The 60,948-nt window shown below is 52.3% G+C and overlaps 1 protein-coding gene across 1 annotated transcript; it reads right to left on the bottom strand.

The window, feature by feature from the left end:
- Positions 1-783: 783 nt before the first annotated feature.
- ASTN1 (astrotactin 1) lies at positions 784-53,373 on the bottom strand. The gene is made up of 22 exons (XM_058808178.1): positions 53,091-53,373; positions 31,550-31,737; positions 26,197-26,593; positions 24,907-25,053; positions 24,361-24,468; positions 23,104-23,253; positions 21,912-22,079; positions 21,727-21,811; positions 13,754-13,828; positions 13,159-13,296; positions 12,706-12,856; positions 11,903-12,069; positions 10,911-11,105; positions 10,088-10,215; positions 7,285-7,389; positions 6,297-6,485; positions 3,679-3,947; positions 2,643-2,776; positions 2,135-2,286; positions 1,674-1,809; positions 1,463-1,563; positions 784-971 (listed from the first exon to the last, which is right to left on the bottom strand). Exons 1-22 carry the CDS (start codon positions 53,371-53,373, stop codon positions 784-786), a joined length of 3,654 nt encoding a protein of 1,217 aa, XP_058664161.1.
- Between the last annotated feature and the right edge of the window lie 7,575 nt (positions 53,374-60,948).

The following is a 60,948-nucleotide window of genomic DNA, read 5'->3' as shown; positions in this document are numbered from 1 at the left end:
CAGATGTTGAAGGACATGGGGAGAAGGGAACATCTGGCTATCTCTACAAGCCTGGGACATTCTCAGGCAGCTAGGGAAGCTTCAGCAACCTGGAGAGGCCTGAAGAGAAGACATGGTGCTTACTCAGGCACAAAGAGACTATTTTAGACAGGAAGAGCTCAGAAGAACCTCCCCCAAAACCTGCTGTGGCAGCTAAGCACTGCCTGGGCACCAAAAACACTCGTGTCACCCCCCCACAACCACAGATGTGGATCAAAAGTGAGGAAATGCACAATTCAGCCCTAAAGTCAGTCCTCTGCCTGCTGGGGACCACAGGCTGACAGAGTTCAGCACACAGAGGTGCATTCAGCTCAAGCCAAAGCCCAGGAAAAGGCAGAAAGCAGAATCCAATCTCCATCCCTTGTAGGTGTGTTATTTTTCCGAGACCTTCTGCCTTTTTGCCTGTGGCATCAGCTGTGAAGGAATAAAGAGAATCCCACCCTTTTGCCACTCTGCATAGCATGAATATGTCAGGCCAGACTCCAGAGACAGGACAGGGCTGATGGGATGGACATCAGGGTTGGGTTGACAACAGTCAACCACTTTCCACCTTGTCCTGTTAGTGGTCCTTTCACATGCACAGCATCCAGCAAAACAGAAACCCCACTGTGACACTCTGAGGTCTCTCATCCATCATCATATAATGAGATTTGCTGAAGAGATGCCTTCCTGGTCACCACTATCCCTGAGGGACAATCCTGCTGGTGGGCAGGCCTGGCTGCTTATCCAGCTGAGCTCCCGAGCCTACCTGGGCCCCAGCTCATCCTCACAGCGCCAGGTGAACTCCCCAAAGCTCTCGTAGTGCTGGTTGTAGTAGTAGAGGACTCGGTGGAGGCTGGGGGAGCCCAGGTCCAGCAGGGTGTTGTAGGCTGTCTGCTGCTCCTTGCCACTCGTGTAGCCATTGAAGAGGTTGTAGATCTTGTCTGCTATTTCTGGGCAGAAGGACAGGGGGTGTTCAGTGGGGTGCAAGGAAAAGCATGAATAAAGCCTGCCACAGGTAAAGCTCAGTTCTAGGGAAGCCAGGACCAAAACCAAGATTTGTCCACTGAGTTATGATTTACATCACATCAGGACAAGGTCCCACCAGACTACATAGCATTCCCTGGGCTCAGGCCAGAGACAAGGTCCCAACAGACTAGATGGCATTCCCTGGGCTCAGTCCAGGTTAGCTTCCCACAGTTTGGTCTAATTAAGAAAATAAATGGGTGATGCCATCAGGTAGTGTTAGTGAAACACCATTTATTCACTTTTGTTTGCAGAAAGAACTGTGCCTCCTGCAGCCCCCATCTCAGCCCTGCACACGTGTGGCAGCTCCTGGGCCACTATGGGTGAAGGAGAGGTTACAGCCAGGACATGAGACATGTACAGGAACATGCTGGAAGGGGGAACCCACTCTTGGCCCAAGCAGCTCCCTCCATCTCACCTTGAGCTTTCACATCATCTACCACAGGGCACGGCGTCTTGACCGTCACATCACTTGACCTGGAACGTCTTCCTGTGTTGTCAACTCCCCAGAGCGTGAACCTGGATGAGAAGGGGGAAAAACAAAGCTCTTGGCTCCACATGGAAATACAGGCAGCACCAAACAGGATCAGGATGCCAGCACTGCCACAGGGCTGGCACAGGGCACTCACATGTAGGTGGTGTCGGGCTCCAGGCAGCGGATGATGAGGGAGATGGTGGAGGAGAGTCTGTCAGGCACTTGGGCTGGCATGGCACAGGGAGACTTGGCACCAGAGATGATGTCATCCACAAAGCTCAGCACTGTCTCTAGGGAGAGAGGGGAGCATGTGCCACTGGTGATGGCACAGGGGCTGTGGAGAGCCTGTGCCTGATGCCACACTGCCTGGTGCCAAGGGGGAACAAGGCTAAGGCATGAAGTTGGCGTAAAGTTGGACCCACTGCTTTTCCAGAAAAGTTCATCCCTGTGGTATGGAGCTGCCCCTTTCTGCACCATGGTGGGCAGGAGAAGGGCTGCTCTCTCTTCCCCAGGATATTTGATTTGTTGCAGCATCCCCTTGCAAAGACAAAGACAGGCTCTCTTCTAACACCTCCATCCCACTGTCCCTGGAGAACCAGGGGAGTCCCCACTCACCTGTCTCCACCTTGGAGTGGTCCATTCTGTCAGTGACCTTCTCTTGACGCAGGAGGTAGTCCACAATCTGCACCCCAATGGGGGGCTCCGAGTGGCCCCACTCCAGTACCACCAGTGTGCTGCTGGGCTCATGCACAGTGGAGAGACGCAGGCTGGGGGACAGTTTTTGCATTACTTTCTCACAACAAAAGGGATTCAAAGCCATTAACTCACAGGAGACAGCAACCTCAGGAGATAAATTACTCCCCCTCCCTTTCCCCTCCAGTTTCTGGGCATGGTGGTCCAAAGGACTCATTCCTAGGGTTGCTTTACCAGGATGGATCCACAACCAGCCCCATAGTCCTCAGCTGAACTCAGAAAAGACACTGCAACTCTGCACTCTCGATTCCCATCAGTTTGCAAACCTGCCCCACAAAGGCCCACAGCCCCAGCACCCCCTGCCACCACTGCTGGCCATCACCACCCCTTCACAGAGCCACCACACCACAGAGCCAGGCTGGGCACCTACATTGGGTGTGGGAGAGGAGCGCAGGTGGGCAGCCCATCGGCCCCGAAGGCACTGGAGTCACAGCGGCACCAGTCCTCAATGACATCCCCGCTGCCCGAGCACCACAGCAAGCTCATGGTGGCCTCCTGCAGCAGCTGGGGGACAGGAGAAGGGGTTGAGCACTGGGCAGGTGAGCTCCCATGTAGCTGGATTGGGGGTAAGACGGTGGGGAGAGACAGAGACGAGAGATCTCTGCAGCCAGGTCGTGGAACTTGGGGTTTATTGCAAAGGGCCTGGGTGCAGGGGCCTTTTGGGATTTGGGGTTTATTGCCAAGGGCCTGGGTGCAGGGGCCTTTTGGGATTTGGGGTTTATTGCCAAGGGCCTGGGTGCAGGGCCTTGCTGGGAGCTGCCAGCCACAGCTCAGAGCAGGACCCAGAGAAGAGAGGGGTAGAGAGGTTGAGAGGGTAAGGGTGTAAAAGGGTAAGAGAGCAAAAGCATAAGAGAGTAAAAGGGGTAAGAGAGCAAAGTTTTTGTTACAATACAATAAATTTTCTTCTGTCTTGAGTATTCTGATTCTTACTAACTAATTTAGTACAATATACAAATCTTATAGCATTTACATACAGCCTATAAGAATCATTATATTACTATAGTGTGTTACATTTTAAACTCTAAAAACTCCTCTTTGGACCCTTTCTGCTAAGCTAGTAGGGTCTGCTCTGACTTTTGGACTTGTCTGCAAGCAGAGGGTACTGTTTCATCAAAAGGGGATTACCTTCAGCTGGCTACACCATTGTTTTCCCATTGTTCAGTAACTAAGGGATCTCAAAGCTTGCTTTCATTTCAATCTCACTTATACTTTCTATATTCTCAAAATCTTTTGCCAGGCAATCATATTTATAAGGCTTTCCTGTTTCATCTTCCCCAGCACTCCCATCCCACCACCACTTGTCTTCATCCATCCCCTGGTGGGCTCAGCACAGCCCATCCACCCTGGAGAGCAGGGCTGGCCAAGGGGCAAGGGCTGACCCCGCTCGTGCCCAGGTGGCTGCTCACCCGCTGGGTCTGGTTGTTGGTGACCAGCTCGTAGAGAGGGGCTGCCTTGGTGACCTCCAGCAGGATGGGCTCGGCTGGCACGTCGGGGCTGGAGGAGACGTGGCACAGCGGGCAGGAGGAGGGGCAGCGCCCGCGGCTCTGGCACTCCATGCGCACGCCGGCTGCCACGCGCTTGGTGCCCGACTCCGAGAGGCTGGCAATGTACTCGGGGAACGTCAGCACCTTGGGGTCCCGTTCCCGCTCCTCTGACTCGTCCGAGGGAGAGTTACCTGCAGAAGGGGGGAAAAAGTGACACCAGGGTGGGCTCCAGGCCACTGGTAGTGGAATATGAGGGGCCAGAGCTCTGCCTCCCACCCAGGAGACAGGCAGTGCTTCTGAAGAGCCCCCTGCATCCTTTTTCTCTGTAGGGATTAAATACTTACTGGTCTTCAGAGGAGGAATCTGGACTAAAAAGCCCACCCTGGCCTCTGTGATTGCAGGTCCTCTGGTCTCCCCGTGCCTCAGTTTCCCTGGCCCCATCCCTACAGCTGGATGGGACAGTCCAGCCTTACAGCAGGTCCCCACGAGAGGGAGCCTCCTTCATGTGGCTGGAGGCTTCTGGAGAACCTGCCTGGGCACCTTCACAACACATTGACTCCCCAACAAAACCCCTGCCACACCACTCTCCTGAAAAAGCCCTCCTGGCCCTACAGAGCAGGAAATGTTTTGGCGCAAGAGGAACAGTCCTTGCACAGAAATCAAAAAGGTAAAATCTGCCCATCACTGCTGTGCCCTGGACAGCATCACCCTGCCACGGCAAGCCTTGCCATGAAGGGAAACAGTGCTTTTCACACAAAATCCCTGCCAAAGGATGGCAGGGATTGATACAGAAGAAGAAGGAGTGTAGAGGGACCATTGAAGATGGTTGGTGGAGTTGGAGGAAGCTGAAGGATGAGCAGGCAAAGCCTCACTCTCAGGGCAGGCTCAGGCCATAATTAGTGGTGACCTGGTACATGGGGAGCCACCATGGACCACATCCATGACTCAATAGGAAAATCTCCCTATAGCAAGGATTTGTGGAGAAATGATGGGCCAGCACTAGCCCATCCTTGAGTCTCCTGAAAGAAAATAAGGCTGTTGAAACAAAACCTGGGATACAAAAGTGTTGCTCTGCTCCCCCAGGAAGCTGGAGATGGATCACTTTAGGCTGGCTGTGAATTGCAGCTTAGCAGGCACCGAGGAAAAGCAGAGGAGCCAGGGAATGATTTGTCTCTTGCAATTTCTCAATCGATATCCAGCCCCTGACGTTTGCAAACAAAAAGCAAAGGAAGGAAAGTGGCAGGTGCCAGAGTGAAACCTAAATGTGATACTGTGGGTGGAAAAAGGCTGCCAGACCTGAAAAGCCTCCAAGCACGAAAATCAAAGAGGAGGAAATTGCAGGAGAAATAAAAGAAGTCGTTGCAATCAGGAGGTGCTACATCTGGAGACAGCCCACAGCCAAACAGCACCGTGCCTGTGCTTTCCCAGGTGGGCTTGTGAAGAAGTCCAGGCTCCAGGAGCCCACAGGATCCAGACTCAGGGTTTGAAAGAAGCCCGTCCCACACAAGAGCCCTGGGGAGATAACAAGCGTCTCTGTGGCTGGGACATAGCAAGAGCAGCACCACAGGCCGGTGCCAATACTGAGAATTATGAAGCTTCATGATGGAAATGATGTGTCCATTGTGGCTCCAAGCTCACACTGCCTGCACCTGGGAATTCCTGGGCAGCAGCAGCAAACCAAGGTCATCTAAAGAGCAGCAGCTCTGCTCAGCATCCCCCATGCCCAGGGTTGGGAGCTGGCTCTTGTTTGCTGCCCAAGCCTGGATGCTGCAACCCACCATCCCCAGCATAGGCAGGAAAACACCTACAGGCAGCTTTGCTGAGGCCAGCACAAGAGATCACAGAATCACAGAATCACAGAATAGTTGGGAATGGGAGGGACAATAAAGACCATCTCATTCCAGCCTCCTGCCATGGGCAGGGACACTCTCCACCAGACAAGTTGCCACGGACCTGAGGACAGATGGCAGCAGGCAGGGGTTAGGCTGCCTCAGCTTTTGTAAAGCTGCCATTGAAATTGGACACGGCCTCTTCCACAGGGGATCCATCACAGCTCACTGCAGCCAGGGCACTGGAGGGATGCAGCAGTGCCAGAGGCCCTAGGCACCATGATGAACCTCCCAGCTCCTAACTGGTTCCCTGGCATTAAAAGCATTCTCCCCAGGAGAAGGAAACACACTGGAGGGAGCAAAGTCTGGCTGCAGGATGCAGGTGGAAGAGAGTAGATATGGCAGAGACAAAAGGAAGGGAAGAATAAGATTAAAGACAACAGTTAAGTCCAGAATGAGGCAGGATGGCTCGGTGGGATTGGTGCACTTGTCTTTCCCTGGGGCTGTGGGTATGGATCTTTCTTGTTGTCCTGGCCTGCTGCAGTCCATGGGAATCCTTTGTGTGGCTTCAAAGCGTGTGAGAGCAGGGTGAGGCAATGACATGGGATGTGGTCCTGACACAGGCTGGGCACCTCCAAAATGCCGAAAGCAAACCCACTTCCCACTCCCAGGGGGTGGCCATGGATACCCTTCCCAAGGACAAGCTCCTACCTTTGCTGATGTCCTCATACTCCAGCCAGAGCTGCCGCTGGACCTGCCTGTTGGGATACCAGATGGAGCAGGACTCCTCAAAGCCATACACTGCCTCTTGGATGTAGTGGTTGCCAAACTGGTCCAGCAGCGCCACAAAATCTGCACGGGAGGTGGCTCCATCCAGAGAGTGGAGTGCATTGCTGAAGGCTGGCAAGGAGGTGGAGGAGATGCTCAGTTCCCAGAGCCCACCAAGCCCTTGCTACCCCGTACACACTCACAATGGACAGCCAGCCTTTGAGCCCATCACCTCTCAGAATCTCTGCTGGTCAGAGTGACTCTGAGATATGTACAAGTCTCTTTTCCCAGCCTGGCAGTCGAAGGAGTCAGGATTCTTCTATTCTTGGTCTCAAGGTTGCTTATCATTTCTTATCTATAAAATTCTTTCTCCAACCCACTGAGGTCTGTCTGGCAGGTTGGGTTGAGGCACACTGCCCATCCTTGGGGCAGTGTTATCTCTTATACTAAAAACTACATGTACACTATTTACCATAACTTCCCAATACCTATCACCTATGTTAGACAGTTAAACCAATCCAAAAGTGCCACCAATCACCCAGAAGATGGAGGCTAGGAAGAAGAAGGAGAAAGGACAAGGCACGCCCAAATTCCTCCATCTTGGGACCCCAAGCCCCCATTCTAAACCCCTAAAAATCTATTTTTCACCCGGTGACAAACTAACTATTATTCTACTTAAACTCTCTTGACTTGTAATTCTTCATATAAAGGTTGGTAATTTGCTCCATGGGTCAAAATCAAAGGCACAGGGTCTTGGGCTCTGTGCCAAGGTCTCAGAGCCCCTTGGCAGGGTCTAGAGTCCTCCAGAGCCTCCAGAATGGTTCTGGAACCCAGAATCATTTCCTGGGTTCCAACAATCACCTGCCAGCAGAAGGCTCTGTCACCTCTTGCCATCCTCTCTCCCCCATTCCCCGTGTCCCTGCACACTTACCCTGGGAGATGGTCATCTGGTTGAGCCGGACGTGGTACATGACAGACTGCACCTTCCAGTGCTGCAGCAGGGGGTACCCAGACACCTCACTGAAGTTCACCATCCCTGCCAGAGAGAGGACACAGGGACACAATGCCACTGCTGAGCAATACCTCACCGTGGGGATGGCTGCAGCCCTTTGTGCCTTGGGCAACACAGCCAGCAAGGTGGGAAGAAACCAGGGAAAAGGGTTCTGTACACACCACATGCCCCCAGGGAGGCTTTCAGAGCCGAGGGTCAGGTGGTCCCCAGCAATTAAAATGACAGCTTTGAAGGAAAACATGTAGGCTTGTCTCATTTTGCTCTGCGCTGGAAGATAATGAGCCTCCTCCTGCACCCCCTCCTGCTTCCTTCCCAGTGCCCACTCCCAAGGCATGCCCAGGTGTGCTAATTGTGTCACTAATGAGAGCTGTGCTTTTTAATGAGCTGTTAGCAGGCCTGGGGACAGTCACCGTCATGCCACATGTGCCCAAGGGCAACCAGGAGGGCCTGGGTCCCCCTCGGCTAGGACTGAGCTGAGTGGGCAGCAGATGGGCAGGGAAATCACTTCCTATTGATGCTAATGTTCCCTCAGGACACCATGGCAATGCTGGGGCTGGAGAGGACCTAGGGTTTGTCCTTCTCCTTCAAAGACATCTCGTTTTTCAGCCATTCAGCTGTGAGTTACAGAAGCCAGGAATTCATGGAGACCTGGGCTGGTGAGCACTTACTCCTGCCCAAAGCAGCTCAGCTTCTATGAGCAGAGGGACAGAGAGGCCACAGAGCCTCAGACAAAGCCACAGCAAGGGAACTGAGGGGTGCTGATGGCTCTGAATTTGGTGGCCAGAGCATCCCCGGAGTGCCACAGCAGGATGCAGGGACAGGCCACCTCCTCCCTCTCAGCTCCAGTGCTGCACAGCCAGCACGTCACAGCAAGCTCTGCTGCCAACAGGCACCCATCAGGAGTTCAGGAGGATAGCAGTGGGCATCCCCCCCTCTGTAAGGAGACCTGGAGACAGAGTATAAGCAGGATAAGATCCTTTGCCTTCAGCACCTCTCTCTTCAGTGCTGTCTGCTGCCGACAGCTTCAAAGCCTCGCTCTTCCCTGCAAAGTGTTTATGCAAAAACAGCCCTTCCTTACTCAGCAGCTCTGCCTCTCGTGTATTCACAGCGATATCCAGGCTTCTGACAAGCAGAGAATATTTTACTTCTTTTACTTTTTTTCCTCTTTTTTTTTCCACCTCTAAATCAGCCACAAAGCCAGCAGAGTGTGGGAAATGAATAGCATCATTTACTGGCTTTTACCTCCCCAGCATAATTGCCAGTGAAATCCCAGTCCCACTGACACTGCTGTGATGCTGAGGCTGTGGTGGCAGCCTGTGCATTCCTGTGCTTCCCTCTGCTTCCTGTGCCTTCCTTACATCCATGTAACCATGTCACAGGCAGGAGAGCCCCAGTGGGAGGCAGGTGTCCTCCAGCACCTCCAGGCAGGGTTGAGCATCCCCAGGGAAGCAGGAGTGACCCACCCATCCATCTCTCCTGGGGAAGCTCAGCCCCCCCAGACCCAGCAGAACCCTCCTCCCTGCTGAATCTGCCTGCACCTTCACTGCCATGCACCCTGTCAGGGCAACCAGCATCCACCAGACCCTGGATAGAGTCCATGGGGGATCCCAAAATCCTCCTGGAAGCTCTGCCAGACAAAGAGAATACACAAGCTCTCCTATGAGACAAAAACAGCCACATCCTGTGCTTAGCAGCTCCTCGATGTCAGGGCCATTTCAGCCAACAGTAAGGTAGAAAAATCATAGAGAAAAGCTTCAAAAAATCAGGCCTCCTCTCCTGTCAAGCTAGCACTTTGCAAGTTGCCATGTGAAAAAAGTCCTCTTGTGAGAAATTTGTTAATATAACAAACTTTTCCTGGGTTAAAAAATGACTTACACCTGCATAAACTGTTTGTGCACCATTAGATAGGAAAATGAAAACTATCTTTAACAAACAACTGTCCCTGCATGTAGACACCAAGAGTTTGAGTGACCAATCAATACAGGATAACAACTTGTTACTATCCAATAAAGTAATTGGCAAGAAAGCTACTGACCAATTGCAGTCCCACACGAGGTCTGTAAAACTGTATGAAAAGAAGTTATGTGAATAAAAAATGGCTTTTTTCCATCATGGAGAAAATGGAGTCCTGAGTGATAAACAGCAACAAACACCAAGGAAATGAAGGCTACTTATGAGTACTGGCAACTTGGAAAAAAGGCAAATCCTTGAAGGCTGTCTAGGAACCTATGATAACCTATCACTCATGGCCCATGATGCTCTGGTATAGCAAACCAAAACATTTTGGTTTGGTGGCACTGGGTTTTGAATGCTTCATTAAATCAGCAGAGAAATCAAAAGTAATTGGAAAACCTCTTTTGCCCTAAAAAAAAACAAAGAAAAAAAAAAAGAAGAAAAATCTTTTTGTAAATACCCCAAATAGTTGATGGATGCTTGAGCTTTTACTCCACAATTAATTTACAGCCTTTGCCTTTCCTTCATTTTTAATGCCTTCCTCCTATTGGAAAAAGGAACCAACCCTCAGCTGCTGGTTCCTTGATGTGCAGCTGAGAACAGGGTGCTAAAGCCATACTAGATATATATATATATATATATATATATATATCTGACTTCATAGATGTATCCCCCAGTAGATATATCCTGTGGGAGGTTGGGGTGCTGAGCTGGACATGCTGGCAGCTGCCTCCCTGGGAGAGGCATGGATCCAGCTGGACTCACTCACCAGTGAGGAACTCAGGGTCAGGAGTGGGGTCAGAGAGCTCCTCTTGGCACTGGTTCTCCAAGGGCACAGTGGCCACCACCAGCCCATCAGGCAGCTGCTGCTCCAGGCCCCGGGCAAAGTTGTTCTGCCTGGAAGTGAATTGCAGAGAGAAGAGCAAGGCTGGGGGACAGCACTGACTGCTAGCAAGTGACCCATCCCAAAAAACCACCTGGCACTTCTCCTTTCCTTCAGGAGCAGAGTAAAAAGATGTCTACTCTTGATGGAAAGTGTCAGGCACGACACCCTCCCCACCAGCTCCTCCATCTTCTGCGAAGCAAAGCCAGGCATGGACGGACAGGCAGTCTGCTACAGTCCAGCCCCAGGCTCCTTCCACACCTTCTGTCACAGACATCTTTTCATGAAAATCCTTTCCTTGGGATTTTTTCCTCCTGAGAAGCTGAGAGGCCTCAGGAACAAAATGTAAACAATGGTTATCTGCTGCTGTGGAATGCAACAGGTGGATCTGTGATTAGTCCATGTTGGTTGTTTCTAATTAATGGCCAATCACAGCCAGCTGGCTTGGACTCTCTGTCCGAGCCACAAACCTTTGTTATTCATACTTTTCTATTCTTAGCTTAGCTAGCCTTCTGAGATGAAACCTTTTCTTCTATTCTTTTAGTATAGTTTTAATGTAATATATATCATAAGATAATAAATCAAGCCTTCTGAAATATGGAGTCAGATCTCCATCTCTTCCTTCAACATAAGACCCCTGTGAACCCCGTCACAGCCTTCCTCTTGGAGAGAATGCTGAGGTCTGACCCTGCTGGGGTCTGCAACTCACCTGAAGGTCCCTTTGAGCACCTGGCCTGGTGCCACCTCCCTGGTGTGGTTGTTGTAGCCGTAGAAGAGCTCTCCAAAGAGGGTCTGGTTCATGGGCAGCTCGCGGGGCTCGCCGCAGTCCCCACCCTCGGGGCACGACTCCGAGATCAGCTGGCACGAGCGCCCGTCCGCGCCCAGCTTGTAGTCCTCAATGCACCTGGGGAGCCAGCACGGGGTGCCTGTCAGCTGCAGCCCCCCAACACTGAGCACAGACACAAGAACAGAGGAGGCACCCTCCATCCCAACCCCACCAGCTCAGGGCGGCGGCAGCAATGGACAGCAGCACTTCGGGGTGTCCCCGTGGCCAGGGAGGGGATGAGGATGGGTCACTTCTGGGAATCTCTGCTGGTCAGAGCGACCCTAAGATGTGTTAGAAAGTCTCTTTTTCCAGCCCAGCAGTCAAAGAAGGAGTCTGAGCTCTTCATTTCTTGTTCTCAAGGTTGTTTATTGTTTATTATCTATAAAATTCTTCCTCTGACCCACCGAGGTCTGTCTGGCAGGTTGGGTTGAGGCACACTGCCCATCCTTGGGGCAATGTTATCTTTGTACACTAAAAACTATGTGTACATTATTTACAATAACTTTCCAATACCTATCACCTATGTGAGTTTCTACTCTAAACCAATCTAAAAATGCCAACATCACCCAGAACATGGAGCCTAGGAAGAAGAAGGAAAAATGACAGAGCACGCCCAAATTCCTCCATCTTGGGACCCTGAGCCCCCATTCTAAAAACTTCAAAAATCTATTTTTCACTCTATGACTAACTATTATTCTACTTAAACTTTCTTGACTTGTAATTCTTCATATAAAGGTCAGTAACTGTTTTTTCCAAGGGCTAAATGAAAGGCACAGGGGCCTTGTGCTCTGTGCTAACATCTCCGACCCCCCTGTCAGGGTCTGGAGTCCCCCAGGGCAGGCAGAAGAATTTCCTGGGCTCTGGCAGTCACTCACCCACAGAACATGAGGATGTTGTAGAGCAGGGGGTCCTCGGGCAGGGGCACCATCTGCTGCAGGCACAGCTGCTCGCAGCCCCCATTGAAGCCATCAGAGCAGTCCACGCCCACGTGCCGGTCGTAGCAGCCCGTGCCGTCCTTCATGGGGCTCAGTCCCGTGGGGCACTGGTGGGGTGGGGGAAATAGGAGGTGAAAACCCATGGGAAGGTATCCATCTCTGGGGCTGAGGTGGAGGGCAGGGCTCCACCAGAAAGTGCAGCCTGAGCAGTGCTCAGGGGTTGCAGGAAGGACAGCAGCATCCTCATCTGCAGAGATTCCTCCTGCACCACTTTGCAGCCCTCAGGAGTGTATCCCCTGAGGTGGGAACCCCCTAAGCCATCTCCTATCAAAGCAATGTGCTGGTATCAACCCCACTCTCCAGCAACCCAGCTCCAGTGACTGACAAAGCCATGCTGCCCTTTCCACACCCACTTTCTTTCCCACTCTCACAGCCTCTTCACCCCAATGCCCAGCTCTGTTGACACTGCAGCCCCACAGTCCCCCTGTTTTGGGGCAGAGCAGCTGTGGTGGTGACACACACATGAGTGATCTGCAGCCTCCCACAGAGCCAACAAACAGATGGACTCTTACTGCCTCGTGTGCTCAGCAACAGAGGAGCTGCCAGCCCAAAACCATCTCCCTGCTACAAAATCAACCTCAAAACATGCACCATAAAGTGACAGTAAGGGAGGCAGGGTTCCCTTTGTGGCCTGCCTTTCCTTGCTGACACCAAGGGGGTTCCAGGAGCCTGGGGTCACGCACCACACAGCCCGTGGAGTCCAGCTTGCGGTCTGAGATGCAGCGGAAGTTCTTGCTGCAGCCGCCGTTGTCCTGGGAGCAGTCGCGAACGGGCCCGAAGGAGTCCAGCAGCACCTCCAGGCTGTCGAAGGAGGACGAGGTCATCAGCTCTTCCCTGTGAGGAGGAGGAGGAAGAGGAGATGTGTAATCGCTGCTTCCATGAGATGTTGTGGATGTATGCAAGACTGTGGCTGCTGCATGGGTTTTCCCAGAGCTCAGGCTAACGGTGAACTGGGTGGCAGCCGAGCTTTTAGAAGGATGCAGGAGGTCCTGAGATGAGAAGGAAACTGCCAAAACCTTGGCTTTGCAGGACTAAAGAGGGGCAGGTTCATGGTTGTATTAGTCTCGTGGGATGGGGATGCCAGCTCTGCTTGCTGAAGCCCCCCCTGAGCTCCCTCACCCTGCCATGGCGCCTACCTGACCTCCACTGCATCCTCCATCACCGTCATGTCAGTCTTGCACTTGGCTGAGGGGTTGATGGCCAGCTCAGCTGGTGGGATGACGAAGCTCTTGCTCAGGGGCAGCCACATGCCCTCGCCCAAGGTGTAGGTGAATCTGCCAGGGAGAGCAGCAAAGGCTTGGACAAAGGAAAAAGCTGACCCTGGAAGGTTGTCTCCACCCAAATCCAAGACCTTGAGCCTCCCTACTCATCCTGCAAGGATGCCAGCCCAGACTAAGGTGTGTGGGCAGGGTAAAATGGGGTGGCTCCTCCACATACACACAATGATTCCCAAAAATTGCATGTTACTTTAAAAAAAGGGCACTTTCATTTTCCATAGAAACCCTCCTTCAGAGCCTAAAACTCACTCTCACCACGGACAGGGAGGAGGAACTGGCTGCTGGGTATCCAGCACCCACATGAAGCTGCAGGGGCATCTTCCCAGCCATGCTCACATGTCCCCAGGAGGTGGCACAGGACAGCTGCGCTCAGCCCTGCCAGATGGGCTACCTGCATGCCCTGAGTCATATTTGAGCCCCAAAATGTGCTGAGCATGTTGCCTTCACTGCTTACCGAAAAATCTTGTCAGAAGGCTGCTCGCCCAGCACCAAGTCAAAGCCACGCTGGAAGATGGTATATGGCCAGGGCCTGGAAAAGAAAACCAGGAGCATCACACCAGCATCATGTCCTCACAGCTGCTCACAGCCCAAAAGGCCTGCTCAGCCCTCAGCTCACATGCAGAAGGGTCCTGGGGTAGGATGACTCTGAGGGTAGCCAGGACAACACAATAAAATAGCCTCAGATCCAAGATCTTAATTTTGGGGTCCCTACAACATCAGATTCTCATTCCAGCTCCAACCTGCCAATAGGCCAGTGGTGTGTTGCATCTGTTATTATTTTGGGGTTGGATGCACTCCAGAGCCATTCTCACATCCCTTCATGCTCAGTACCACCTGCCTGGTCCTGTTTTAGGGATTTGCATCACAGCTATTGAATTGCAAAAAGAAAACCAAACCACAGCTGGACCATCTCTGTGATGTTTTTGCCAGGCAGCACATCAAGCCTGGGACCTCAATTTCACCACCTGCCTTATTACCACCCTTTTTTTCACTGTTCCAGGTGGGGGAGCTTTGCAAAGTGAGCTGGAAGACAAGGTGGAAGCGTGGAGCCAAGCAGGAGGCTGGAGAGCTGGTCCATCCCTGCTGTTGTAGATAGCACAGGGTGATGAGTGATGTGCCACTAAGATTTGGAGACTGGTACCTTTCAGTGGGACACCCATGGCCATGACACCTTTGGGACATGAAACCCCAGCAGCACAGCCCTGCTGGCACACCACCACTCGCAGAGTGACACAGACAAGAGACCCCACTGCCAAACCCTAAAACTCCAAATTCCCTCTGCAAAGAGCTCAGAGCTGGGGAGAGGAGATTTTCCATCCCATCGCATCACTGCTGCTAAAATTCAGAATCAAGAGTGTCAGGTGCCAGTGACAAACCCAGGGATTTTCTCTTGAGGCAATTACAGCTCTCCTGCACAAGCAGTTTAATTTCTAATCTGAAGTTATTTCAGCAAGGACAAAAATAATAATAATAATAATAATAATACAGAAATCCTGCCTGCAGGATTACAGCATTCCTTTGCTGGGATACAATGCTGTTCTCCTGTCTGGTCAGCTGGGAGCTGGGGATTACATTCAGCCCACAATCGGATTGCCTTGAATGAGGTCAGCCTCATCCAGAAAGAGATGTGCTCCTTGTGTCTCGCCAACACCTTGAATGCTTCACTCCCCCACCTTCCAGTGCTCCTGCAGATGGGTTTTATTCTTGCTTTTGAGGAGCACATCAGGCTGGGAACAAAGGGAGAGGCTGTATAGAAGTGAGGCATTGTTCCCCATCAATTCGGGTGGAAAAGTGGTTGTGGAGAGCTGCTCTTGGCTTGCAGCAGAGCTCAGTGCTGAGGCAGGTGCTGCAGATGCACAGGGACTGCCAGGCCTCTGCCTGGTGGCACATGTGGACACACCCAGGACATGGAGCCAGTGTATTTGGACCCACCTGGGAGATTGAAATCAGCACCCAAGCCATGTTGTGTCCACCCAGGATGCAATTTCCAAATGTGGCTAAAATTCCTGTAATCATGGAGTCCCAGAATGGCCAGGGTTGAAAGGGACTTTAAAGATTATCTCATTCTACCCTTCTTCCACTAGCCCAGGTTGCTCCAAGCCCCATCCAGCCTGGCCTTGGACACTTCCAGGGATGGGGCAGCCACAGCTTCTCTGGGCACCCTGTGCCAGGGCCTCCCCACCCTCACAGTGCAGAATTTCATCCTAATATCTAATCAAACCTGCCCTCTGTCAGTTTGAACCCATTACCCCTGCTCCTAACACTGCATGCCCTTGCAAAAAGTGATGATGGCTGTGATCCAGGAAAGAGGTTTCTGTGCTCCAGGAAGGGACATGTGGCATCTCCTCAGCCTGCCACACTTTCCCCTTACTTAGGGTCCAAAAAAGCCCCTTAAATGCAATGTTCAGCCTTTAGTTACATCCCTACATGGCAAGGGAGAGTCAGGGTTGCATGGCCTTCAGAGCTCACAAAGGAAAGTGGGAATGACCAGCAGCTCTGCAGCTGACCAGGTTGGATTAAATGGGCCAGGAATGACAGCTCTCAGCTTCTTGCAAGTGGGCATTGAAACAGCAAAATGGGGAATCACCAGGCCACCTGAGAAACAGCAAATTCCCCACACTCAGCCAGCAAGTTCCCAAGGCCAGAGTGCTGCCAGTGGATCCCCAGGACAACGTGAAGCCTCTCAGCTTTCCTAGATGGACCATTACCATTATCTGCATGCTTTGCTCCACATCTGGGCTTGAGTGGAAGCTCACAAAACACCTGCTAAGCCCTCCAAACCTGGAGCTGCTGGCAATGCTTTGAACCAGATCAACAGGGCCCTGGCCATGCTTAAAATGCAGCCCCATGGGGAGGAGGCCAGACTGACCTGTAGCATCCAGAACTCTGCTCCAGCTTGTCCCCACTGCCTAAAAAACTCTTCCAGACAAGATGGGTGGGGTGAGGAATAATCCCAGAGCTGGCAGGATGTGACTACCCACCATGAGCTAACCTGGAGCAGCTGGAGCTGGCAAGGGGCTGGAAGGGCTGCACGAGAAGGTACAGGAAGCTGCTGCAGGGGAGTGTGACTGAAATGTCACTGGAGGAGAAAGTGGTTGGTTGTTACACGCTGGAATAGGTGACTTCACACCTGGTTCCCTGACCTCCTGTGCTTTTCAGGGTTTCCAACCAGTGCACAGCACAAGGATGGCCATGCCAGAGCATCCCTGCTGCACCCAGGACCCCAAAGTGGGGACCCATGCAGACCCAGAACCACCCTGAGAGGAACAGTGGATTTGCCTTTATGAACAATATATAGGTTGTAATATATAAACAATAGTGGATTTGTCTTCACAAACAGGCTGTGGGTCTGCTGGTAGATAAAACCAGCACTGGGAGATAAAAGAAACAATGGGAAGGATTCCACTGACTGATGAATGGGAAAAGAGATTTGCTTTTACAAATAAACTTTAGGTTTGCTGATAAAATGAAATTAGACATTGAGAGATGAAAGAAACAATGGAGAAGAAAAAACCTTAAATTCCATAAGAATTAAAAATTAAAAGGGAGGGTTGTACATTAGAAGGAAATCTTTGGTATTAGGCATATTGGGAAGTCTAAATCTCTCAATCTCTCAAAGCCAATGGGGAAAGAGAGAAGGGAAATTTGGCTGGGAAATTGGGATAAAAGGAGGCTGCATCCTTCAAAAATTTGAGAGACCCCAGGGGAATGTCCCATGACCTCTCCCTTTATTCCAATAAAGCAAAAGGACTCCTCTGTCTCGTTTTTGGACACAAACCTCTGATGTTTGTGGATTGATTTTCCTAACCACCCTGATGGCAGCAGAGTAGAGAGCAGATGCCACCAATGACACCGATGACATTTCCAACCAGCGATGCCCAGGGCAGCTCCTCCCCAGCTCCCCTTTGCCTGCACCAGCCCTGCTCGGGTTTCAGCTGCCGATGCTCTCCCCTCCCATCCTGCCAGCCCCACCAAGCAGCTCTTTATTAAAAATGCTAATTCCAGCACTTTCTCCCGGGCTGCCTGTAAATCTGCCAGGGGAACGGGGCGGGAGGAGGAGGCGGATGGGTGGCTTGGTGAAAAGGATCTGAAAGAACCGGGAGCTTTTTATCAGGCTGCCCTTCAGCTTGCAGAGCAGCACGCAGCAGGGGATGGAGAGAAAAATAAAAGATAGAAAAAGGGGTGTGGGGAGAAAAAGAGAGAGAAAAATAAAGACTTTAGGCAGGAAAAGTTCTGTACTTGTCAGCTCAGTGTGTCCCTCGCTCTTCTGTGGGATGGGGATGGGATAAGAGGAACAGGGGCACTGCCAGGATGGAGATAAGGGGAAGGGAAGGGAAGGGAAGGGAAGGGAAGGGAAGGGAAGGGAAGGGAAGGGAAGGGAAGGGAAGGGAAGGGAAGGGAAGGGAAGGGAAGGGAAGGGAAGGGAAGGGAAGGGAAGGGAAGGGAAGGGAAGGGAAGGGAAGGGAAGGGAAGGGAAGGGAAGGGAAGGGAAGGGAAGGGAAGGGAAGGGAAGGGAAGGGAAGGGAAGGGAAGGGAAGGGAAAGGAAGGGAAGGGAAGGGAAGGGAAGGGAAGGGAAGGGAAGGGAAGGGAAGGGAAGGGAAGGGAAGGGAAGGGAAGGGAAGGGAAGGGAAGGGAAGGGAAGGGAAGGGAAGGGAAGGGAAGGGAAGGGAAGGGAAGGGAAGGGAAGGGAAGGGAAGGGAAGGGAAGGGAAGGGAAGGGAAGGGAAGGGAAGGGAAGGGAGCTGGGTGAGCAGGGCACAGGCTGATGCACTGATTCGGGCCCTGTGCTGTGAAAAACATCCGCAAGGCTGCGGATGGGGCACCAAGGGTGGGGTGGGACAATTTCCCAACAGTCACAGTAGGACGAGAGCACCCAGCCTGGCATGCTCACCATATCACCTTAAACCGCCTTCAAACCTCCCCAGGCCACGGTGAAGCCCATTACAAGTTGAAAGAGGACATTGAAAAAGTCTCCTTCAATGCAGAGCACCTCAAATCTCAACGGGGGAGGCTGAAAAGTGCACCATGGGGAGGGGAAAGCCATGTCTGAGATGGATCTAAGGGCTGGGATGAAAAAGTACAGATGCAGGCAGGTAACAGTTTATTAACTAAAGATGGAATGTGCTGATTTGATTTTTGGCCAAATCATACCACAAAAAGAACAGCAGAAATTTGGTCTGATGAGCAAAGATAAAGCGTGGCTGGTAGGATTGCTGGAAACTGCATCCTGCTCAGGGAACATTAGAGTAAGAGTCGAGAAGCAGCTAATTAACAATGCATATCAAAGCAGGGAGACAGACTGTGAGCACACAAACAGCACCAGACAGATTTGTTTAAAACAGGCGAGGAGCAGCACACACACCAAAAAAAAAAAAAAAAAAAAAAAAAACCAAAACAGAAAAGTAAAGAAAAAAGAAAAAAAAAAGCAGATCAAATGTATCTGGTATCCATGATCAAAAAGATCTGAGTTTTTGAAAAACTGAAGATTTAGGGTCTGGACACGTTGGGTAAAAGATGCAGTGTGGAGGCGTGGAGCTCAGTCTGGTACCCAAAATACACACAGCACAAAAAGCCTCTCACTGCTATCACCAATAAAGCACAAAGATGAGCTTGCCTTCATGAGCAAAATTAGATGCTACTGAGTGAACAGATAGCAAGGGAACTTGTCATCACTGTAAATAAAAACAAACCAACAGCAAAACCATCTAAACCAAAAGGCTGAAATGAGTTTTCAGATAAAAAGGCCACCCAGGGAAAACAGAGGAGGTCAAATCACATTACTCCCAGGTTTGCCAAGGGATTTGGCAAATCCTGCTTTGTGGACCAAGGGCCAGCGTGGTTTCTCTGGGGACTGACCCGTGGCAGCAGAACATCACTGCAATATTGGAGGGTTCAGAGCATGTTGGACAAACAGCAGTCAGAAGTGTTTCAGCCACAGCTGATCTCACCTTGAGAGAGGGGAGAGAGTGGAGAATATTTGCAGACATCTCTTTCAGGTGAGCCTGGAACTGGGAGTGAGCTGATGAGCCCAACAATAGACAGCACTGCAGTCAACCTCTACCCCAAAAAACACAAATACCACCTTACAGCTACAAGTTATCCAGGTAAACAGCTCTGACAAGATGGTTCTCCTAAGCTGAAGAGATTTCATCACAGCCACGACCTTGTGGAGGCCAAAAGTTCATGCAAAAGGGACCTCTACCATCACAAGCCCTTCCAGGCAGAGCTGCACTGAGCAGCACCTGGACATCAGGAACAGAAAAATTCTCATTAAACACCAAGCTGCTCTCAGCATCACAATGCTTAGTGTGAACATGCTTTCAAGAGTGCCTAAAAATAGTGGAAGCTGCAGGTAAGGATGGTCAAGTGTGGTTTCAGCTGTTACCATTTTATGAAACAAAAATCTGACAGGTTCCATGAAGAAACACAAAATGAGCCCAGTTTCAAGAGGCTGGAGAGAGTTTTCTAAGGACGGTGACAGCTGCAGCACTGGAGCCTTCTCAAGAGCCCAGGGAAGGGCAGGAGGACTTTGACAGCCCCACCATGGTCTAGGGCTGTGCTGCACCCTGGGGAGAAAGGAGAACTGCCAGGATTCTCTGCCTCAAACAGAAAAATATTCTGGAAATGCTGCACATAATTTGTCATAGCCAACTCTGGTATAGAAGAAGAAACACAAGACAGGATGCACCCTGGCCAGGAATGGAGCCTGTTGCAGGAGAAAAGGCAGAGGAAAGGCTCCTGTGGGAGCCTCAGGCTGGAGATAGGTCTAAAAAAGCAGCCCCAAATCTCCCAGAGGAGCAGGGCAGGTCCTGAGCACCTTTCAGTGGGCATTGCTGACACCAAAGCTGGGCCAGGGGATGCCAACAGGTCCAGGGGGCTTTAGGAATGTATTGGTCCTTCTTGCCCTTGGCTTCTCTCCGGCTTGTTACCATCTATATTTTTTCCCAATTTACCTGAAAGCAACATCTTTCTCTCCACTTTGCCTTCAGAAAGTGAAGCAGCTAAATCAGGAAAAAGCTGGAGAAGAGCAGTATGCATGGAAGGAAAGTGTGAAGCTGCAGACCCACACTCAGAAGCACAGGAAAAGCAGAGGGTCAGGAAGCAAATGTTTCTCCACAGTGCTTATCTATTTTTATTACTAGCCTCCATTAACAAAGTTATTTGTTAATTTGATTTTTGCAAGGTGTTGGGCTCAACACACCAAAACCATATGTGGCTGTGGGCTCTTTCCAGCCCACTGTGAGACACTCCTAAACACAACACCTCCCAAAACAGGCAAATCCCTGTCAGGGGAGTAACTCAATGTCTCCTATGAGATGGCACAGAGGAGCTGGGGCCATTCCTCTAGCACACTGGGGACACACAGCACAAGGAGCTGTGTTTCTGCCTGGATTCTCCTGCCCCAGCAGTGGCACCTCACAGAGGTTTGGGGACCATCACCGCAGCCACAGCACATCCCCAACAGGGGCCACCTGCACAACGAGCATGGCCCTGCCCAGGGCACCCAGAGCAACAGCTTGTCTGGCACAGCTGGTGCTAAATTGCCTCTAAAATGATAAAAAGCAGCGAGGGGGCTGGAGATGGAGCAGCAGTGCTCTCCCCAGGGCCCAGTTCAAAGGGACACAGCAGGGCTGTGCCAGCACTGACAGCTGCCAGCCCCCAGCGCAGTGACACGGCAGGGGGGACACCAAGCCCAGCCTTTGATGATTTTTTTCTTCCCACTGTGAACATTAATAACTTCAGAGAGGGCATCCTGCCACGTGCAGGGCCACCACCGATCCAGCTGCAGCATAATGAGAAAAGGGGGGGAAAAAAAGGGTTTGGTGGGAGCTCTGAATTTGGGGATGTCTTGGCTTTGTGCACATCATCTCCAGCCATTCCTGGGAGCTGCACATCACAGACCCACAAGTGCAGAGGGACAGATTGAGCATCCCCTTGAGGGTCACAGAGAGGTGGAAACTTTGGGAATCCACCACCAAATTGCTGCTGAAACATCAGAAAAATTTCCTTTACCACCTCCACGTGTGTAAAGCTTGGAGCAGGCGGTGACTCCTCTGTTCCCTCGGGCACAGTATCAAAGCATTTAATTTTCCCAGTTTTCAGTGGGGACCTCAGCCCCACAAAGTGCAGGATGCCCAAGATAGTGCACACAAGGGTGGGAGGAACAACCTCAATCTCCTCCAGGGGGTTCTTACTCTGAAATGTGACAATGGCCTCTTGTACATCAATCCTGATTATTTCAAAGAACAGAAATCGTCTCTCTTGCAGACCTGCTGCAGAGCCCAGCTGTGGGCTGACCTTCCAATACACCGAGGTGCCTCCAAGAATTTACCACAGTTCTGCCATGCAAGAAGTCCCCACAGCTGTGCTGAGGGGCTGTGGAAGCCCAGCAGCTCCTGTGAGGACACTGCAAGGCTGGGCACTCACCCCTGGTTCGTTCCCCACTCGTTCCTGATGCAGAGGTGCTTGTGCACAGGGTCCTTCATGTAACCTTCATAGCAGAGACACTCCCCTGTGGAGACACCAGGGACATGGCATGGGAAGGCTTTCCATGTGCTTCCCTGCCGAGTGCAGGCACACCAGCTGACAGACCCACCCTCAGGAGCACTCACCAGTCTCGGGGTCACACTGGTGCTCACAGGGGTCCAGGAGGCGCCGGGCACACAGGTCCAGGGCCCAGGGCCCACTGGAGTTTTGCTGGGAGAAGAGGACAACCTGTGCTGGGTTCAGCCAGTCACTGGCATCCAGCTGGCTCCCCTCCAGCAGGATGAACCGGCTCCCTGCCACCGAGACAAGGGCAGTCAGTGACAGCCACCCGCTGCTGCACCCTCATCCCATGGGGGTGCCCGGCATCCCACCCATCCCGTGATGTTTGCCCCCACCCTGTGATGGATCCCTCCATCCCCTGCCCATTCACTCCATCCTGAGAAAGCACCCTCTGTTCCACAAGAGCTCCTTCTGTGCCACAAGGAATCCTCTGTCCTGTGCCCGTCCTCTCTGCCATATGACAGCCCCCTCCATTCCATACACATGACAGCTCCTTCCATGCTGTGCCTTTCCCCTCTGTCCCACAGCAGCCATCTCCACCCTGTGTCTGCCTCCTCTGCTCTGTGCCTTGTCACCCTGATTTTTTGAGATTTTCTAAGCCTTCTGATGTTTACATTCTTGTGATGAACTTTCTCACACGCTTTGTGTAAATAACTTATTGTTTTACATTCTTTTATAGAGGAGGAGAAATTTGATGGACTGTTAGTCTGTCCAGTGTCATTGGAGAGATGGCACTGTCACCCTCCAATCCACTGTCACTCTTGGAAATCTATAAATGTTAGAGTCAAAAATCAAAACCTCTTTTTTCACCTTGGAAAAGCTGCGTGTCCATTTCGTGTTATTTCATGTCCTGTAGTGACAGTGCCTATCCCCTCCACCCTGTACCACTTCATCCCTTGCTCCCAACATGGTACCCTCCATCTCACACCAGTCCCTTCTGTCATGGACCCATCTCCTCCATCCCACTCTGTCTTCCACCCATCCCCATCTCCATCCCATGCCCATTCCCTCTGTCCCATGCCCATTCCCTCCGTCCCATGCCCATTCCCTCTGTCCCACACTGCTGCCCTCCATCCCCACCTGTCCCTCCTGTCTTGCACCATCATTCCCCCTCTCCTCCATCAGTCCTCACAGAGCGGGGCAGGAAGGAGCGGGTAAGAGAAGGGAGTGCAGGAGTGGGTAAGAAGGAGCAGGGGGTGCAGGAGTGGGTAAGAGCAGGGGGTACAGCGTGGGTAACAAGGAGCAGGGGGTGCTCACCGTCGGCGATGAGGTGCTCAGGGACATGCAGGGTGATCTTGACGACGAGGGGGCAGTTCATGTGGGAAGAGCACACCAGGCTGATGACACAGCTCGTCACACTGATGAGGGTCAGCGTGGTCTTGTTCACAGGGCTTCGGGGGGACCCCACTGCAGAGCACAGGAGCACAGTCAGACCCGACACCTGCAGCACCCAGGAAGGTCGCGGTGCAGCCAGGGGAGCCCAGGATGCAGAGACCCTGCCCAGCCCCCTGGAAACCCAGCCTCAATCGAATCAAATGGAATTATTTTGCACTTTGAAGAAGATGAAGCAGTCTTTGCCATGGGACTATCTATCTCTCTCTCCTGCTGTGACCAAGATCTTCCTGATCCCCCAGAGCCCTGGCTCTCCCACACCCTGCAGTGCAGCATGCTGAGAACTTTGCAGCATCAGAGCTTTAAAGCACAGCAGAGATATCAGGAAAAAAAGAAGGTAAATGCAGTATCCTGGTTTTACCCCCTCCGTCTTGGCACTTCACTTGGGTTAATTTTGTCATGACAACAGGCTCGTTGATGCTCTTGAAAAAGCAATAGAGAGCCCTAACTGCTCAGAGCATGCAGGTCTTTGACTTTTAATCTTTCAGCTGAAGAAGCTGAGCGTAAAACAAACTGTCTGGAGACAAAGCCTGAATGTCTGTCTCTGTCTCTGAGCCTTCCAGCCTCCGCTGATGGCTCCCAGTCTTGCCACTCCCAGAAAAACAAGGCATCATCCAGCAAACGAGGCTCAGTGAGGGAAACAGGCACTAACTTCCCTCTTGGGAAGAGGAAACCTCCCAGAGGGACAGAGCAGGGCAGTGGTGCAAGACTCCAGCCTGGCTGTTCCCACCCCTGGTGCACGCACAGCTGGCATGTGCACGGTGCTGAGCAGCAGCATGGCACGGCACGGGCCAGCCTTTGAAGCATGTTACTCATTAATATACACCAGTGCCCAGCAGGAGCCTCCAGCAAAACATCAGAAAACATTTCACCCTCTGCTGGGAAGCTCCACCGGAGAGCAGCAGCAGCCTGCTGCGAAGCAGGGACTGTGCCTGCCTGCAGCAGCTGGGATTGCACTGGGGTTTCCATCTTTTTGCCAATGCAAAGTCTCCAAACCCAGAGAAACAATGGCAAATGAGGCAAGAGGGGTGGCTGGTCACCCACCCCTGCACCTGCACCCACCCCTGCACCTGCACCTGCCCCTGCACCCACCCCTGCACCTGCACCTGCACCTGCACCCACCTCGGCTGCGCCGGCGGCTCCGCGAGGGGTCTGTGTAGAAGGTCAGCTGGGGATCGGTGTCTGCCTCTGTCCCTGAGTCCCCCTCGGGGTTGAGAAATGCTGAGCCAGCTGCAGGGGACACTGAGTGTAGTCACGGAGGGGTTGGCACCGTGCCACCCCAAACCTTGGCATCCTACAGCACCCAGGGAAAGCCCTGCACTACAGAGCAGAAGCTCCATCTGCCAGGTGCAGCAGGGACAGCATCTGCTCCCCTTCCCACACACACAGCCAGACCCCCACACCAGGATACCTTACACCTTTTCCCCATGGCTGTGCCAGAATCCTGCAGTATTTACTGGGGCAAACACCACCTGCATCTTCACAACCAGCCCAACATCACTCGCGTCCTTGCAGGCACCACATTTCCCATTTCTCCCCACCCAAACCCCCTTTCCCATGCTCTCTCCATGCTCTGGTCCTATTTTCCCATCCCAGAGGAGGGTGGGTGGCTGGAATGTGGGTGGGTGGGAGCCCAAGGCTGCCCACCCTCCCCAGGGACTGCCCTACCTCGTGCCTTGTTGTTGATGCGCTTGCGCTGGCTGCTGGAGGTGTGGGACAGCAGCGTGGCCTGCTGGTGGTTGGAGTCCACGGGGCTGGTGGCAATGATGTTGTCCTTGTACTTGTTCATCAGGGACAGCTTGGCGTTGTCGCTCCCTGAGCAGGAAGGATTGAAGGTGAAATATTTAGACTTTTAAAAGGGAGGGAGGTGAGAGAAAGGTTTCCTTGGGTCCATCTCCAGATCGTCCTGAGGTGATCAAGGTGCTGAACTCAATGAGCTGAGCTCATTGGCCCACTGATGAGCAGCTCAAATCCTGAAGAGGACTGGCACCTCCACCAAACTAGCCAAAAGCTGAGATTTAACACTCGGCCTCTCAGGGCGCTTCCTCATATGCAGAAGAGCTTCAGGCACCACACCATGATCTTCCCAAACTGTTTGGGAAGGCTCTAGTTGGATGGCTCAGTGATATAACCAAAGAACAGGTTTGTTATAAGGCTCTAGTTGGATGGCTCAGTTAGTGATATGACCAAGGAACAGGTTTGATACGAGCCTCAATTTATTAACTCTGAATCACACTGATGGCAAGTAAAAATTTGCTACCAAAAACCTCACCTGAAGAAGACAACAGAAATCTGGGGACACAGAAGGAAAGTTTGGGGGTCACAATGGGAGGGGGCCATGTCACCATGATATTTTCTGAAAAATACCTGGTTGCTGGCTCCTACCCCTTCCCTCCCCTTCTGCCCCAGGTAAAAGGGTGAGCAAACCACACGGTCAGGCAGTTCTGTTAGAGCTGTTGCTGCATTCAGAGGCTAAAATAAAGCTCTGGATTGAAATCCTCCATCAGAACCAACTCCTTTCCCTCACCATCACCTTAAAACTTCTCCACCAGAGGTAAACCTAAGAAGCAGCCCCTGTTATGGGGGAAAGCTCCATCCCACAGCCACCAGAGCTCCTGCAGACCTGGACTTGTCCCCAAGCACCCAGCTGCAGCACCCAGCCAGCCAAAAGTGTCTGTGGGGTGAAACACCACACACCCAGCCAGCCAAAAGTGTCTGTGGGGTGAAACACCACACACCCAGCTGGCCAAAAGTGTCTCTGGGGTGAAACACCACACACCCAGCCAGCCAAAAGTGTCTCTGGGGTGAAACACCACAGTTTCAGCTATTTGGCTCAGCAGCATGGGCCAGGCAAGCCAAGGCATGTCCCATCCGGCCATATTGGCAATTATTGCAAAACACACGTACGGAACCAGGGAGAAGACAAGGCAGAAAGGATCCATGTCAGCCCAAGCCCACCTGGCGTGAGGTCCATGCTGGCCTTCTCGTTGCAGCCCTGCAGCGAGTCGAGCGTGCGGGTGACCTGGCTGGCGAAGTCCTCGCCGCCGTTCATGCACTCGCGCTGCAGGTGGTGCCGCAGGTCGGTGATGTCGTACTCGTAGCCGTCCAGGATGGGCGTCTCGCGGATGCTGAGCGTGCCACTGGAGTTGTGGCCCTGCACGCGCTGGGCGTTGCGCAGGCTCTCGCGCCCGTGGCCCCCGATCAGCACCGAGGGGATGTAGTGGATCTCGTTGGCGGCCTCGGCGCTGGCGCTCTTCTGGGGCTGCGGCACGCGGCGCCGCTTGCACCAGCGCCGGCGGGTGTACAGGATCATCACCAGGCACAGGATGGACAGCAGCAGGGCGATCATCCCTCCCTGAGGGGAACACACACCGAGCAGGGTCAGACAGGTGTTCTCGGGAGTTCTGCCGGTAATTGCAGCCCCCAGATATGCGAAAAGTCTCTGTTTTGGGCCCCCCGGAGTTCTTCAGTTTTCTGTCTCAGAGTTGTTTATTATATCTTACCTATAAAATTTTCCTCCTGCCCAGCTGAGGTCTGCTCAGCAGGGCAGCCAGCGGCACTCTTACTGCGCTGTCTTTTTATACTACAAACCACGTATAACATATTTACAATTACTTTCCAATACCTATCACCTATGTTAGACAGGGCACTTCTATTCTAAACCAATCCCACCACTTTCAGATTGGTTTAGAGTAGAAGCTCACTGTCTAACATAGGTGATAGGTACTGGAAAGTAATTGTAAATATTGTACATGTAGTTTTTAGTATAAAGACATAACACTGCCCTGGGGGCAGGCAGAGTGCCTCAGACTGTCCTGCTGGATGGACCTCAGCAGGGCAGGAGAAAGAATTTTATAGATAAGACACAATAAACAACCTTGAGACCAAGAAATGAAGAGCCCTGACTCCTTCTTCAAGCACCAGGCTGGGAAAAGAGACTTTCTAACTTCTCTCGGGGTCACTGTGACAAGCTAGAAAGATCCTGACAGAACAGGAGAAATTTGATGGACTGTTGGTTTGTCCAGTGTCATTGGAGAGGTGGCACCTTCACCCTCCAATCCACTGTCACTTTTGGAAAACTATAAATGTTGGAGTCAGAAAATAAACTTCCCTTTTCTTCACCTAGAGAGGAGCAGTGTGTGCTCATGTTGTTTGGTGTCCTATAGTGACAGCCAGGGGCTGGCATCCACCATCCCCTGGGACACAAACACCCCAGGGATGCTCCAGGGTGGAAAGGAGAGCCCATCACCAAGAGTCTGCTGGCACCAGGAGCACCCAGTGCTGGCCTGGAGCCTGCCCTTGGCTGGACCAGTGTTGAAGTTGCCAGCGAGGCATGAAAAAGCAGCATTTAAAGCAAAGCATGTTTTGTTTCACTCTCCTGCCTCTGAAAACAGAGATCAGCGTTATTCCAGGCAAATGCTCCTACGGGCAACTTTTTCTGACCCATTTCCAGCCAGTTTCAGTGCTGTCACTCTCAATCTTGGGAGATGCTCCCAGGGTATCCGGCAGAAATCGCAGCTCAGATTAAAAGAGATCAAGGCTTGAGACAGGCGGATGACTGAAGTGTTGTTTGGGGAGCGTGTTTGGGGAAAGAGGCTGAAAAAGCTCCTGTCCCACAAGAATGGACCCCAAAACTGCACCTGGCCCTGCCACCCTGCCACTGTCCCCAAGATCACCCTCCTGCAAGACGTCACAGATGGAGGGCGGTGAGATGAAAGCCCCAGACTGGCCCTTCATGCACAGTCTGCCAAGAATAATCACAATAATAACAAGAAAAAGCATGGGGAGCCAGTTAAGAGCTCAGAGTCCATCCACAGCTCCGGTCTCCCTCCTCTTTTCAATGCAACAGGTGATCTTGAGAAAATAAAATAATAGTAATAATCCGCTCCATTAGGATAAAACATTAGGGGAATTATTGAATGAGAGGCAGGAGAGGCAGCTGGAAAAGGAAGTTTAATGGCCATTACAGTTTAACCCACTTTCATTTCCAGGATAATGGAGCTGTGATGCATCCTCCCAGCCTCCTTCCCAACTTTCTTTAATAACAAAAACAAAAAACCCCCTCCAAACAATAATAAAAAAAAAAAAAAAAAAAAAGAAAAGAAAGAAAGAGGAAACAAGCTTAGTGATTCATGAGACCAGCAGTCCTGCAGAAGTCAGGGGGCTGGCTGGCATCTCTCTGGCCAGGGAGCCTACAGCCAGGAAGTCAGAAAATCTTGCTGGGGCTCAAAACTGGCCCTGGATCATAGAAACCACAGAATCCTACAATGCTTTTGATTGGAAGGGACCTTAAATTCACCTCATTCCAATGCCCTTGCCAAAAGCAGGGACAAGCCCTGTCCAACCTGGCCTTGGACACTTCCAGGGATGGGGCAGCCACAGCTTCTCCAGGCCTGTGCCAGGGCCTCAGCACTCACAGGGAAGATTTTATTCCCAATATCTAATCTCTGTATCAATCTGATTCCATCTCTACATGCATTTGTATAAAGTGCCTGGCAGAGTCATGCAGGAATTTTAGTGGCAAAGTGGGAGCCTAATTCTGCATCATGCTCCAATCCCTGTGAGTTCCTGTGATCCATAAATTAGTGAGGATTATCCCCATCCCCACCAGGGATGGCCCTCTCTGTCATGGCTCTCCATCACCCTAGAGAAAATCCACCTGCAGGTGGATGACAAGCAGGTAGGAGGAATTCCAGGGCATTCCTGGCTTTCCTTCACCTCTGTATGCACATTAAATCCCCCAAACACCAGCAAGCTCTGCCACACACCTGTGCTGGTGAACAGGAGAGACCAGCTGGAGCTCGAATCTGGTGGATGCTCATTTTTTTCAGGCAGTGGCCATGGGTTCACAAAAGAGACTTGTTATTTCATTGAAAATGAGTTTCTTCTGCCCCACTGGTCTGAGAGCTCAAATTATCCCTGAGAAAAGCAGCCTGTGGACTCTTGAGATTTCAAGAGGCTCTGAGTGGAGGATGAAAGCCAGAACTGAAGTCTCCCCTACCTCCTGCCTATTGGAGAGGGTCAGACCACCACCTTATATCCCCTTTTCCCCTGCACAGGAGCACTGAAATCCCATTGTTCCTTATTCCCCCCAGCCCAGCACACATGTGAGTGCTGGGAGAGGAGCCCTGCCAGGGATGGGTGTGGGAGTGCTCCTCACCCAGCCCACGAGCAGACCTTGGTCACGATGGATGCAATCCCTCACTTACACCTGTCACAGACATCCTTTATGAAAAATCCTTTCCTTAGGAGTTTTCCTCCTGAGAAGCTGAGAGGCCTCAGGAACAAAATGTAAACAATGGTTATCTGCTGCTGTGGAATGCAACAGGTGCATCTGGGATTGGTCTCACGTGGTTGTTTCTAATTAATGGCCAACCACAGCCAGCTGGCTTGGACTCTGAGACACAAGCCTTTGTTATCATTCTTTCTTTTTCTATTCTTAGCAAGCCTTCTGATGAAATCCTTTCTTCTATTCTTTTAGTATAGTTTTAATATAATATCTATCATAAAATAATAAATCAGCCTTCTGAAACATGGAGTCAGATCCTCATATCTTCCCTCATCCTCAGACCCCTGTGAACACGGTCACTCACACCTCCTCCCTTGGCAACCACACAGCAAAGAAAGGAAATCAGCCTTGAGAACTCCACATGATGCTGGCTCCTGGCACAAAAGCCAGCCTCTGTTTGTCAGGAGGCAGGGATGCTGTCGGAGCAGAGCTGAGAGTGATGGGGAAAAAAGGGCAGGGGAGGACTCAATCTGCATTTGCACTTTTTGGCATGACAGCCATGAGCTGCAGAGATCCTTTTCATCAGCTCCATAACAAACCTTCAGCCAGGCACTTCTGCCTTGATCTTGGCTTACAGCAGTGCCCAAGGAGATCAAGACCACAGCAGGGCCAGCCTCTCCAGAGGTGATGCACCCTCTTAGAGCAGCTGGGAGCAGACAGTAAAATTGAGATAAAGGTGCAAGATGTTTTGGGGAGTGGCTTTGCAAACAATTTTTTTTTCCCCTCAGACTAATCAAGCACAAATGATGGAGGAGAAACCTGGCCTGGGGCTGCAATCTGGAAGAGCAATTGAAGCTCTTATTAGGGCAGATACAACTGAACAGCCTGCTTGCAGCCTCTGCAACACATTGGCTAATTATCTTCCAGTGGCACAAAAATTGTAGGATTCTACAAGTTTTTTCCAACACAACAGAAAAAAACCCAAACAATCGACAAACACACCACAGATCTTCCCCCAGTCTACAGATTTCTCCTTTCTCTGCCTTTCTCTGTGTGGCTGGGTGTGTATTGCTGTGTGACCCCGACACATGAAGCCATGGCCAGGGGGCTGCCAGGCTGATGAAAGTGGTGGTGACAGTGCCTGGTGGCCCTGTGACACAGGCTGTGCAGCAGGGCAGAGGGCAGCAGGCACCCTGCACTGGGCAAAGGGCCCCTGACCAGTCAGTGGGAATTTACCCTGGGTTAACTGGCTGAGACCTTCAAAGCACAGAACCCCCAGGGATAAAGGCACCCCACAAATGTGTTTTCAAAGTGATGCAAACTAAGGGAGAGCTTTGAAGCAGCCTGTGAAGGCACTCAGCATTCACCACTCACAGAGGTGCCCAGGGCAGGTGGACACATCCTATGGCAGCTGGAGCCAGATGGGGAAATAAATGTCTTTTCAAAAGCCACTGTATTTTCTACAGGCTTCTGGACAGCTAAACAGGGGCTGCCTTCCCATTACATAGTGTGGGAACCCAGGGCGCTGGGAATATTTCTCTGTCTGCTCTGGGGTGCCCTGACCCCCAGGGGAGCACTGACTTTGACCCTCACTCATGGAGAAAGTTTCCTAAACTTCAAGATAGACTGGAACCCACAAAAGTGTGGAATCGATTATAGAGAACAGTGTAGGTGTATCACTTGGTGAGAAATTGAGGGTTTGGGATTTTTAATATGTTGTGGATGGAAGCAAGATGGAGGGCACAGGGTGTGGTCCTGGGTTTCTTCTTCTTCCTTATTCTTCATGGGTTTGGGTGGCATTTTGTAATTGGGCAGAAAAGTCCCCATTGGGGGCTCTGTGGGACCAGTTACTAGGTTAAAAGGAAAATAATCTAGGTGTCAGTTCTTAATTGGATAGTTTAGTCTTAAAAGACCTTGTAACAAGAGATTGTTGGCTATTTTGTGCCTTGCTGCTGAACTCACATTAGTGAGCCTGTTTGGCTGATAAGAAATAATAAACACCTGAGTCTGAACATGAATTAGTGTCTCAAGTGCCTTCAGTCCAGACCCAGAAAAACCCACAGCCAGTACCCCCCGACCTACCATGACAGAGATGTGGAGGATCCTGAGCTCCTCCTCGGCCGACTCGGTCTGGGGCTCCTCGGTGGGGTCGAAGCCGGGCAGGCTGGGGGCCCCGTCCTGGTGGTGGATGTGGAAGAGCAGGGTGCCGTTCTCCAGCCACTGCTGCCGCCAGCGCACCAGCGGGATGTCGTCCGTGTTGCCCGAGATCTCTGCAAGAGCGAAGCTGGTCAGGGGGGAGGTCTGGAGCACAGGGCTCGTGGGAGATGCTCACCCCTTCCCAAAAACATGGCTGGAGGGACCAAAGGATGCACAGCCTCTAGTCATCGGTGTTGGAATTCAGGACGTCCCATCCTGAACCCTGCCAGGGGCTCGGACACCCTGGCACAGAGCACAAGACACCTGTGACTTTGATTATGACACATGGAAAAAATTACCAACCTTATATGAAGAATTACAAGCCAAAAAAGTCTAAGTAGAATAACAGTTAGTTTGTCACAGGGTGAAAAATAGGTCTTTTGGGGTTCTTAGAACGGGGGTTCAGGAGGCAAGGTGGAGGAATCCAGGCATGTCCTGCCTTTCTCCTTCTTGGCCTCCATCTTCTGCTGTGATGTTGGCACTTACAGATTGCTTTAGAGTAGAAGCTCACTGTCTAACGTAGGTGATAGGTATTGGGAAATTATGGTCAATAATGTACATGTAGTTTTTAGTATAAAAAGATAACACCACCCTGAGGGCAGCCAGAGTGCCTCTGTCTGACCTGCTGAGCGGACCTTGGCAGGCCAGGAGAAAGAATGTTATAGATAAGATACAATAAACAACCTTGAGACTGAGAACTGAAGAGCTCTGACTCCTTCTTCTACCACCAGGCTGGGAAAAGAGACTTTCTAACGCACCTCAGGGTCATTGTGACCAGCAGAAGTCCTAAGAATCTCCTGCCAGCACCATGGATGCCCCTACATAAATCACAACCTGAAGGGCTAAAGGGGAGTAAAGCCATATTTCTGGGTATAATCCAGATGTGGGCCTCTCCAAAACTCCAGCTGTGGTGCCGGGAGACAGCACTTAGTGACAGCAGTAACCCAGCAGTGTCCTTCCAGCTCTAGTCTGGGCAGGTTTCACCCACACAGCTTCAGACATTGGGAACACGGCATACAGGACAAATTCTCAGCAGCATCATGGGGTCACTGGGAGCACATCTCAAATTGTTGCAGGCAAAATAGTTACCACCCTTTGTGAGCAGTGAAATATGAATCTGGCCGTGATTTCAGAGGTTTTCAGTTTTCAACCATTTTCTACAGCTCTCCCCCCAGGACTCAGCCCAGAGACCTGCAGAGGTGCCTGCAGCTTCTGCCCAAGCAACCCAATTTTCCCTAAGCACCTTTAATTCCAGAGCTTGGGGCAGTGAGACACATGGACAAAGCTGGGCTGTCATGGAAGTAGAGGGCACCCAGGCAGGGACACCACACATGCTCCAGGACGAAACACCAAATCAAACCTAATTCACCTGGCTGGCTCCAAACTTTCAGGGACATCTACAGCTGGGTCTCAGCCAAAGGCAGGGTAACACCAGCACCTCTCCCTAGGAGAGATGGGCACTGTTTTAATCACTGTGTCCCCCTCGGACCAGATCACCTTGATCACCATCTCACACCACCTCCATCTCAGCCATCAGCTCAAGCCTGACATTTGCCAGTTAGCTATTTTTGGTGAAAACAGCAGATTTTGTTGGGATGACCAAAAAAAAAACATGATCAGCATCCCACTGAGGCACATCTTTCCCTCCTGTATCTGCCCCATTGTTGGCAACCCCTCTCACTTTGCAAATTGTCATCTTTATTTCGCTTGTTTCACGCTGCCTTCAAATGAAAACTGGAATTCAATTACAGCGCCGAAAAACAACGTTTTAAATTTGCTGCTAATTAATTTCATTAGGCCGCCTTAAGTGAGCTGGCTGCCAGGGGAGGTGGGGAGGAGGGGGCAAAAATCTGCATGGGGACCCAGGTTCAACCTCCCAAACTGAATTGATTAATCCAAAGAAGCATCAGCCACAGAGAGGGAACTGGCAGCGTGTTTGTGCTCAGCACGGGCTGTGTTTCTGGAGGTGATCAGAGCACTTGGAGTGTCCCCAGCACAGGGATGCTGAGCTCTCCACCAGGCTGGGCGGGAAGCAAAACCCAGAGTTAAGTCACCAAGAAGCCAGAAGCACTTTTGGAATTCCCCCTAACTGCTGAGCTGTGTGTTCAGGGACACAGATCCCCTTTGAAAAGCCGGTCCTGGGAGCCGGGGGGATTTGGAGCAGCACATCTCCTCCTCTCCCACACGGTCTTTATTCATGGACTGAGAGGGGAAATCAAGCTTGCCTGCTTTCCCAGCTCCCCACGGCTTCTCAACTTCGTGTGAACCAGCTCAAAAGGAGGAAAACACTCTCCCTGCACCTGCCTGCTAACGTGAAATTATGGGTAATTAAGGCAAGAACTTTCCCGCACAGCAGGAACTCAACATACTGACATTTGGAAAAAATGTAAATACCAGCATTGCTCCATTGTAAAGAGGGAAAATAATAGATACTAAGTATGTGACATTGTGACATTTAGAAAGCTAGAGTAAGAGATGTTTTCCCCCTGATCTGACATATCACTGTAAAAGCAGCACCCTTCAGCTCATTAATATTTGAGAAGAAATCCTTGATGGAAGTTATTTAAATGATTAATAGATTATAGTAAATTTAAGCCTTAAAATAGGTTGTCATAATTTCAAATTTATTTAAACAGGCTTATTTTTTTAAAAGAAAAATATATTTCAATAAAAAATGGGTTCTTGTTTTAGAAGAACGCAATCCAGCCACAGAGCCTGAGCAGGTTTTCCTCTTCCACCAGACATCAGGATGTGACCCTTCAGCTGCACTGCACACAGGTCAGAAGGGCTAGAGGGAAAGGAAAATACCCCAGAAATCAATTGCCATCACCCCAAACTATGAGCTCTCCATCAGGACAAGGCTGCTCCAGCACCTCTGCTCCCGCCCAGAGGCACTGCCTGGATGGGAGAGCTTCAGCCTGGGACCTTCTCCTCCTTTCCTCAAGTGTCTAAGCAACACTGCCTCTATCCTACTCCATTTCTCCTTGAAAGTTTTGCACTTTTAAATGCTTTCCTGCATCTCTGAAGCTCCCTTGGAGTTTGGTTTAAGCAAGACCAAGACAAGATCAAGACCAAGCTCCCTTCCTAACACAGCATCTCTTTACTCTCTCTTCTCCCAGTCCAACAGATTTCACTTTTCCCTTTGTCCTGCTCTCCAAGCAGACATCTCACCACCTGGTGGGATGCTACAGTGACCCATGTGGCCAACTGGGATGATTTATCTGGGTGTTGTGGGGCATCAGCCCTGCTACAGAGCTGGCAGCTGCCAACCCTGCTGAGCAGTTTGTACAGGATGTCCCAGAGGAGGCAGAAAAGTGGGCAGGAAGGCAAAAATTAAAAAAAAATATGGTGGGGGGAGAAGATAATTTCAAGTTCAAAGTTTGAAAGATATTGATGAAAAGCCTGGTCCCTGCATGGCTTTCATTAAGGCCTTGGATAGGAAGCCATTAGCACTGGTATTAACTTCTTGCACCTCTGTTAAAAAATAGCCTGTCTGAGTCAGAGGTTAATAACAGTAGGAGGCCACTAATTAGGCTGTGCCACATTCACCTGGTATCAAACGTGGCCCAGGTCCTTCATATCTGCAGGAACAGCCGCCTCCAAAGGCCCCAGCTGCTGCTTTTAACATCAGGGCCCTGGCTGCTCCCCTCCCAGACCATCTGCAGTGGGGACAGAGACGTTCTGCAGGAGCAATTGGAGGGGAGGACAAAAAACCAGACTGAAGGTGCTGGAGATGTGTGGAATTGTGCCTGCTTTGTTCTTCATTACCCCAAACAGCCTCATTTCCCTTGGGACAGCTGATCCACACGAAGCAAACCCAGTCCTTCTGGAGGCAGCATCTCTGCACGTGCTGATTTTGGGAGGCAGCCCCTCTGCCACAGCCCAGCTCTGCACCTGAGCTGCTGCAACATCAGAACTATGAGCCTGGTGCTGGCCTGGACCTCCTCCCAAGTCCTCATCACCCCACTGAGACCTGCCATGGTGGCACACAAGGAGAGAAACTCGCCTTTAAAACTCACATCAGCATTTTGAGGGGAAAAACCGCCCAGCAAAACAATTTTACTCTCCATTTGGAAGCGTTTTGTACTAATAGATGCCTCCAATAAGTCAAATGAACTCTGCCATAATGCTGGTCTCCACAGAGCCATTTCAGGGAGCCGAGCACAGATTTTGACTTGGACTTGTATTTCCTCATTAACATTTAAACCTGCCTTATTTTCCAGCCAGAACCTGACTGTGGTTAATTTAAGCTCCCCATTAGCTCAGGCTTTTGCTCCACACCTAAACCACACACATCCTTTAAAGGGCTTGAACTCAGCTAAATCAACCCTTGCACTCCTCCCAGGGTCCCCAGTGCCTGAGGTGACTCAGGGGACCTTCCCACCATGAGTCACTTGCTCTCTCTGCTGGGACCTCAGACCTTGATTTCTACCAATTCACATGTCAAAACGCTTATCTTGATACTTAACTCATTTATACTTCCAGGGTTTCAGTGACAGGTAATTCATGGGATAATATCAATGTTTTTATGGACCTGCTTTAAAAATTCACATCCATCACTGACTACCCATATTTCATTTGCATTTTTTCCTGTCTCCAGTCTCAGGTAGCAAAACCAGCTCATTCTGCAGGTCATTCTGCCTTTTCAAGGCAATCCAGTTTTTCCATAGCAGCAAACACAAACCTCAGTGTATATATTAGGAACCTGCTTCATGGGAGAGGGCCCCTGGGGGGAAAATCTCCAAAAGACTCAGAGATATGGGAGAACATAAAGGTTTGAGGAAGAGGCAGTGCTGATCTCTCAGGCTAGGTCAGAGAGATCACCCCACCAGGATGCCTGAGCCTGAGGCTGGTACACGTGAAGCCATGAGGTGCCTGCCCCAGCCTGGCTGACAGCTAGCCAGGCTTCTCCTTGGAATGCAGGGTGCCTTTGCTTTTGGGAAGGTCACCAGGGAGCTACATTTCAAAGCTGTAGCCACGCTTTAGCCTTCAACTGGGATTTCTGTCCCAAATACGCCAGAGCCCGAACCCCTCCCTTTCCTCAACAACAAACCCTCTATCACTCTGGGGGTGACACTGAGCTGTTTTTGAGCAGAGGACACTGATCCATCACTGGTGAGGCTGAGCTGACCAGGTTTGCTCTGCAGCTGCTGACTTTACAAGCTGACAGCCCCCCCTGCCCTGCTCCTCCCTATGAGGCCAAGGACATACCTGGGCACCTTCCCCTCCAAGGTCATTGTTCCATCACATTTCTCAATTCTGACCTAAAGCTGGGGGAAAAACAAGCAGATTGGGACAATCTCTGCTGTTTGATTTTCACTCCTGTCTTGTTACTTTGCTCCCATCTGCCATAGCTGTGAACTGCAGAGGAAATGTGGGAAGGGAGGCAGATCCACCTCCTGGTCCAACACTGGGGTGACACGGTCGTGCTCAGAAGAACCCAAGTGCCACCCACGACAGGGAGCAAAAGGAAAATAGAGAGAATGTGTGAAGACACTTCCAAGATACCATGCTGCTATAAAAACCCCAGAAAGAAGCACATCTGTAGTTGATACCTCACCCTGCAATGCTGTCACGTCACCTCTTCCAGAGGGAAAACCAGGTCTCTGTGGAAAGGCTCCAAATGATGGAGAGGCTCCCAGTCAGCCGTGGAAAATTACCACCCCGGCTAAACTGTCTCCCAGCAATCAGTGAGAAGGAGAGCACAAACCCCTGACCTCAGATTGGTGCTCACCTACGAACTGCAGAACTGCACCAAGGAGTGGAGAACCACCAAGCGATTATCACTATCACTCCGAAAGGGTGAGCAACTCGAGAAGAAAAACCTGCCAGAGGAAACCTCTGAGGAAACCTCAATTTCTTATAAAAGCTGTTGTACATCAAGAAAATAAACACCAGTAAATTCTGCTTGTGCCCTGGACACTCTGTTAGAGGAACCTGTAAGTGCATCAGTAAATACAGGTCACCCAACACTGCAAGCCAGTAGATAATGGTGATCCAATTTGACAGACTCGTTTCAAAAAGTTCTCATCAAAATCCACCCTCAAAGTTTCCCAAAGCGCCAAAGTGGTGCTGGGATGAGAAGGAAAGTAATCCTGAAGCCCACCAGGTGGGGGAGGAGTAAGGGTTTAGCTCTCAGGATGAAAGGAGGTTACCGAGAAGCCCCACGGAGATCTCTGTCAGGGCCTTGGTTGCTCAGAAACACTCTGGAAGGGGAGGAGGATGGCAAAGTTGGTCACCAAGGCTAAATTTAGTCTTCTCAAAGCTGAAGCTGAGAAGTGCAGGAGGAAAGCGGGCAAGGAAGTGGGCAGGTGAAACTCAACCTTGGTGAGAGCGAGCTGATCTGGAATCCTGCAAGTGATATTCAGGTCAACCATCTCGAGAAGGAGGAGGCAAAGCTTGAGGGGTTTGGAGGAGGGGTACCAGGAAGATGAAATGCTGCAAATGGCTTTGTGAAGAGCAGAAACCAACTGTGTGAGGAATCCTCAGTAAAGGAGCCAAACAACAGGGTGAGGACATGATAAAAGCCTGTAAAACCATCAGGCCCATGGAGCAGTGGGAATGGTTATTCACAATTTCTCACTTTGCAAGGATTTACACGTGTAAAAACCAACAAAAGGTTCCTTTTCATACACCATAAAGTATGAAAGCACTACAAAAGGTGCTGAATTCAAGGGAGACAGAGCCACCAGCAGCTATTATTGAGCCAGAGAGCCCAGAGGCACAACCTAAGTCAAGAAATCCCTGGGCAGCAGGGAAAGGACCAAATATAGATATCCTGCAGTTTTAACTAATTTTTTTTTCAATTTCACTTTATAAATTATCAATTGATAAATTATCAGTTGATAAATTATCGATTTCAATTTTCAATTATCAATGCTGGCTGCAGATTCCAAGGGACAAAAGCGCACTACACTGCCCAGTCTCCTGGGGTTCCAGGGTGACTGCAAATCCAGGTTTGTGCTACCCAGGCCAGCATTCAAGGATGCATCCCACATCCATGAGTCCCTTTGGGAATGGTTGAGACCCTCTGCTCCCCCAGGGGAGGAGGGGGTACCCCAGGGCAGCTCCCTCCTAGTGACAGAGGTGATCCTTTTAACACCCAGCCAGAAAATCTCCCTTCCCAAATCCCAGCCCTCCGTGCTGTCAGACCCTACAGCCCCAAGACAACTTGCCAAGATTCCCTTCAGCTTTACAAGCCAGCCAGCAATTCCCACAGGGAGGCAAAGGACTGTTTATATCCATCAGGGGCTGGCAGGGAAGGTAATGTGCCAATAGGCACTCAGGAAAACATCAGAGCAAATCCTGCAGGGGAGGGCAGGCACTGGTGCTGGGACAGCAGGGGAATGCTCCACAGGGGTGACATGGGCTGCACATCAAGGGTGAACTCCAGCTCACTCCTACACACTCCTCTGTGTGAGTGCTCGTTGTGCCCAGGCTCAGAGGGCAGGAAAATGAGATGTTGTTTTGGCATTTCTGTGCTCAGCACAGGGAACAAGCACAGCCACTTGTTCCTCATCTCCCCCGAGGGGGAGAGCCACGACCTGTTGGTTTTCTGAGGCATGAGATGGCCCAAACAGGACCAAAACAACCTTGTCTGCTCTCCTGGGCACAGCTAGGCCAAGAGCTTTTCCAAGAGTGATCCTCCTGGAGGGAACAATGCTGGTCTCAGAGAAAGGGATGGAGAAGGCAGGCACAGGCTGCTGCCAGCTGCAGCCTAACATCATAAACTCTGTGTTTAGGAGCTCTTACATGATTTCAAGCTCCATTTTCAGGTTTGTGGGGAGGCTTTGAAAGATGAGAAAGGCAGAATAGAAAAGGAAAAAAATATAAAGGAAGAAAGATATAGAAGGGGGAAAAGTTAACCGTGCATCTCAAATTTATCACTCCTGAAAGAAGAGCTTGTCAGGATGGCCAGAGCCCAGCAGTGCACAGCAATCAATGGGAAGACTTTTGGGTCTAGTCAAGCTTCCTTGAGATTTACAGGAACTGAACAGAGGCATAAATCTGTGGCTGCCTCTGAAAATGGAGGTAATTAAATTTGCAGGTGTATATAATTGTCATATTGATGATCTGTATAAATCAGAGGAGCCAGCAGAGGCACAGAGGAGCTGCTGGCCCCCCTGCCTGGCCAGGAGACAGGGGCACCCACCTCACCCACATGGCTCTGCCCATCACCACAGCCTCCTCCTCCTCCTCCACAAGAGGCTTCCCCAGATTGCCCCCACAGGCAGCAGAAGCTGCAGGACCCTCCACCCCTTCCAGCTACCTGCAGCCCCATCCTGGCTACTACAAAAGCTCCTGTGCAGGCAGGACCACAGGCATTGGGAAGCCTGACCATGGAGATCATGGGGGGCTCTTTGCAGCTGCTTTGAAGCTCTGAGCCCAGGTGCAAGTGGGGCACTGACTTGATCTTTTAGCAATGATTCTTTTTTTTTTTTTAATAATTTCTTTTAACCTTTGTTATTTTGGGAACTTTGAAGCCTAAGCTGCTCCGAGGCAGCTGCCTTTGTAGGAAGGATGGAAAGTGCAGAGTGGGAATTTGAAAGAGGAGGAGAAACAGGGAGGGGAAGAAATGGGGCTTCCCAGCAGAAAGAGGGAGGGAGGGAGGGAGGGAGGGAGGGAGGGAGGGAGGGAGGAAGGAAGGAAGGAAGGAAGGAAGGAAGGAAGGAAGGAAGGAAGGAAGGAAGGAAGGAAGGAAGGAAGGAAGGAAGGAAGGAAGGAAGGAAGGAAGGAAGGAAGGAAGGAAGGAAGGAAGGAAGGAAGGAAGGAAGGAAGGAAGGAAGGAAGGAAGGAAGGAAGGAAGGAAGGAAGGAAGGAAGGAAGGGCGGGCTCTATGGGAGATCTGGATACAAAATGACCATTTTCCCTTCCACTTCTCCAACACTGAACCAGAGACACCTCAAAGGCCTTTGCAGACCTGCACACCAACCTTCTCCCCTGCCCCAGGGTGGGTGCAGAGATCCTGCCACCTCGGTGCCATGGGGATTCCCTTCTCCCTGCCGTGCCACAGGAACACCAGGGAAGGGTTTCCTGTCACCTTCACCAGCCAAGGCCTCTCGGGGTCTCTGTGGTCATGCTGACCCCAAGATGTGTCAGAGAGTCTCTTTTCCCAGCCAAAGAAGGAGTCAGGATTCTTCTGTTCTGCTTCTCAAGGTTGTTTATTTTCTCTTATCTATGACATTCTTTCTCTGACCTGCTGAGATCTGTCCAGCAGGTCGGGTTGAGGCACACTGACCATCCTTGGGGCTGTGTTATCTTTTTTTACTAAAAACTATGTGTACATTATTTACAATAATTTCCAATACCTATCACCTATGTTAGACAGTCTGTCTGTACCCTAAACCAATCCAAAAGTGTCGCCATTCCAGCAGAAGATGGAGGACAAGAAGAAGAAAGAAGAAGGACAAGGCACACACAAATCCCTCCATCTTGGGACCCCAAACCCTCATTCTAAAAACCCCAAAATTCTACTTTTCTATCTTGTAACAAGCTATCATTCTACTTAAGACTTTTGTGGCTTGTGAATCCTCACACAAAGTTGGTAATTGTTTTTTCCAAGGGCTAAAATCGAAGGTATAGGTGTTTCTGACTCTGTGCCAAGGTCTCTGAGCCCCCTGCCAGGGTCTGGAATCCTCCACGGCACCAGAGGAATGTTCTGGGCTCCCAAAAGGCCCTTCCCATGTGCACAGGATGATTTGGCATCCCAAGCTGAGCTCCACAAACGTGCTGCAACTGGATAATTAAAAATTAAGGAAGAGTTTCTGCATTGCAGTCCCAATTATGTAACTCTGCTCTTGGGTTTCAGCACCCATCAGCTCTGGTGCCCTCACACTGCCCTGCCTGTATTCACCTGCCTGTCTTTCTGTCTTTCCAGGCAGGGCTCACAGCCTTGGCATTGGGGAATCCCAATGTCACAACCACAGGCAGAAAGTTCCCTTGCATTTACATGGGGAGAAAAAAAAAAAAAAAAAAGAAGGAAAATCTATTTCATGCTTTTGGTCCAGTGCTGAAATTGGAGGTGGGCAGAACAAAGGGGATGGGGTCAGGGTGCTTCAGCCCAGCCAAGCACAGAAGAGCTGCCCTAGCCAGGACAGCACTTTTTCATACTTTATGGTGTATGAAAAAGAACCTTTTGTTGGTTTTTACAGGTGTAAATCCTTGCAAAATGAGAAATAGTGAATAACCATGGTCATGACCAGGGAGCTTCTAAGCCAGGGGCTGCTGTCCCTCGCTCCTGCACCAGAGAAGCAGGAGCTCATTTTAGCAAACAAAACCAAATCCAGATGGGGAGTCAGCTGCATTTTCAGTATCTCAAGAGCAAAGAGCCCTGCTGGACTCTGAGCACCAGTGAGTGCAAACTCCTGCATTTGCAGCCACAGCTTTGCCTTAACCCTGCCATCTCTGGCTGCTGCTGAGCCCAGGGCTCAGCCTGCCTCTTCCTCCTGCTGTTTCCTCCTCCCTTTCTTGGCCACAAACCCGCTGACTGCACAGCCATGTCTCTGGCAGTGCTACTCCCAGGACCTGGATGCTGCCACCTGGGGTGAAACCAGCCATTAATTCCTGCTGGGATTCACTCCAAAGGTCTCTTCACCAGGCTCTGTGTGCCACAGCTTCAAGAATCCACCAGAGATGCTGAGGCTCACACCCACTGCTCCTAATGCCCCTGGGCTGCTGTGTGGCTCCTGCAGTTCCTTGCTATCTCCTGGCATTCCCTCCTCATGGTCCTTCCTTTCCTGCCTGTCACTCTAGGACACAAACCAGAAAGACACAGACATCGGATTTTTTAAGGCAAAAAAGAGAGCTTTCATTTTTCCGACTCTAACATTTACAGATTTCCGAAAAGTGACAGTGGAGGGTGACAGTGCCACCTCTCCAATGACACTAAACAAACCAACAGGCTATCAGTTTTTTCTTTCTCTATAAAAGAATGCAAAACAGTAAGTTATTTACATAAAGTATATAAGAAAGTTTGCTACAAAAATGTAAACATCAGAAGGCTTAAAAAACCTTTAAAATCAGAGCGACACCTGCCCTCCTCCATTACCCTGGTACTTCTCTATTGTTGGAATAGTGGTTTCACATCCACACTGCCCTCCATCCCCAGCATGTGAAAGGGGGGAAGACCCAGCCCTGAGCTGTATTATAAGGAGGTCAGACCCACCCCAACATTTCCCAGGCATCTCCACATCCCCCACCAGCCCCAGCTCCTGCAGGACAAGCACACCCCTTTCTCCAGTTTGTGCCCCAGCATGGATGGTCTGTGGGGGCATACTGGGGCTGGGGCTCACTCCTCCAGGGTTAGCCAGACATGTGCCTCACTCTGCAAGCACAAAAAGGCAGAAACATGGCAATAAGAGCTGTGGAAGCCAGCCCAAGCCCAAGGCTGACTCCCCTCCCACCATCCATGAGTTATTTCTCCTGCCCACTGAGTTTGAGCACACCACTGTGATGGTGTTCACAGGGGTCTCAGGTTGAGGGAAGAGATGAGGATCTGACTCCATGTTTCAGAAGACTTGATTTATTATTTTATTATATATATTACATTAAAACTATACTAAAAGAATAGAAGAAAGGAAGTCCTCAGAAGGCTAGCTAAGAATAGAATAGGAAAGAAAATTATAACAAAGGTTTGTGTCTCAGACAGAGTCCGAGCCAGCTGACTGTGATTGGCCATTAATTACAAACATCCAACATGGACCAATCACAGATGCACCTGTTGCATTCCACAGCAGCAGATAACCATTGTTTACATTTTGTTCCTGAGGCCTGTCAGCTTCTCAGGAGGAAAAATCCTGAGGAAAGGCTTTTCATGAAAAGATGTCTGTGACACACCACCACTGTGGCACACCCAGGAGAGAGCAGCTCCTGCTGAAAAACGAATAAAACTGGTTTCCTCTTTCCCTGGAAGGATGTTTCTTGCAGGTGCTTGGACACACATCTCAGGCCACTGAAGCTGCACCTTGGCTTGGGCTGGGGTGAGATCCTTGCAGACATTTAGAATTCCCCCAGACATGCCATGCCTGCAAAGACAAACCCCTGGCTTGCAGGAAAGCCAAGCAACTCCACAGCAGCATGACAGCTCTCAAATCCCCTCCCTGCTCCTCTCCAGAGCTCTCCTAGTGAGGCAAAAAACACAGAGCCCAGCTATTTCTGGCTCAGCAGTTCAGGCAGGGCTGGGAGGGGCAGCACTGGGGTGGCAGAGCAGCCACACTGGGGGAGCAGAGTCTGGGGGAGCCTGGGGCCAGCCCAGGGCAGTGGCAGGCACAGCAGCCTCTCCTCAGTGCAAACAGCAGATTTCCCAGAGGCTGCAGACACTGGGGACATCATTAGGGCAGCAAATGGGCCGAGAGCACAGCAGCAATTTGCAGCCCCTGCAGCCACTGCTGCACAGCAGGGCCTGGCAGGGAAATTTGGGAGTGGGATGTCTCCCCTGCCAAGCATCCCCCTTCCCTAGCAAAGCCAGCCTGACCCCACAGGAGCCTTCTTCTGCATCCTCACCCTCCTGCAGTGCCCTGAGCCCTCCATCACCCATCCCCTCCCACACACTCCATGCATGGGCCTAGAAAGGGCCTTCCCATCCTTCCAGCCCTGCTCCTTGCCCTGTGCTGGAGCAGCCCCATGGGAGGAGGGTGTTTGGGGGCACAGGAAGCTCCTGGTGCCTGCCAGCCAGGGAAACTGCCCCCAGCACGGTACCCTCGCTCTCTCACTCCCCTTGGGATGCCAAATTAATTGCCTTGTCTCCTGGAGCTTTTAGCTGGAACAAATAAAAGAAAAAGGGGGGTTGCCAAAACCCATAATAAGGTCTACAGTTCCTCTGAGCTACAAGGGCTGCTTTAAATTTCGGGGTTTTTTCCTTTTTTTTTTTTTTTATTTGAAGGAGGTTTCCATGGCAACTGTCTCCCATCACAGAGGAGCCTGTCCTGGGGATATTTCGGGGTTGCTGATATCTGCCTTCCCTTCCCAGGCTGGCAGGCACTGTGTTGTGACGGGGACAGGGCAGAGGAGCAGGGCAGGGCTGCAGGAAAAGGAGGAAAAGGAGGTGCCTCTCCCAAAATACAAGGTCAGCACCCTGCCTGTACACATCAGGCAGGCCTCCATCCCAAAGGCTGTGGTTTTCCTTGGAACACTGATTTGGGAAGCACTCACAAGGCAATGCAGCCCTCACTGGGCCAGGCAGATGGGGCATGTCCAGCTGGGAGCACTGGCACCCTCTGCCACCTTCTCTGCCCTTCATCCATCTCCATCCCTTCATTCTTAGGAAGGAATTGTTTCCTGTGAGGGTGGGCAGGCCCTGGCACAGGGTGCCCAGAGAAGCTGTGGCTGCCCCTGGATCCCTGGCAGTGCCCAAGGCCAGGCTGGACAGGGCTTGGAGCACCCTGGGCTAGTGGAAGGTGTCCCTGCCCATGGCACAGGGTGGAAGGAGATGAGCATTAAGGTCCCTTCCAACCCACACCACTCTACATTTCTGGGATTCTCCAGTTTCCCTCCTCCTCCAGGTTGGTTTGGAGCAGGATCAGCTCCCTGCAGGAGCAGAGCCAGCTCTGTGCATCCCCCAGCTGCTTGCTCTGCTGTGCTCGTTAGTCATCCTCATTACTGAGAGGCCTCAGAGCTGGCCACAAAAGGGGCTCTGTCCCCTCTCACATCAGGGCTGCAGACCCCAAACCTCTGTGACCCATGAGCCACCACCAGCCAGAGGGTGCCTCAAGGATCCCTTACTTCCCTTTGATTATAAATGATTAGAAAAGTCCCTGCTCAGCTCCGTGGATCTCAGGCTCTGCAGCAGGAGCCATGGAGGGAACAGGCTCAGCAAAGCCAGGTGTGGGCTCAGCTTAACCAACCCACAGCAGGAGCCAGCACCAGCTCAGCATCCATGCCAAGGATGGGTGATCCTGCTGCAGGGCAGGAAAGCAGGAGCAGAAACACCAGCACAGGGTGTGACCTCCTCTGGGTGATTTCTCAGCAAAAAGCTGAAGTGGGACAGCCAGAACCTGGCAATGCAAAACCTTCCCTTATCCAGACAAATCCCCCAGCTGCTGTTTGGGGTGAGCCACCAGGCACAGCTGCAGAGATGCCAGAGCCCAGCAATTTGGAACCAAAAAGGACAACCAGTCTTAAATGACAGAGCTGTCATCATCCAGGCACTGCCTTAATCCCACCAGGCAAAAATTCCTTCATTTGAAGGACTTGCTCTGCAGCAAGGCTCCAAGAGAGATGATTTCAGTCTCTGTTTAGCTGGCTAAATGACCGTGAAAAAAATAAAACATAATAGGATATAAAATTAAATGGAATGAAACAAAATGGAATAGCATGGAAGAGCATAAAGTAAAATAAAGTAAAATAAAATAAATAAAGTAAAATAAAGTAAAATAAATAAAGTAAAATAAAATAAAATAAAATAAAATAGTAAAACAATAAAATAAAATAGTAAATAAAATAGTAAATAAAATATAATAAAATAGAAAACAAAATAAAATAAAATAGTAAAAAATAAAATAAAATAAAAAGTAAAAAAATAAAATAAAATAAAATAAAATAAAATAAAATAAAATAAAATAAAATAAAATAAAATAAAATAAATATGGGGTATGGGATGCAGCCCAGGAGCAAATGCCCCTGGCACATGGAGAGGAGGGCAGAGCTGAGGCAGTGGCATCAGTGTGGTTGCCCAAGGTGCTTTCCAGCAGTGGAACCACAGCCAATTCCAGGGCTGTAAAACCCATCAGAAATCTCTGTGGGGCTTTGAGGAGTGCCCACATGGGCAGCCCAGCCCCAAAACAGGGCCAGGTCTCAGGCAGGAACAGGACCAAGCCTGAGCATCCCTGCCTGGATGGGGTTGAGACATTCAGGAAGGGAGCCAAAACAGGGGGCCAGGAGCCCTGCAGCCCCCCTGGCTGAGTGCTGATTCCCTGCCAGAGCCTGCCACCCCCCTGGAAAGGCCAGGCAGCCCCACATCCCACTCCCCCCCTGCTTTCTGGGTCAGTGAGATCCCCTCCCAGCCCCGCTGCAGCCAGCTGGATGCACGGTTGCTGTGGCAACGGGTTCCCAGAGACCAAATCCTTATTTCTTCCTTTTTCTTCCCTTGGTTAAGGAAGAAAAAAACATACAAGAGGCCCTGTATATCCCCTGTGGCACTGAAACAGCCGTGCCCAGCAAGAGAGCAGGTCTGCACTGGGCACAGCATGGGGACAAGGTGTCTGTGAGGATGGGGACGTGCACACTGTGCTTCCTCCTGAGCCCCATCACCCCCAGTCTGGCCATGGGCACTCCCTGCTGCTCCCTGGCATGCTGTCAGCTTCCCTGCAGTGTTTTCCACCCTGCCACGAGGTTTTAAGGGCTGCCCCCACTCACAGCTGAGGTTGGTGCTGGCTCCATGCCTGGAGAGGGAATATTACCAGGCATGTCCCTGGAGCTCCAGGGGCTCTGAGCACCTCACATCACTCCAGGCTCTGGATCCCAGGAAAAGGGATGTGGTTACACTGCATGGCCAAGAGGAGGGGCTGGAATGGGGTCCCACCAGCAGCCAATTATTGTTGATGAATAAAATATTATTATTTTTAATATTATTATTTTCACCCAATTATTAGACGAGCTATTAGCTATTGCTATTAGACAAGCATGTCCTGCCCCACCAGGTGCTCCAGGGCAGGGCCAGGGGAGGATGTACCCCCTTCATAGATCCCTCTGTGCTTTGCTGGAAGCTCTGGAAGCCCCCAAGCCTTGGGGACAAACATCTCCCACAGCAGAGCAGACACCCAGCAGCACTCTGGGTGCCACAACAATGTTCCACCAGCAGCAGCACCTACTCCATGAGGAGGCAGCAAGAATGTGGCACTCCTGCATTTTCAGCAGGCACACACCCCCAGCATCCATCCCAAACTCATGGAAACAGGGGTTCAGACCCCAGCCAGCTCAGCTGGAAGGAATTCAGTGCACCCCGCTGCCAGGATGGTGTTGCTGAGGGGCAGAGGGCAGCTGAGATGGGGTGTTTGGGGCTCCCTTCCCCACCACAGCTGCTGGCACCTCCTGAGGCGAGTCCCCAAGCCAGGCAGCAGAAATGACAGCAGCTGTCCCCTGGCTGGGCCTGGCAGAGCACAGATCACACCCGCGGGTTTCAGAGCATGAAACAGTGCCCAGGATCAAAGCCAAGTCCAATTAATGGCTCACAATCTTATTAGAGAAATTATTGCAGGATCTTGAGTAAAAGTCCGATATATCCACTCCATTCCATTAGTCAGGCTCATTTAGTAATTCAATCAATCTAAGCAAGGCAATTGAGCTCCCCTGGTATCATTTAACTTGGTTATTCTCTAGGTGCTTAAGAATTTCTTAATATTTGCTTCATTATTTCACCATAACACCCATTCCCAGGTGCAGGGTTCATTCTGTGGGCCCCATGGTGGAGCCAGCCCTGCTGCAGCACTCTGCCATGCTCTGCTCTCATGAGATGGTGGCATATGATGGGAAGGGGGTGATGCCCCTGGGAATTGAGTTCAGCCAGGGAATGGCACCACAACACCCCAGGAATTACTTCCCAGTTGGCACCAAAGAGCTGCCCTGTGTGCCAACAGCTTTGGGCATCCAGATGCAGGTGAGAGGAGCAAAACTCAATGGGATGCTCTTCTCACTTGCCATGGAACTGGAAAAGAGTATGGGATAACACAACCCTGCAGCCCCAGGGCCTTTTAGGAGCAGAGTGGGAGGGCACAATGTGCAGCAGTCACAGCAGCAGGGAGGTGTGAGGGACGAGGATGAGAGCTGGCAGGTGTCACATCTGGCCAGAGCCAGGGCGGGCGCGCGCTCCAGTGGCCGTCACCCCCTTTAGCAGCAGCCAGCTCCCTCCCTGATCTGTCTCACATCCCTGCAACCCCCCCAAATCCTGTTATTAACCCAGGGAAGTCAGGGCCAGAGCCTCCAGCAGTAGAGCCAAGAGCTTAGCTAGGATTTAACAAAAAAAAAAAAATTGATTAGATATTTCGGGGAGATATTCAAGAGCGGTTAAATATGCCCAGCTCATCGGTGCCTTTGAAAAATCTCACCCCTCTAAAAAATTAGAATTGATTTTGTATTTAAAAAGGAATCTATTTAATTTAAAAGTAAGATAATTTGAAATCATGACAGCTTGTATTAAGGCTGGAGTTTATGATAATCTATTAAAGTCATTGAAGTTAAGAACCGTCTCCCATCCTCTGCTGGCTGAGGCTCCCGGGAGGGCAGCGGGGAGTGGGAAGTGGGGAGGTGAGGGGCTGCACTGCCCTAATTCAGAGCACACCAGCTGGGCTGGAAACCTGCAGAGGCAGAAGCAGCTCCTCCAGCTCCTCCACACTCAGGGGGGAAAAACCCAGCATGCGAAAACCATCCAGCATTTCAAGATCCTGAAATATCTGGCACCCAGAAAGCACGAGTTCAACCTGTCAGCTCTGCTTTCTCATTTCTCAAGTAGATTTTACATTCAAAAAGGTATTTCAAGACTTTACTTTTCAAACATTTATTGCATTACAGAGAAGGCAAAGGAGTCAAAGCCTCTTTCTTTGGCGTGGTTTTTAATTGCATCACAAATCTCCGTCGACCCCAAGGGGCTGAGGGAAGCCAGGATACTCATAAATACCCCTCCTGCCACTTTATAACCTGCAAAGGATGGGGCCCGAAAAAATTAGCAGCCTGCAGGAGTGTGAATCCAATTAATGACATCTCAAATGTGGCTGGATGCTGCCGAGCCAAGCAGTGAGGGAGAGGGGACAGGGAATATTGAGCTGCAAATTAGCATTTCTTAATGGCCACCAACCAGCAAAATGCTTCCTCCCTTCAGGAAAAAAATACAACTAATGCAACAAACACAAAATGAGATGAAAGGCAGCCATTCCAAATGAAGGTTGGCTTGATTGAAAGCAGGATGAAGGCAGGGTGAAAGCAGGTGATTTTAAATGCGGGCAAGCAGCCTCAGCCCAGCTCCCACACCCTCAGCACTTCGCAAAATCTCAGCAGCTGGGAGAGAACCCTACAGTAAAATGGGGAGATGGAGTTGGAGTCCCTTTGGGGATAAACATGCAAGCCAGTGTGGGGTTTATTGGTGAGAGCCCTGAGCTCTCAGGCAGTGAGGCAGCACGTGCGCAAATAAAACTCGCTCCACTCATCAGCAAAAAGAGATGCAAAGCAGGGGAAAGCCTTGTCCAAGCACCTCACAGAAGTCACAACCCCACAGACAGCCCATCTGCTTCTGGAGGAACAGAGGAGCAGACAGCAGGCCCCCAAGTTTGGGAGATCTGAGCACCAAAGCACTCACAGCTGTCTCAGGCAGGGGGATGGACACAGCAGGGAGGATGAGACCCAAAAAGGTGCATGGAAAGCAGGCAGCAAGCCTCCTGTGTAAAGGTAAATATAAAGCTCATCATTAATTTGTGTCACCAGGGTTATCAGGGGTCAGGAGTCACAGCCATTTTTGGCATGCCCAGTTCAGCTCCCCCCAGCACTTCAGCTCTAGCAAGCACCACACGTGGCTCTCCAGAGATCCCAGCACATCTTTAGCTGGGAGAAAAGTCCATGAATCCATCAGTGGGAGGCCTGGTTTGGCCGCTGTGTCACCAAGGCAGGGGAACCACACATGGCAGTGTCCCTGAAAACCAGCCAAGCCCAAAAGCCCCTGAATTATTTAGGAGGAATTTGAGGGGGACACCAGGACTGGAAGTGGATGATACCCCACCATCCTTGGGCTGATTCAGACCCTTTCCCAGCTGCTCCCCTCACTCATCCCCCACTGTAGCCACCTTCCTGCATGCTCACACCTTCTTTGAGGGGAAACTGAGGCATGGAGAGGCCCTCCACCAAAGGGAGCTGATCCAGAGCCCACATGGCAGAGACAAAGGTGCTTCCAGCCCAAAGCCAGGCCCTTTCTGACCAGGGGCAGCACCTGGCTCTGCTCCAAGCCTGTCAGCCAGGGTGGCAGCTCACCTTCCCTTGGGAACCCCTGCCCTGGGCACAAATCTGAGATCTGGAACCACCAGAGCAGAAGCACCAGCTGCCCCTGGATCAGACACTGACCCAGCCCAGGCTCAGGAGCGTGTGGGGATCATCCCCCAGTCCAAGACTTTATTTATTGCACATTCAAACTCAGCGAGGTGGGTGCAATTAACGGGTCTGGTTTCGGCCAGGGATGGTGCAAGAAGCACTGTGTGAAGCCCCAGTTCTGGGAAGATGCTCAAACCCTCCAGTCCCTGCACACAAGGGCTTGTGAAAGCACAAACAGCCACTCACACCAGCACCAGGCATCAACCTGACACAGCCATGTCCCCAGCAAGTGTGCAGAGTGTGCAGTGACAGCACTGATGCTCTTGAGTTTTTTGGGCTGGGGAACCTCCAAATCCAGAGGTTGCAGCCTCTGAGTTGCCAAGCCTGGGTCTTGTAAGCCTTCTGTGCATTTCAGAGCTTCTGCCATGCAAAAGCAGTGTCCAGGCTAATATTAGTAATAACAATAATAATAACAATAATAACAACAACAATAATAAAAACAACAACCCCACACAGTAAAGCAGCACAAAACAGTGACACCCACAGATGGCAAAGTGGCCATGCCAGCTTCAAGGCAAGCCCTTGTCTCACAGGGAGAGGTAACATGGCATTTCCCAGAAGTCACCAAGCCAAAGCCCTGGCAAACAGGGGTCCCACAAGGTGCCAGCCCAGTCCCAGCCCCAGTCCCAGTCCCAGTCCCCTCTCTTGCCAGCCCAGTCCCAGTCTCATCATTCCAGGCAGGAAGACCTGAGCTGGGATCACCCCTGTGTCTCCCCAGCCCAAACCCCTGCATGCTGGGGGCTGGCACAGCACCATGCACAGTGATGTTTTTGGGGGATCAATGTCCCAAGCAGCAATGCCCCAGAGAGCCTGGGCAGCACCAGGACACCAGGCTGCACTGGCACAGGGCTTGTCATCCTTGTATTTGTCTGGCAGCAGAGATCAGAAGGATGCAAAACAAACCCTGCCAGGCATCCTCAGTGCAGAGGGGGCTGGGGTCATGCCCAGGACCCTCTTCCTGATCCCCACCAGGTGCTCCCTGCTGGCAGCATCGAGCTCCCGGGGCCCACGGGGGTCTGGCTGCACAGGATGGGGTCTGAGGGGGCAGGGGACGAGCGCTCAGGTGGCCTTTGTGGCACCAAGGTGGCCTTTGGAGCCGGCGGCCGTGTCTCCCTGCATCCGCAGCAGCGCTGCTGCTTGTTGCCACAGCAACGCTCTGGGGCCCGCTGCAGCATCCCGCAGCATCCCAGGGCCTGGGCTGGGATACAGGGGACAGCACAGCCCCCTGTCCCTGCCACACAGCCCCTGCACCCGGCAGAACAGCCCTGGCTGTGCCCACACAGCCTGCCCAGGCACCAGCAGCCCCACGGCTGTCCCTGCCTTTCTCCTGGGAGAAGGGGGAGCCCACACAGCAGCAGTGCTGCCCCAAGCCCACCCAGAAACCAGGACTGGGGGTCTCAGCACATGGAGGGGTCCATAAACCATGGGAGTGATGAGTTGCTGGGAAAAAAACCCAGTCTGGGGTCACCACTGTACACAAAGGTGGTACAGCGGGGCAATGTCACATCAAGCAACACACCAGGACCTCATTTTTGGGCCAGCTTCCAAACAAGGGTGGTGTTCTAAAAACTACACGGGACACCCAAGGTGCAGCTGGAGAAGCAACAGATGGACAAGGCTTGCAGGAGGTGACACAGCCACTGTGGGGCTGCTAGGAAAGTGATGGTGGCAACGCCAAGGTTAGCATGTTAAGTGTGGGCAAGGAACTGATGTTCTGCACCAATGTCACCAGAAATGAAACATCTCAGGGGCTTGTTTCAGGTGGTGAGGAGGGAAACAGGTCCCTGCACACAAGGAAGGGGTGGAGGCCTCTCTCTGCATAAACAAAGGAGCAAATTGTTTGGCTTTTTTTGGGCTTTAGGAGCCCATGAGATAAGAGCAGATAAGCCTCACCCAGTGGATGAAGAGCAGGTGGGAACCCTCCAGAGCATATGAACAGGCCAGAGCCTAAACCTGGGGGCAGAAGCACCGGAGGCAGCACACACAGGGCAGGGTGGGATACACTGAGCAGCAGAGTATTTTTCCATCGGGCTGCAGGGAAGGTGACTCTGCTCAGGGGCAGACAAAGCACAACCCTCACTCCCAGACTGCGGGCCCCATGCCAGCACAGCCGCCGGTGGCCATCGATCGAGCCGGGGACGAGCCCCGTGGGTGACAACCTGGGCAGCACCGAGCCTGCAGCATCCCGGCCGTGATGCTGCACCGGGGTGCACCGGCACCGGGGCTGGCCGAGCGGCTGCAGCGGGGTGCACCGGCCCCGGGCCGAGCCGCCGCAGGGTGTGCGGTGCGGCAGGGAGGAGCCCGGGCACGGCCGGGGATGCTCGGGGATGCTCGGGGCCCCGCCGCGCTGCCGCAGGCTCACCCAGCACGAAGTACGGCAGCTCCGTGTTCTCCAGGTCATCCACCACCACCATCTCTCCGGGGAAATCGTTGCGCACCGAGAAGAGCAGCTTGGGCTCGGCGGCCGAGGGGCCGTGCATGATGCTGAGGTCGTTCTCCCGCAGGAAGGGCAGCGCCGACACCGTGATGCTCTTCAGCTTGCACTCCAGCTCCTTGGCCGCCGCCTCCGCCGCCGCCTCGGCGGGGCCGCTGCCCGCGGCCAGGCAGCAGCCGGCCAGCAGCGAGCACAGCCCGGCCAAAGCCATCTTGGAGCCCCGGCCGCGCTCCCGGCGCCGGGCGGGAGGCGGCGGCGAGGGGCGGGCACGGCGCACCGGCGCCTCCCCGTGCGGCGCGGCTCGGCACGGCTCCGCGGCTCCGGGCCCCCGCCTCTCCCTTCCGCATCCTCGCCCGCCTTCCTCCCCATCCCCCGGGAGAGCGGGAGGACCGCGGAGCGATGCGGTGCGGGACGGATGCGGGGCTGCCCGGCCTCCCGCTGCACCGGCACGCGGGTACCGCCCTCGCTGCGCTGGGTGTATGCAGAAATCCAAAACCCCACACCTCCGATATCCCACACCTCCAATATCCCACACCTCCAAAACCCCACACCTCTGAAATCCCACACCTCCAAAACCCCACACCTCCAAAACCCGACACCTCCAAAATCCCACACCTCCGAAATCCCACACCTCCAATATCCCACACCTCCAATATCCCACACCTCCAAAACCCCACACCTCCAAAACCCCACACCTCCAAAATCCCTCACCTCCAAAACCCCACACCTCCAAAATCCCAGCCTTCAGAAATCCCAGGTTTCCAAAGCACCATGAGGTATCATGGAACCCAAAGCCCCAGAAGAAGCCACTGACCTCCAAAATACCAGAAGTCACGGGCCTCCAAAATAAATCCCAGGAGAAATGGAGCCTGAAGCCCCAGAAGAAGTCACAGACCTCCAAATCCCTCAAGCCCAAATGAAAGAGATATCATTTATATATCATTGTCTCTATGTGTACATGTGTGTGTATATGTATATGTATATGTACATGTACATGTATATGTATATACATATAGAATGTAAGGGCAACCGCAAACCCACTGGATTTGGATCTTTTTCCTGTATTTGCATGCTTTTTATTTTCACCCTCTTTAGGTGAGCACAAAGCAGCGCTGACAGCTCGTCTGACAGCCTCACCTTCCTCCAGACACCCGTGGTCCCCAAATCTTCTGATGGAAAATGTTCTCTTCTTCCACAGTGGGGGCAACGCCCAGTCCTCATCCCAGCAGGAATGCCTGGCTGTGTTCTGCTGGTGTGGTTTTCCCAACGGGGCTCTCCTGATGGCAGACAGCTCTGGAACAGGGTGTGGAGGCATCACAGAGCTCCCACACCATCTCCTCATGGGGACAGTGTCCCATCCCACCTCACACCTCCAAACAAAACCCACACACTGCAGATAACCCACACACTGCAGATATTTGTGATTTTTTAAAAAATTTTTGTTTTGCAGAGCTCTCCACCTCTTCTTGTTATGGTTTCCCTGAATTCCTCCTCCTTCATGTATGAAGCTTAGCCTGTCCCAGAGTTGGCATTGAGAGGGGACAGCACTGTGCCCCCACACCCCAAGCAGTGGGTGCTTTACCCCAGGCCCATCTGTCCTTTTTAACCCCCTTTATTTTTAACTTCCATGACTCTTTAAGCAGGAAGAACTATGCTGAGCAGAAATTATCCATTTTCAACGACCAGAGAGAAACACTGAACTAAACCAGTGGGGATGTAGTGGTGGGTGCTTCAGCAGTGCTGTCTCCCTCCAGCAGCAATGGGCTCAGGATCAGGAGAAAAAAGGAAAAATCAGGAAAAAAAGAAAAAAAAAAAAAAACCACAAGCAAAAAACCAAAATGGGGAAAACTGGGAAAGGACAATCAGGAACAAATAAGGAAAAATGAGCAGCAGTGTTTTGTAGGATATGGCCCTCCTTTTGTGCTCCTTTTGGGGAGCACAGGGAAATCCTTCTGGATGACTTCCACAAGGCCCTTTCACTGCTCTTCTTTCACCATGGGCCACAAACTCATTATAAAAGGAGCTTTTCCATTCTGAAAAATAATTTAAATAAAGATTTGCATTTTTTAGAGGGTGTCTCCAACAAGCTTCTTTCAAGGTTTGGAGAAGGGATGCACCCCCAGGAGTGGTGCCCCTGGAATGTGTAACGAGGCATGAGGAGGAGCAAGGAAGGGGTTTGGTGGGAGGTGTGAAGAACACAGAGAGATAAATGGAACACATATAAAAAACCATCCGAGAACACTAAATCTGGTGTCACTGACAGCATCCTCCTGCTGCTCACCGGGAATGACCAGCACAGGAGGGAGAACCTGGGAATGTGGATCCCTGCAGGTGTTCCACACCAGGCTGGCGGGGCTTGGAGCAACCTGGTCTAGAGGAAGATGTCCCTGCCCATGATGGGAATGGGATGATCTCCAGGGTCCCTTCCAGCCACCCCATTCCCGATCCCGCACATCCCGGATGCTCTCAGGGTCTCTCCCGTTCCCCATCCCGCACATCCCGGGGCTCTCCATGGTCTCTCCCATTCCCCATCCCGCACATCCCGGGGCTCTCCGTGGTCTCTCCCGTTCCCCATCCCGCACATCCCGGGGCTCTCCGTGGTCTCTCCCGTTCCCCATCCCGCACATCCCGGGGTGCTCTCAGGGTCTCTCCCATTCCCCATCCCGCACATCCCGGGGTGCTCTCAGGGTCTCTCCCATTCCCCATCCCGCACATCCCGGGGCTCTCCGTGGTCTCTCCCATTCCCCATCCCGCACATCCCGGGGCTCTCCATGGTCTCTCCCGTTCCCCATCCCGCACATCCCGGGGCTCGCTCACCCCGGGTCGGGAGGCGGGAGCGGGACCCCCGCACCACGCCCCGCCCCTCCCCATCCCGCTCACCCAATGGGGACGCGCGGGGCCACCGGCGGAGCCTGTGATTGGCTGCGGGCGCTGCATATATTATCGGCGCAGCACGGCGGCCCCGCGGAGCGCGCGGACCCGGCGGCCGCGGCTGAGGGAGCCCGGGATGGTGGCGGCGCCGCCGGGGCCCGCCCGGCCGCCTGCACATGGCGCGGCCCGGAGGCGGCGGCGGGGCAGCGCCCGGGGCCGCTGAGCCTGAGCCGATCGGAGCGGGACGCCAAGGAGAGGCGGCCGGTGCCCCGCCGGCGCTGATTTGGAGCCTGGGGTGAGTCCGCGGGGTCGCGGGGAGGAGTTGGGGACGGGGTTTGAGGCGGCGCGGGGGTCCCGCCGGTGGTGGAGTGGGGAGGGAGCGCTGCGGGCCGAGCGGCGGCCCCGCAAGGGCGGAGATCCCGGGTACCGACGGCGGCTCGCTCGGTGACCTTGGTCAAGTTGTGTCCCCTCTCCGGGCTCGCTTCGCAGCCTCCCCGGCGAGCTCGGGTGTCGGGAAAGGCACCGAGTCCTGCCCGGGCGGAGCCGCCCCGGCGCGGGCCCCACAGGTGAGGGGCGGCTGCCACCGGCACGGTGGGACCGGGAGCCGGCGGGCTACAGGGACAAACGGTCTGCCCGGGATGCTGGGACTTGCTGCTGTGTGCTGAGTGCGCTGCTCGGTGTGGAATGCCCGTGTGAGGCACCCCGCGCCCGCAGGGACCGGAGAGATGCCCCCGCAAATGTTAAAACGCGCATTTCTCCGATGGGCCCCGCTCATCAGTAGCCTGTGGGGGGATCAGTTCCGTGAGGGGATCGCCCGTTCCCCGCACCGCAGGGCCCCGCTCCGCCGCCCGGAGCATCGGGTGGAGCAGTGGGTGCGTGAGCCGTCGGGAGGTGTTTGCTCGCCTGCCCGGCACAGCTCCGGTACCCGGGGGCTCCCCGCTGCCAGGCTCCCTTCCCTCAACACTCATCTTTCCAGTAGGAAACAAAACTCGGTGTTTTTAAAGCGCTGGATCGCATCATCTCCGGGCGCAGCGCTGCCGGTCCCTCCCCAGGGACCCGCGTGTGGCTGCCCTGGGGCGGCCGTGGCGGCTCCCGGAGTGTCCCGGCTCTGGTCCCGGGCACTCCGAGCCCGGGCGCTCGGGGCCGGGTGGAACCCGCCGGCAGATGTCAGTGTCCCCTCTCTGTCGGCAGCCAGGAGGGTCCCTGCCAGCCCCGGAGGCCCCTGCACTTTTTCCGAAGCGGAGCTGTCTGTGGTGGTCGTGCAGTGACAGTTTGGAGAGCTGGGTGTCCAGGGGAGGTGGCCCCACTCTGACACCCCAGAGGAGCGCTCCCTCTCTATGCCCAGCACCAGCCACCCACCACCTTATTTATTATGGTCTGCTAACGCTGAGCTACACTTGTGCATCACTGCCCGTCCGTGACACTTGTCACTCGTGTGAAGGCAGGGAAGGGAAGCAGCGTTCCTCGCCTTGCGCTGCCTCCTGCATGAGGATGGTGCTGGGCTTGCAGGATCTGTTAGGATGAAAGAGCCATCCTCCCTGGGGAGGAGGTGGCAGGGCTGCTCCCTTTCCCTGGCTCCTTGTGCACAGGGTTGCTCTTTTTCCCCATCCCCTCGTGTGCAGGGCTGCTCTTCCCTGGTCCCAGAGATCCATCTGCAGGGATTCTTTGGTCTGAGAGCCGAACGCAAGGTGGGGAAGCCAGAGCTGCTGCTGCCGTCACTGTGCTGGGGGGAAATTCTATTTTGCACGTTTATTTGCTTTATTTAAGAGGCTTTTTGCCTGTAGGTGTGAAAGTCTCGGGTGTGCAAAGCCAGAGGGCAGAACACATGGCACTGGTGCGACTGTGCACGCAGCTGCCATCTCCCCTGACAGCGGCCCAGACTTCAACTCATTTGATGTCTTATGCAAATCCTCGGCTCCCTGAGTCCTGGGATTTTCTGCTATTTTCCTTTACTCTCATCTTCGAGTGTCTCGCTCTTGAGGATGTGAAGAAAAGCTAATAAAAGGAACCCAAGTCGCTGAGTCCTTAGAGGTTTTCTAACGGGTCTCATGAGCTGAGAGGAGGAGGAGGGCAGTGGCTTGGGGTGCCTCGGCTGTAGTGACTGATGGGGCTGCAGAGGGTGGCCAGCAGGAGAACCCGCTCCCAGCCGCGGCTCCGAGGTGTCCGTCTGTCTGTCCCCACGCCCGGAGCTGTGTCACCGGGGCCGGCTGCCAGGTGGCTGCCAGCGCCCCGCCGTGCCCGCTTTGCCGGCGATTACGGCGCTGCTGTCGCTCCGGCGGTGCCTGCCTCGCTCTCTTAATTACCCCGGCTGATCAGCGGGGCCCTGGAGCTTCCTTGGCAGCGTGCGGGAACCAGCCCGGCCATGCAGCTCCTCCCGAGCCACAGCCGAGCCGGGGCAGAGGAAACAGTGTGGGCAGGGCTGGCAGTAGGGGACACAGGCTCCACGCAGCCCCAGGTGAGCCTGGTGGCCCCGGAGCAATGGGAGCATCCTGCTAAAACTGATCCCTTTGGGATTGTCTGTCCCGAGGTGTGCAACATCGAGAGGTGGCCTGGGCGGCTGCGTGCATGCACAGATAGACACGGCTCAGCTGAGTCAATCCACTTCAGACGCTAAACTGCACTTAGCCTTTGCCCAGGCTCTTTTAAGTGGCCTTAATTTGATAAAGCTTTTCCATGTTTAATGAGAAGGTGACTCAGTCACTGGGTTGATGTTCGTTCCCACTGAAAGGCGTCCCCAGGGAGCTGCAGACCCCTCCCCATCGCTCCTGCACAGATGCACCTGGGCTCCCACTGTGCCCAGGGACCATTCCCTGTGACTGGGCCCATCCCACAGCCCTGCCACCGATGGTGTTGTGTACCTGCCATGGGCACTGGGGTTTGCTGTGGCTCTGGGCTTCAGCTCAGCGTGCATAGAGGTGGTTCCAGGGTCCATCTGGAACCTTCCTGCGCTTCCCAACAGCACCTGGCAAATACCACTGCCCCCCTCCCCAGTGCATGCTTCCCAGTTGCTGTATCTGCAGATCTGCTCCTGCAGCATGAAAGGGCACAAATCAATGTTAATGTCCCTAACAATTAGCTAACATCTTAATTATCGAGCTTGGCCTGATGAGTGGTGGAGCACGTGGCTCTGGAGATGCCGTGGGCATGGAGGGGAGTGGGACCCTGGCATAACTCTGATGTTGTGCTGAGGGTGTTGCTGCTGTCACTGTCAGCTCCAAGGGCAGCAGAGGGAGGCTTTTGCAGCTCACCTGAGCACCCCATCCTTCCTTCAGCCTCTCAAGCCATTTTGGATGAGGACACCACTGCAGAAGTGATCCCACTGCCATCCCCCGGGTGGGGAGTGACTCTAGAAATTGCCACAAGCTCTTTGTAAGATGTAGCTCATGTGAGAGTGTGGGCCATGCATCAGCCTCACTGGGGTGTTCTGCTGCAGGCAATGGGGACAGACTGCACTTCAAGAAGCTCAGGAAGACTTGGCCCTGAAAGAGGTTGTGATTCTAGGAAAACTTGCCAATAATATTTACTTTGGTACTCTTCTTCCTTGCTTTGGGGTTTTTATAGAAGAGGGAAGAGGAGAAAAAAAAATAAGCTGGAAGTTTTCCAACTTTTGTGATGCAAAACCCTAAATCAAAAGGAAGAAGAAAAAAAAAAAAGAGTTGTCAGATGCTTCTCATCAAATCTTCATTTTTTTGGATCAAGGAAAAGTGATTAGAAAGTTATTTCCAGCTCTAGTAGTAAGGTCAAGGGGGTTACTTGTTTCTAAAGAGCTTTACTCTCCCCAGCATCCCAGGAGGATCCTGGTGTGAGCATGTGCAGGTGCACCCTGAAAAGCATTGCCCCAGCCCCCCTTTCCCTCAAACCAGAGCCAGCTGTAGGGATTGAGGACTATGCAGAGCTATTGCAATATCTGCATGTATTTATTTTCTATCACTCCTGATCGATAGGAGGAAATAAATTACCCCAGTGACAGTGGTGCAGGCAAGCTGCTCCATGGGGATGAGCTGCTGCAGAGTCAGTGCAGCCCCCTCACAGGCCCTCCTTGCCTGGCTTGGGACTCCAGCTCCTGTTGGCAAGGATGCTGCCGTGCGTCATCACCGTCCCCAGGCAGGAGCCTCCCTCGGAGGTGCCGCCACACGCCTTGTAAATAGGAGGGAAGTGTGAATAAAAGCTCACTCAGCAAGGCTGGAAACTCTGCTCCATACCAGGAGGGATTCTTCACTGGTTTTGTACCAGTTTGCCCCGGCCGAGTGCTGGAAATATCAAATCCTATTTTTATCGCTCTGTAGTAAAACATGAAGTAGCCACAGGGAAACATGGCATGCTCAGCCTGGAATCTCAGAATGAGCTCCCCAGGGAAGGTGTCAGAGCAGGCTGAGGTGGTGCAGAGCTGGCCTAGGGTCCACAGCCTGAGGGAAAAGGTGGCCCACAGTGGGTCTACCCATAATATCCATCCCCAGGATGGTGAGCCAGATGTTTGCTGCCTTAGCTGTGGTGGGAGAGGGGATTTGGAGGGGAAGGACAGCATGGGAAATCCCTCTTGGCCAAGGCACGTGGAGATGCTCTCCAGGGTGGTAATGGCAAGGGGCTGGTTAGTGCTGGTGAGAACCATTTAACATCTAGGATGGTTTGATGGAAAAGACAGTGCTCTTGCTGGTGTGTCCCACCTAAAAAAATCTCCTCTGTGCTTTGAATCAAAGGGGGAATACTCCCGTGTCCTTCTGATTTACACCAGGAAAGCCTCAGGGAGGGTGGTGAAGTGACTGGTGCAAAACCAGTCTGTGGTGGTGTGAAGTGGTGATGGATGAGGCCAATGTCCCATGGCACCTGTGGAAAAGCATCTCCTTTAACCACTTAAAACCCCCTTTAATATCCCCTGTGAGACCCAGGCTGATACAGACCCATGTGGAGGGAGGGG

Source organism: Ammospiza caudacuta, chromosome 7 (genome assembly GCF_027887145.1).
Source record: "Ammospiza caudacuta isolate bAmmCau1 chromosome 7, bAmmCau1.pri, whole genome shotgun sequence".
Lineage (NCBI taxonomy): Eukaryota > Metazoa > Chordata > Aves > Passeriformes > Passerellidae > Ammospiza > Ammospiza caudacuta.
This window is presented reverse-complemented; position numbering and strand designations above follow the sequence as displayed.

What these genes read in the sequence shown, in the direction of transcription:
- ASTN1 (XM_058808178.1), bottom strand. Translation starts at nt 53,373, where the DNA reads ATGGCTTTGGCCGGGCTGTGCTCGCTGCTGGCCGGCTGCTGCCTGGCC. An exon ending in CAGCATGGACCTCACGCCAG is followed by an intron (nt 25,054 to 26,196) that starts GTGGGCTTGGGC and finishes CTTCCTGCTCAG; the next exon opens with GGAGCGACAACGCCAAGCTG. An exon ending in AACATCCTCATGTTCTGTGG is followed by an intron (nt 11,106 to 11,902) that starts GTGAGTGACTGC and finishes CTGGCTCCCCAG; the next exon opens with GTGCATTGAGGACTACAAGC.